Genomic DNA, 64,409 nt, shown 5'->3' on the forward strand with positions numbered 1-64,409 from the left:
ACAGTGGTTGAGAGTCCGCCTGCCGATGCAGGGGACGCAGTTTTGTGCCCCGCGGAGCGGCTGGGCCCGTGAGCCATGGCCGCTGAGCCTGCGCGTCCAGAGCCTGTGCTCCGCAACGGGAGAGGCCACAGCAGTGAGAGGCCCGCGTACCGCAAAAAAAAAAAAAAAAAAAAAAAAAAACTGTATATTTTATATCTCTGCTTATTCTTTCTGCTTTTGTGGATGAGATCCAGATATTTTTATACCCATGACAGAGAAAAATGAATCATTTTATCTTCTTGTATTCACCCAATGAAAAATTAAATTAACAAGAAGAAATGTATTTATTTTCAGGGCACATATTTCCATATTTATAAAGAAATTGCCTTAGCTTTTCATTAAGTTTAGGGAGTGGCTCACCCCCTAGTTAATAATTTGGTTATGCTATCTTATCATTTAGTGCTGGTCAATATTAGTAAGGTAGCTAACTTTTCAAAATCACTCAAAAAGTTAAAATTTGAGCGAAAGTTAAATATTCTTGGCAGATAATGTGAAGGTGATGACAGACCTCACTCTGACAATGACATTTTTTTGACCTCTTTTTCAGTATTTCAGATTGTATATATAACTCCATAATTTTTTTTTCATCTGGCCAGGAACTCTATTAGCAAAGTGCATTCCCATCTTCAACTGTCAAGTAATTTATGATCTAATATTAGAACAAGAGATATTTAAAAATAAATGGATATCTTTTCCTACTAAATGCATTAGACATCATCTCATCTGACAAATTTAAAATTGATATTTTTCAACATGAGGGAAATATGGCAAGATATCAAAGTTTAAATTCACTCTATTCTATGAACCTATAGTATAATGAGCTGTCAGACATGTCAAAAACAATCACTGCCTGAATTTCTATTGGCTTTGAGCTTGGGGAAATGTCCTTTTCACTGTTTCTGTCTTCCATTCTCACTCACTATCAATTTTTTTTGAGGTTTTAGATACAAATTTTAACAACGCATAGTATAGAAAAAACTCCTTCAGAATATTTTCTATAGTTTATAAGTCAAATACACTTCTTCCACAACTAACCCAGTCTTATTTTCTACACTTTAATAATATACATGGTGTTTCCATGCTTCCTTTTAGATACAGCACACATTGCCACTCATGTTGAATGAATAAATAGGTAGGCAAGTCTCACCCTTAAAATTATTAAATTTGTATTTATTTATTTATTTTTTAACTATCAGTGGAACAGCATATTATTTGCTAAGTAGACATCATAAGAATATATTGTTAACTCCCTTGACAAATGCAACTTGACAGAGATATTTAAAATCATAGAATTGCTTTATATTGAAACATTATTTCATAAAGAAAGTTTTTCTCATATTACTTCAAAAACATGAGAGAAGAGTTATAAAATAGCTTTTGCCAAAAAACAATGCTCTGTATCATTTCTCATGAGGTTAATGGGTGTCAAAGTAAAAATTATACCAGAGTCCATTAAGTTTATGGAATGATGAAATGATTTTGTTTATACATGATTTTTATTTCATGTCATTTTTAAGTGCATGATGCAATATTTTAGATATACAGACTTGTATAAGAAATGATATAACAAGTATCAGTGTGCCTGCCATTGAAATTTAAATGATAAAAAATATCTTTAAAATTTCCTGTCTAATACTCCCTGATCCCCACCTTAACTTGCCTCTCCATCCTACTCAATCCAAGGTAAATAAATACTCTCCAGAATGTGTATTTGTCTTTCACCTACATTTCTACAGATCCTTGCTACATATGTTTGTAAATAACATTTTAAATGCTATGTTATTTACCATGGGGTGCCCATTTTTTCTGTTATCTGCAGCATTCTGATTTCTTTCCAGGAATATAGTTTATACCATGCCATAAATATACTGGCATATATTAAAAACTGTTATGTTGATTAACATTTAGATTGTCATTTTTTTTTGATACAGCTAGCACTGTTGAGAACATCCATCTCCAAAATTTTTTATCTTCATAAACTGAAACTCTATACCCATTAAACACTAGCTCCCCATTTCCACCTCTTACCAGCCCCTAGCAACCACCATGCTACTTTCTGTCTCTATGAATTTGATTACTCCAAGCACCTTATAGAAGTGGAATCAAAGTGTAATTGTCCTTTTTTCCTGGCTTATTTCACTTAGCATAATGTCTTCAGGTTTTTTCATGTTGTAACATGTATCCAAATCTCCTTCCTTTTTAAAGCTGAATAATATTCCGTTGTGTCAATATACCATGTTTGTTTACCTATTCATCTGTCAGTGAACATTTAGGTATTCATTCCACATTTTGGCTATTGTGAATAATGCTTTTATAAACATAAGTGTACAAATATCTGTTCAAGTCCCCATTTTCAATTCTTTTGGGTATATAGTCAGAAGTGAAATTACTAGATTATTTAGTAATTCTATGTTTAATTTTTAGAAAACTCCATACTATTTTTCAAAGTGGCTGCACCTTTTTATAACCTACCAGCAATGCACAAGTATTCTAATTTCTCCACATCTTCGTTAATACTTGTTATGTTCTTGTCTTTTTTTTTTTTTAAACAACAGTCATCGTTATCTGGGGATTTTTGATGGTCATCACCTGAAGGGTGTTACTGATATCTCTGGATAGATTTCAAGGATGCTGTTAAATATATACTACATACACAGGACAAGTCTCACAACAAAGACTATCCAGCCCAAGAGGTCAATAATGCCAAGTTGAGAAACCCTGCTTATACTTAATTATTTTTTTAACAACTTCATGAGTGTAAAATGGCATCTCACTATATATATTAAGATATATATGTATATGTATATATAATCTAATATTTGTTATGAAATAATTGTCAATTCCACATAAATTCTTATTGGAAAATTTATTTGAGTTACATTAATAGACTAAATTTACCAAGTCAACATTTACAATTTAAGTTTTTTTAACCACATATTTATAGAGTAAATGTCTGCATTAATCTAGGTCTTCTTTTACATTTATATTAATTCATATATTTATCTTCTTCAGCCATGCCACAATTTTAAGAAATTTAAACTGTCCTTGTGTCTTTTTCCCATCTTCTGTAATACTGTTTTTGATATTTAATTTACACTTGTTTAAAAAAATTATATATAGTTATTACTATTTTCTATTATTAATGATGAAAGTTTACCAACATTTTGTCAATGTCTGTTTTCATCTTTGCTCCTTGCATCCCACTGCTATATTTATGTATTATTTTCCTTTATATTAAATTTATCTTTAAATTTCTCACAGAGGTTAATAAAGGAAACATCTTGCAAGGCACTAATAATAATAGACAAATTTTATGCAGTTGAATGACAGTCCTGCTGACAGCAACTTTTTACACACAATAATAGGAACCAAAATACAATAGAATGATCTATATAAAGTCTTGAAGAAAATAATTTTCAAGCTAGAATTCCATACCCAAGTAGACTGTCAATTATAGTGAAGATAGAATAAATACATTTCAAATATAATGAGAGTATTTTACCAGTAAGTCTTCCTTCTAGCTATTCAACATCAGAGAAAAATAAAACCAGAACGAAGTGTGGTGCAAAAACAATAGTAAAAAAGAATCCGATGGTAGCTGCTGTTTCTTTTTTTATGTAATTTACCTTGCTAGTGACTCAGTGTGTTTTTCAATATGAAGACAAATAGCTTTCCTTAATTCTGGAGAAATCTTAGTCATTACATTTGTGTTCTATTTTTCTGGTACCTAATTCACACCTCTAACCTCTCGTGTTTCTTTTTCTTGTATTCTAATGGTGCATACTTCAGAGTACCTTATCCTTTAACTATTAGTTATTGTGTTATTTTAAAAATTTCACCATTATATGCTCATTTTCTATTTTATTATTTTCATATCTATTATTTCTTTCATTCTATTTTCTTTGAGTTTACTTTGTTTCTGTTGTTTCTCAATTTTTATTTTTGCCTTTTAAAATGGATATTTGTCTTTTTTTTTAAAGTAAGACTTTATTTAGAGCAGTTTTAGGTTTACAGCAACACTGAGAGGTAAGAGATTTTCCATATATCCCCTGCCCCCACTATTTTTAATTCTCTAATATATTTTATAATTGTTTTTGTGAGCTTATTTTCAGCAAAAGTTATCTTTCTCAGTTGGGTTACAATGATCTGGGTTTAGACGTTCACTGCTTCTAAACCCAGATATTTTTTAGGCTTTTCTTAGTTGTATTATTGTCATTGTTTTTGCAAACTTTATATTCTGCACTGCCATGCAGGCTCTAGATGCACACACTACAAGGTTTCCTGTCTTTCACGAGGTACTTTTGCACACACATATCAGGTTTGACAGTTATATTCTACCACACATCTGAGTTGGTGATCAGAACTTTTCAAATCACCATCCTTGAATAACTGTAAAATGTAGTACATATACCCTTAAACCTGTTCTAAAGTTTCAGACCTGATTCTCCACTTAAGGGCTCCTTGTAATTTCTATGGCTTCTAATTCCAGTAACTGCATGGTTAAACTTTCCTTCTTTTTGGGGGGAACATGGAAACTCTTTCTTGCTTTTGATACTGGCTACAAGTATAAATGCTTTATAAAATGTTCTATCTAGGAGATATGCATGCTCTCTCTCTCTCTCTCTCTCTCTCTCTCTCTCTCTCTCTCTCTCTTTCTCCCTCTCTCTCGCTCTCGCTCTATGTTCAGCATACCATGCTCCCTACAAGCCTCCTTCCTCGTTTATTTTCTGCTTTTTTATTTACATGGACAGAATTGTCCAGGGTAAGTGCCTAACACTGGTTAATATATTTAGTAAGTGATAGATTTAAAAGTATAACCTAAATTTCTTGGCTCCATGTTGAGAGATTTTGACTTTCTATGCAATAACACACTATGTACTCTCTCCAACCTATCTTCATTCTTCTCAAGAAAAAAAAAATCAACAATGTATCTCATGCTTCATGGAATTTCAAATTGAATTCACATACATTTTAGACAAATGAGCTATGCTTCTATAAATGCTGTTCATATACCTTATGATTTATCTTAAATTTTAACCCCTTGATTATGTCTGAAATAACAAGATCATTTCGTATACACTCTCTGAAATGGACTGAATGTTTATGTTCTCCCACCAAATTCATATGTTGAGACCCTAATCGCAATGTGATTTTATATGGAGGTGGGGCCACTGGGTAATTAGGTCATGAGGATGGAGCCTTCATGAGTGAGATAAGTGTCCTTGTAAGAAGAGACCTGAGAGCTAGCTAGTCCTCTTTCAAACACATAGAGATAATCAGCAACCTGAAACCCAGAAAAGCATCCTCACCAGAACCTGACCATTCTGGCACCCTGAGCTCCCTGATCTCAGACTTCTAGCCTCCAGAGATGTGATGAATAAATTTCTCCCCTTGAGAAGCCATCCGGTTTATGGTACTTTGTTTTAGCAGTTCATGCTAAGATACTCTATCTTCTATGATAAATGAGAAACATTTTTTTAACTCAAAGTATAGTTGAGGAACAAATAAAAAGTGAAAATTTCCACTTTTACCAAATTAATTTGAAAAATGGTAAGAATTACTGTGTATGTAATACTTTTAAAGTCACTGTATTATATGCTGACAACAAATACAAAAATTTATGTGATATTAGCAAAGTAGTAAAGAAATAACAATAACAAAAATGGCAACACTTGTTTTTCAACAGAAACCAACTCCACAAATTTGTGTATAGTTGAGAAATGTGTGTCTGATTCTTCAAAGGAAAAATTACATCATATTCTGTCATATTCCCATAAAACTTCTGTGGACTTTTATACAGAAGGCAAAAATTGTTGTTATAAGGCTTCAGTGAACCACACTGTTGAATTTTTAAGACTACTCTGGGACTTACAGCTAGTAACAATAAAGTTTCAAGACAAATTGTCTTACCATGATCAGGTCAGTAACTTGGCCATAGAAGTCAAATAAAAGTAATGCAAAAGTAATTCTAAATGAAAGCTAAACCAGGGTTTAGGAAATTGGTTGTTGTGTTTTTCAAAATTAGAAAAAGAGAAGAAATGAAAAACAGTGAAGAGAGAAATATTTAAAAAGAGAATAAGAGGACTGAAAATTGTAAGTTATTATATAACAACTTGAATTGTGTAATAAACAAATTTATTAGAAACACAGAGTTTCTTTCTTAGTCAATTATTCAGTTAATACTTGCTTGTCTGTTTTGTTCCACACATGCTTGAGTGTGGTAACGTGTTGTTTAGTGTCTGTATTAATGAAAGTATTGTCTGGGGTATGTAGTGTGTGTGATGTGAAGATATGTTGGTGAACAAACCCAATTCAACTTATTCACCAATGTGTCCTCAGAACCTAGACATATTATCCTTAAATTAATATAGATTAAAATTTAATAGGTAAGTAAATATATATGGGTACAGGGTTGAAATCTGCCAGATATCCAAAGAGAACCATATTAATTTATTTCCAAAGAGCATTGTTTTATTTTGTTCATAAATTTTCAATAAGGTTGCTGGGGCAACTCCCCTGTTTGCTGGGTAGCATCAGCTAGGGTGAACCAGAGCATGGCTGGATATAGGATTCAGATAAAGGTTCACACATGCATGTGCCTGGCAGTTGATGTCCCCTCTCAGCTTGGAAGTCAACTAGAGTTCTATGCTGAAAAACCTGCACATGACCTCTAGAAGCACCTGCCCTGTATTGTCTATTATGATGATGTTTAAAAAAAATCCAAAAAATGTGCATGCCACATATAGAATAGAATATGGAAGTGAATCCAAATCTAAAAATTATTTAATAATGTCTTTATTTCCTGGTTACATAACAATGTATTACCTAAACCATGAATGAGTGCTGTTGTTGTTTTTTAATTTTATCATTAAAGGAACTATACAAAGCCTTCTTTATTAAGATATGCATTATGACATTTATTAACATATATTTAATAGCATTATGGAAAGTCAGCATTGTAAAAGTAATTAGGTTATTTATAGCCAGCTCTCTCATCTTATAAATAAGACTCGGAATAATAATGTGACTTTTGATTCAGGAGCTCTAACAATTATATATATTGCATTAACTTAAGCAAAACTTATTTACATTAAAAATAAGAATTGTAATATTTGACTACTTTTCCCCTTAAAATGTCTATATATCTGTGAAAAAATAAATGACACTTCATCTTCTTTATTAATTGTTAAATTCACAATAAGGGTGGGGTAAGACATAGTAAAGTAGTGCTATAGTTATCTGCAGATAAAGGATATCTCCCACCCAAAATTCGGTTTAGCTATTGAAATTAATGATGTCACACATACATATCAAGATGGTATGAAGAGTTACTACTGCATAAAGATTCTTTCTGGGGAGCACAGAGTAACTCCCATGTAGATTCAAAAATGTATTGAGCAGGCAGGGAAAGAAGATTACCTTGGTTTCTTGTTGTTACGGGCTGGGCCAGTGGGGAGGTTTCCCGTGTGCAAGGGCTAAAGGAAGGAACACCTGGGATTTCTTATCAGCTTGCCCAAATGTGGAACAGGAGGGGAAGAGGAGTGTGAAGCTTAAAAGCTGCGAGCAGTCATCTTTTAAAAATTGAGCCACACTCTTTAATACAAGTAGACACATGATATTTTTTATATATCAGATGTATGCTTTTTTAGACATAATGTGAAGAGCCTTCAAATATCCTCAACTGTGTATTCAGAACACAAATAAAAATCATCTTTGTACTGAATCATCTCACTTGAGTGAGCACCTGAGTTACAGAGCAATCCTCTTCCACTCTGTAACAGGCACTGTAGTGCCACTCACCTAATTTGATATATGATCTCTTTTAATCATCAGAGGGACCTTTGAATTTGGGAAGTATTTATTCCACTATACAGATCAGGCAAGTAGAAATTAAAAGCAATACTAGTACTTGGTAATTTGGAAATTTGCAGATGTTTCAGGTTGTATTTATGGAAAATATTAACTGTATAGCAATACAGGTGATGATCAGCTTGGAAAAAATAACCTAATGCAAATAAATAGATGAAATAAAACCCACCATTAAATTAATAAATATGAGTTCAAATGCTAAAAAAGGTGAGTCAGAAAACTTTCCACTTTTCTTTGTTTTACTCAGCAGGTGGTGCTTTGTTTGGTTCAATGGTGTTTGAATTGAGGCAATGTTATCTTGTTTATCAACAGCTGTTGTCACTGCATTACTTAAAAGATAATTTTTGACAGAGAATTAGGAGGCAGATTGCAAAACATTCCTTATAGAATGTTTAAAATGGAAAACAGCAAAGAAAATCATTTCATTTTAACTACATTTAAATATTGTTCCCTTTTGGAGATTTTGAAAAAAATATCAACTGTTTTTGTATTTTGAATAAACACAATACATGAACCATTGTTAAAAAGAAGACACAACTATATAGAAACTATTTGATGTAAATGTAAAAAAAAGTCTCGCTATCAAAAATATAATCTCAGAAAAAATAATGAATTCATATATTATTATATAATTTCTTTTACCAAAGACATGCATTGTATATACCACTTTCTTTCATGTACTCATTAATACTCATTGATTAAAATAAATACTCCAAGTAAAATTCATCTCTTCAAAATGGTCTTTTTGTATGTTTTCTTAGATAAAGACTAATTAATAAGAAAATAAGAAAATTATATATCAATATTATCAAAGTTGTCTAAATTTTGTCTAAAAGCTATCTAAATTTTGATTTTTCTATATTTTATTGCTACTTCATTTCTTTCTTAAGTATAAAGTATCCTTTGAATACTGCCTCCAAATTCCCCTTGCCTCTTAAATTTTTCTACTATCAGGATATATGTTAAAGGTTATCAGTGTTCCCCATTAAAGGACATTCCATGAAAGCACAATATGTGTGTGTCTGTGTATGTGTGTACATGTAGGCTGTGTAAGCATATATAATGCACTAAGAAATTATATGAATGTGTTAGGTAAAGTCTTCCATTATATTAGACATCACGATGTTATCAAAGTAATGTTGCATTAAAATCTATAAGCAAATAAAAATAATGGAAATTAAAATGATTTTTATTAAAAGTTGATTTTAACTTCCCTGTTATAAAATTTAAAATGCCTATTAAATATAATTTTTTCAAGGCAATGCTCTTAAAACAAAGCATTGAACATTTAAAACACCTTTGATTTTTAAGCTTTTTAAATGATAAACATTTTGAGCAAGTTTTAGTTATCAAACTTTAGTTGTTAAACTTTAGTTAAAAATTTAGTTAGTTCATTCAACTCTTGGAATATCTGTCTCCTATACTGAATTTCTCCACCTCTATAAAACCTAAAAACAAGAAAAAACTAAAACATTACCCAACTCCTTTTAGAAAAGGGAGAAGAGGACCTTTCCAACTTATTTTTGGGGCTTACATAGACTGTACCTAATGACAACACATGACAATCAGATTACATTTAAAGAAAGCTGTGGAGGAATATCCCTCATAAAATGTAGACACAGAAATCCTTAAGACAGTGAATTCAAACAATTATTTTTTAAAAATGCATGCCAGAACAAGTAGGCCTTATCCCAGGAATGCAAATTTAGTTCAACATTCAAAATTAATTAATGTGCTTTTCCACATTAATACTATAAAAGATAAATAACATATGATTACTTTAAAAGACACGAAAAAATAAATTTGACAAAACTCTAACAGTCATTCATGATAAAACTTTTTCTCTAAGAGTTAAAAGGAATTTTCACAATCTGATAAAAGGCATCCAAGGAAAACTTATTGCTTCAGATTCGTTCATTGTTCAACATGCTCTCAATATGTCTTTTGCTATCTTTACTATTTCCCTCAATATATGATCTCTAGTGAATTAATATACGTAAAGTTTTTGCAGCTGTGTCTGGCATATTATATGTGTTACATAATTGTTCGCTTTTAGTATTTACCCTGAGGCACAGGTCCTTTTTCTTCCTGAAGTATTCCATGTGTGTTCTTATGTAGGGAAATAAGGTATCTTTTATAGTATCACATCTCCTAGTCACACCTTCTAGTGATAAAAGTGTTAAAATAAGTGTCCAGGGAGACATTGTATGTTTTTTCATTAAATCATCCTCATGCCAGGATTTATCATTATAGTCAAGGTAATATTAAGATTGTGTTTTAATTTTCTATTGCTCAAAGCTCTTCCCTGTTTTCACTATCTTTAAAGGACTCAACTGATTAAGTAAAGTTCACTCAGGATAATTTTCCTTTTGATTAAATCAAACTCAATAGATTAGATATTTTAATTACATGTGCAAAAGTCCCTTTATCTTTGTCATACAGCATAATCCAATCATGGGAGTTACATACATCATATTCACAGATTCTACCCACACTCAAAGGAATTATAAATAGCACATGCACACCAGGGAGTGGCAATCTTCATGGCCATATTACAATTTTGCTTACTACTTATTAGAAAGTCTCTTTTTACTCTGACCTAAAATTCATGTTATTCCTTATTCTACTCCAAGTCATAAGTAACCTACATTCTCCTTTATTCCACCAGTCTTCACTATGTGACCAATAAACTTCAAAGATTGTGGCTGGGGATATGGATTTATGTTGCTGTTATACACAAAATGAGGTTTACTTTTTTTCCCCTCAGTAGAGGTGACTGATAGAGAATCATAGATAATAATAATAAATGTAGTTAATTTCATTATTAATAAAAATAACAACAGTAAATTAATGTGCCCTTATATAGATTACACAATGTGTTAGGTTAACTGATTTTGGTCTCTAAATCACTAAGCCCAATAACAAATGTTCATCATTTTGCTCTACTTGTAGCATGGTAGAATATATTAGTGTTCATCTATCTTCATTACCCTCTCTGTGATACCAGTCAATGCAGGAGTATTATACAGTGTTTCCCTGTTGAACTTTAGACACAGCTATAACATGCTTCATGTAACTGAATGAGAGTAGAAATGACATATGTTATTTACAGACTGAGGATTTAAGAAATAGTGAATGGTTTACCACATTTTCTATTCCTTTTTTCTGAAATTATAGAAGTATGTATTGAGAGGGAGCCCCATTTGTTATTGCAAAATGGACATATTGGATGAGGAATAATTACATTTTTTGTAAACTATTGGGATTTTTTTTTATTATTTGTTATATTAGCATAATTTAACTTTTTTCAACTGTTCTCCTTAGTTGTGGGGCAATTTTGCACATCATTTTTATTATTGTTAATCTTTTTTGATGTTGTGTTCATGTGTGATATATGAAAACACATTTTCATTAGCTTCCTCCCTTACTAAGTTACTTGCAAGTTAATTTTTTTTTTTAATTATGGACCTTCATTTTGTTTACTTCATTCAAATTCTATCACGTGGTGTGGTCACTTTCCTAAATAAAAAAGTTTTTCAAAACTTTGCTTTATTCTAAGTTTCCTGCCTCCTCTTTAATTGGCTTTTATGTATATTTTGTGTGTGTGTGTGTGTGTGTGTGTGTGTGTGTGTGTGTGTATGTGGGGGGCTTGTTTTGATCTCCACCTTAACTCCTTCATCGTTCCTTATAAGCACTGTTTACCACATGTCTTTCTTGATGATGCCTCACTTGCTCTGGCTTCTGACTTTCAATCCTCACCTCACTACAATTCATTTTGGTCATGTCGCGAATTTTTTTCTCATCCTTTTAGCTCTTGAGGACCAACTAGCTTAGCACAGGCACATTAATCTGCATTTTTACCAGGTTCAGCCACAATACTTAACAGATCCTTATACAAACTTGCACTGAGCAGCACATTTTTCACACATGCTCATTTTCTTACAATAGAATCCAGTCATTGTGAAGGGCAGTAGCTCAATGCTCTTTCTGTTTATTGCTCTATCATAACTGTTCAACCTTATCAAGGACAAGTCAATTTATTTTTAAATGTTGAAAGTACTTGTCCTCTGATATGTTGTGAAGCCCTAGTAACATTTTGTTCTTTTTGTTCTCACATTTAGATTTATGTAAGAAAAGAATAGACCTGGAATCAAGGGAAATTTTAAACTAGCTTACAATATTTTCAGTTCTTATAAAAATATACAAGGAAACCTGAGATTTTGTCATTTTAAAATAGAACACCAGGCAAGCTTTGACAGACATATTTCAGGTGTGCCATGCCATTCTTCTGAAGTGAAACATCAACTTTATGTTGACCTAATATTACTCCTAATCACTAATAATCCTTGGATGACATATCATATCAATGTACCACAAAATGAACTAAAGCACGTGTTTGTACCTACAGAGTCTTAGAAAATGAAATAAAAGTGTTAGGTTTGACCCTGGTGTAAGTCTCTTGAGTATGAGTTGTCAAAGGAAAAATTTTTTTAAATTGTTTCAAAAGACACACAGCAGGCTTATTTTTCTCTGTGTAGTATTTTGACAGTGGTTATAAAATGTTTGATATTTAAATTTTGAATTTACAAAATAAAATAGACTATAAATTTGATTTTAATGCAGTGATAAACATAAGGCATAGAGTATTCATTAAAATGGCAGGGTTTTGTTTGCATATAACTCTACCTACCTTTAAAATAGCAGTATTCCACAAATATATCCATATGCATTTATTGAGGGCCAGATTATTATATTTTTGTCCTAATTTAACTATAAGAGACATCTTTTCCCTTCCAGTTGCTGACAATTCAGACTCAATTGTGTGTTTGAAGGTAGGAGAGCTGAGACATTCATATTTTCATACCCAATAATAATTTTTTCAAATAAAATTTTAAAATATTGCACATAAAGGAAATAGGAAGGCAAGATTAATACTAATAGAGAGGACAGACTACATTCAGTGAAGTCTTCACAAAAAATAGCATATGATTTTAGAAGGAATTTTAAATAATAGATGAGAAAAATACATGTAATAAGGTACATGTTATCAGTCTGTGCAGCAGTTCAAGACATGCTACTCCAAAACATGCTGCTTTAGTTTATTGATTATTTTGAGCAGAAGGCATTTGAAAAAACAGCAAATGCAGGGAAAGTCTTTCTCTGAACTCCTGTTATTGGTCCAAAGATAAATCCTCTAAAGGAACCAGATTGTCACAAGTCCCCTCTCCAGGAGTTTCATCAACCAGGAAAGATTGATACTTATCACAGAAGAGGAGACTAAAACTTGATCCCACACCCAGACAAATTTTATCACAAACTCTTGTATCTCCTGTCTATCCTTCTAAAGCCCCCTTTATCTTTCCTAAAAGTGGTATACTCTCTCCTAAGTTACCTCCATCTCCTCTCCCACTCCCCTATTAAGATGGTACATAAGCTCTCCCATGTTTCTGCTTTTTTGGGGGTATTCACTTTTCTTCTGTAATGCCCTCGTGCATGTGATATTAAAAATTAATAAACTTATGTATCTTTTCTCCTGTCAGTCTGCCTCTTATCAGTTTATTTCGTAGAGACAGCTGTTGAACCTAGGAGGGTAGAAAGAAAGTCTTTCCTCCCCTACATCAGCTAGGGCTGCCATAACAAAATACCAGACTGGTAGCTTAAACAACAGGAATTTATTTTCTCAGAGTTCAGAAGGCTGAAAGACCACAGTCAAGGTGCTGGCAGCATTGGTGTCTCTCCTTGGCGTGAAGACAGCCACCTCCTTGCTGTGTCCTCACATAGCCTTTTCTTTGTGTGCCTGTACCCCTGGAGTCTCTTCCTCTTCTAATAAGGACATAGTCTTATGAGATTAGGGCCCCACCCTTATGATCTCTTTTAACCTTAATTACCTCTTTAAAGACACTATTCCAAATAGTGTCACATTCTATGGTACTAGGGATTAGGGTTTCAACATATGAATTTTAGGGGGGGACATAATTCAGATCATAACAATACATTATAAAGAAATGGACAAAGAAGGATAGTAATGAACTTGGAAAGTTAGGCAGTGATAATGCATATAAAATGGGAAAGATGTATAGGAATATAAGAATGATATTATTTTACACAGTTTGGTTATAATGTTTTCTGTTTTGCCAAGGTCTGTATGTGCGTGTATACATATCCATGTCCTCTGCTTTTTTTTTTTTTTTTTTTGCGGTACGCGGGCCTCTCACTGTTGTGGCCTCTCCCGTTGCGGAGCACAGGCTCCGGATGCGCAGGCTCAGCAGCCATGGCTCGCGGGCCCAGCCGCTCCGTGGCATGTGGGATCTTCCTGGACCGGGGCACGAACCCGTGTCCCCTGCATCAGCAGGCGGACTCTCAACCACTGCGCCACCAGGGAAGCCCCCTTTGCATTATTTTTAAAGTCAGAAACAAGAGCTGAATTTTTATCGAATGACTTTTCATTCATGTAATATGAGGTTTTATTCTAGATTGCCTATTTTCTTAGTAGCTATAGATATAAATTTAACTATTCACTGAATTTCATTTAATATTTCACTCAACATGTCATCATCTGTATTTATAGGTGTTTTCATTTTTATAATTTTTGGTTTTATTTTTATGATAAATACTACTTCACAAAATAAATCATTTTCCATCTGTTATTATCAAAAATAGTTTACACAGAATGGCAATTGCTTCCTTTACCTATTACTGCATCACAAATCACCACAGCCTGAAGTGACTTAGAACAGCAATTTACTATTTCTCATAATGCTGTGGGTTGTCAGTATGGATAGGTCTTCTGTGGGTCATGCCTGACGTTGCTCATATGGCCATAGTCGCACAATGCCCTCACTAGGATTGGAGTGTCTCAGATGGCCTGATTCACAGGTCTGGCAGTTGAGACTGATTGTTGGCTGTGGTACCTCTGTTCATCTCCATCTTCCAGGAGGCTCTTCAATTCACCTCCAGATGAATTCTGTTTTCTGCCAGGCACTTAATGACAAATACAATTCTTTGCCTTCTCTCAAAAAACTTACAGTCCAGTTTGGGATAATTATATGTATTTAGATAAATTGTTTTATATGTTATGATAGAAGAATGCTTGGTAATATTTTAGCAAAGATAGGAATTTATTTTTTAACTGTTTCATAGAGAAGACACACTTAAAGTGAATTATGAATAATGAGTAGGTTTTCAATAAAGAAACAATGGGTATAAAATTAGTTTTTTTACTTCTTTCTTCTTAAATTTTAGCTTTTCTTGTCATTCTATCATTGGCCTACTTATTTCTACTTCTGAATTCCTTATAATAGGAGCAATTATTGGAATTCAAAACTATAAACCACTACTAAATGCTAATTATATGTATAGACAGACATATAAACAGGTGAACTTATAGACAGAGAGATTTTTTTCCAGCCAGGACCTGCCTATTAAATATAGGTACAATGATATCTATACCAAATCAAACTCCGGAATGTAATAACCTCCACTAGATTTCTGTAAACTTTAGAGGACTTACACAGTGAATAACCTTACTTGCACTAACTTATTCTTTTCTGTTACTTTCTTACTATCTGATATGTGTTTTTTGTTTTTTTTAAAATTATCAATGTCTGGGGTCAACCCATCTTGAGCCTTTTATTTAAAAGAATCATTGTTCAATTAATCTCCATAAGTTTGTATTTAGCTTAATATTATATCAAATTATTAATACCTAATCATGGTTTTGAATACTAAACAAAGTATTTCAGGTAATAAGTAAACTTTAAAAGTTGCCAGATGCACAGTCAATATGATTAAATTAAATATATTTCTGAATAGTAGTATCAAACAATTTAAAAGTAAAATTTTAAATACCATTAATAACATCAAAAATATAAAATCAACACAATACATTTGAGAAGATTTTTAAAACCTACAATAAAGAGTATAAAACATTGCTGTAAAAACATTAAAGAAGTTCTAAATAATTGAACAGATACCAAATTTGTGAAAACATTGTAAAAGTATCAATTTTCCTCATATTATTATATAGTCACTAAAATCTCAATGAAAATGTCTAAGATTTTTTTAACTTTTGTAGAAAGTGAGAAGGTGATTCTAAGATTTAGTTTGAAATGCAAAGAACCTACAGTAGTCAATATATTCTTGAGGAAGAATAAAATTGGAGGACATACATCCCAGATTTGACAAATTACTGAAAAAGCTAGTTATTAGCATCATAGTGTACTGGCATAAGAATAGACAAACAATATCAATAGTACTAAAATAGATCCATATATTTGGGCACTTGACATATCGAAGATTAAACAGGTGAAATTATGTTGAAGCAATAAATTAATGAAAGATAATTGAATCAAGTAATTTTATCTCTATAATGGTAAAAAATAAATAAAACTTGACAACTATCTTATACCATTCAATGAAATTGACAAAACTTAGTTCATAGGCATAACTGTGAAAAGAAATCTAAAGTCTCTATAAGAAAACACAGAGGGATATCTATATGACCCTGCAATAGGTAAAGATCTCTAATATAGGAATCAAAAACACTGAAGAACTAGTCATAAAACAAAGAATTAAAAATTGGCTTTATAATAAAGATTTTTTCCTTTGTCAATACACCTCATGAAGAAAGTGAAAACACCAAAGAAATAGTAGAAGAAAATATATATTTGCTATATGTATATGCTGTAGGACTCATATTCAGAATATAGAAAAGACTTCTCCAAATCAATAAGGAAAAAAATAAAAATAATGGGAAATGTCCCTTGAAAAGAATTTTCATATAAATTATATTTAAATAGCTAATAAGCATAATAAATATAGTCAACATCACTATTCATCAGGAAAACACAAATTAAAAATACAAAGAAATACTGTTACATAAATACAAATTTAAAGTACAAATAAATACAGCTACTAGGACAACTATAATTAACTAAGAAAGAAATTACCAAATGTGTGGAATAGGTGGAAAAATTGAATACATGGCTGGTAGGGATGTAAAATTATAAAACTGCTTCAGGATAGCTGGCCATTTACATTATTTCCACTCTTAAATGTATACACAAGAGAAGTGAATCCACACAAAGGCAAAAATATTTATAACATATTTATTCATAATAATAAGCATCTTGGAAAAACCCATATGCTTAATAATAGAGAATGGATAAATTGTGGTAAATCTTATGAAGGAATATTACAGAGAAGTACAAAAGAATACACTTCGAATATATACAACATGAACAAACCTAACAGACATAATACTGAGTGAAGTCAACTCAAGACAAAAGTAGTAACTGCTATATGATTCCATTTATGGCAAGTTCTAGGATAGTCAAATCTAATTGATGAGGAGAGAATTCAGAATAGTAGTTAAATCTAGGGGCTAGTTTAGACTGAGATAGGGCAAGGAAGTGCCTTCATGGGCACTGAAACAGTTCTGTATCTTGTTCTGGGTGGTGATTACATGGGAGAATACACATGTAAACATCATTATGCTGTATTTGGAGATTTAGTTCACTTCATTCATTTTACCATATGTATTTTGCCCCTTGATTTTCATAAGACAAGTAAGTACTTATATATGTGGAAAATGTATCTCAGGCAACTACTGTTATAAACAAACTCATTTTTTCCCCTAAGAAATGTAATATTCAAAAAGAAGAAATAGTCTGATTTCTTCATTATCAAAACAATAAATCCTTATTCTTGTCCCTAACAATTGATATAAAATAGGTTCATCTTGTTGCTAATAATCAATTTGGAGATAATATTATATAATAGAAATGGTATCGTGTATAGTCTCCTGGAGAATTTGCTATATGAATGCTGGCAGAAGGGTTGACTTAAGTATGTAAAAAATACGAAGAAAATAATCAAGAGTATTTCCACAACGATATTTGAACACTAAAGAGTAGCCAGATGATCTAGAACTTTAAGTAGTTATGCCAATTCAAAGTTATGTTCAAAGAGAAATACACAGTTAAGCAAGTCAAGTTCATTATCAGAAAACGGTCTGTCTGTTCAGACATAGCATGTAGTTTCACACATTTTTGTTTCACCTTTTGAAATTTTCAGTCATTAATAGAGTCTTCGCAAAAAGCTTTAATCCATTGTGAGATTCTTTTCCTGATAAAAAGAGCATTATAATTACAAACTTTGATGTGGAAATTTAAAAAGCACATGGCAGACATAGTTCCAAAGTATGTCTTCTAATTAGTCATTAGGGATGCTTTGGCTAATACTTCCTCACTAATGGTCTGTCTTTCTACAAAGTTTCAAACTTTATGGAAGGAACTCTTCCCCATAATGAGAACCTGCCAGCACACTAGTAGTACTTACCCTATCCTTTTAGAAATTCATAATTAACACATATATTGTCCTCTACATTTAATTGTTTCATTCTTTATGTAATATTAAAGAAACCCAAAGGATAATTATTTTACTTATAATTTTTTAAAATAGGGAAACTGAGGGTCACAGAGGTCAAAAGTTCAGAATTACAGTTAAGAGGAAGTGGCAGTAAGGCTTGAAATCGTTTAGATTATGTTTCCAGAAGCTAAGTTTTATGGGAATGAGAAGATTTTGTTGCTAAATTTTCTCAAATCATTATGGAATTTTAAAAGACAGTCTTATATATAAATTTTCCACCATAAACCTGTGAATCAGTTCTCACCATGCTGAGCAAAAGAATTGATTTAGGGTCAAAAGTCACAGATTGGATGTGACCTACATTTTTCATTTGAGTTCTTTAGTTACTGTCTCATTTATTGTGATCATCTACCATGAAAGATATTAAATTTGTTCTTGAAGTACTAACGATAACCCCAGAAAGACGCTGTTATAATTTAAGCAGTGTTTTAATATTCATAGAAGGAATAAATGATATGTAGCAAGAGAAGAAAGGCACCTTCACTGTGAAGGATCTTACTTATTGTCTCAAACTACATTATTTAAGAGACAAGACTATAAATCACACAGAGGGAGGCTAATGAAATTTACCAATCCACATTTTTTTTGGAGCACTTGACTTAACTATATTGAGGTTAATTCTGAAATAAAAAGAATTTACTATCTAGTACACCGATTAATAAAAAAAAAATCACAGTCTAATGATGACAATTAAATACTGAATGTAAAAAGAAGAAATACAGTGTTATTTTGAGTAAGGTGATAGAGATGTTAAGAAAAAATCAAATGGAAAGAATTAATGATTTTTTACTGTTCCATAACAGTGAAATTGTGCTAAGTACTTAAATACCAACATTAACAAAGTTTTCTTTCACCAAATTAAAGATTTTCAAAGATATTGATAGTGACAAAATACTAAAATAATAATAGTAATAATAATAATCTTAATATTATTTCAATGTCAAATAAAACACAATATTATTCATTTAAAATCATGCTCAACTACTATTGTATGTTCTACTCTCCATGTTTCTATATCTTATTACCTGAACATGAAATAAACATTTAGTATTTAATGCAAGACAAAAATTGGTATTTTGGACTTAAGGAACAAAAGCTAAGGCATGGAAATTTAAAACCCTGTATACTATTAGAACTCAGTATTAAGACATTAATTGATTTGACTTTATTTATATGATTTATTTCCAAAAAGCCAAAAATTAAATTAAGAAAATATTTTAATTGAATGTAATCATAAATATATATGAATATATTATTTATAACTTGAACTGAAAGTAAGGAATATCATAAATTACTTAAATATATTTTCATGTCTGTCTGAATGAGCTTTTGCAAAAAATTATACTTCATGGATTTAGCTGTATTATTTTCTATAAGGGGTTTATTTTTAAAAACATATTTTCACAGTGTTTGAATTTTCTCTCCAATTGTTTTACATCTATCTCATTTATCTTGAAAAATATTGGGAACAAGTCAAAACTGGAAATGCTTTATACTTTTTCATTACACATTTATATTTACCTTATACATTATTCACTAATTCTATGCAATGAAGTCTATTAAAGTGACATGAACAGGGTACAAACATCTGTCAACTTACTTGGGTGATAGATATCATTCCTGCACTACTGCTGGGAGCTTTTATACCCCAGCCCTTCTTAATCAACCTCTCTCTCAACTCTCTCTCTTTCATTCTCTTTTGCACATATAACACATAAAATTCTTAATCTTCCCTTCCATTCACACATAAACTAAATTTGATCAACAAACCTAGTTGCACCTTTTGCATATTAAAAAAAAATCTTAATAAGATCATTTTATTGGCATGTGCTTTCATAAGCTTAATCTTAATTTTAATGAAGCAAATTTTAAAATGTAAAATGAATTTTAAAAACTCAAAAATGGGAAAATATGAGAACTTTCTCTAAAAGGATCTGCTTATTTTGTTAATAACTGGATATTTGTAATAGCTGTTTAATCTTCTGCTAAGCACTTATTATGATTTGTATTTATTTACCTTTAATATTGTTTTTCCTATTTTCTCCCAGAATTGTGAGCTCAATGAGAGCAGGATTTTTTTTTTTTTTTTGGCTTTTTAATCACCATAATTCTATTATCTAGAACAGTGATTGACAAATAGTAGGCATTTTGGAAATCATTGACCAGATAACAGGAGATAGCTAATAATTATTTGTTGGATAATAAATAAGTAAACACACAAATAAATCTAAAATTAGAACTGGAATTCCTACTAAAATATAATCTATAGAAACTAAGGAACTCTCTTTTGAAAATTGTCTTGAGTAACATTGAAAATTTAGAATTTGAAAGACCTATCTTTTTTTTCTGTCATTACAAATCTGAATTGATATTCTGAAATAAATATGAATCTATCATTTACATATTCTTAAACTTGCTGAAGTTAATTTAAAGAGCTTTCTGTGTTTTGCTCTAATTTGAAACAAATCATGCTACTGGAAATAACCAATAATCTTTATTAAAATAAAATTATTTAAATTAAATTTCTATTGTTTCATTACTTATGTTTGTAAATAATAATTGTGAGTAAAATCACATGCAAATTTATTATATCAATAAAAATTCCATTCTTCTTAGATAAAGAATAGAAAAGTATCTAGATTGAAAATTCACTGAATTGAGACTTTTAACAAGGATTAATGTTTTACTTCTGCATTCCCAATGTTTTATGCTCCTTCTAATACTAAATTAGAGTGACTGGAGTATTAATCTACCAATTGGGACCCTTAATTCCAGCTATAAATTCCCACAATTTATTCACAAATCTGTAACAGAAATAAACAAAAAATGTTCTCCTCCCTAAAAATAAAAAATGGAAAGATACTATAGTAGCTATGAATATATGTATTCTTAAGTTACATTTTATTTTATCAATACTATAGTATATATCATTTGACATTAATATGCTATATTTATAATGACATTGTTTTACAACATTCTTAAAATATAGGGCTTCATTTTTTCATTTCCTTATTCTTAATCATCAATAAGGTATTAAATTAGATGCTGGAGCAAAATGTCAAAAAATCCTAAACACTTTAGAAGGAGATAATTTTGTTATAGTTGCAAAACTAGTCTCTTTAATGCATCATATTAGGTTCTGATTTTTCAATCTATTACAAGAATCCTTTGTTGACTGGATTTATCTCTTTAAATCCAATTTATCTCCACCTAAGTGCTACTTTTCTTGACACATAACATGATTTACCTGGATATTAGAGATAAAGTCTAATAATATTTCATCACTTGCTTAAATATTTGCTACATGATATTAAATTTTCCTTTATTACTTTGGAAAAAAAACATCATATATAAATTTTACACTGAATGAGTAAGGAAAAGATACATAGTAAATACCTAATATATTTTCCTTTCCCTTCATATTTTAAAAATTTAATTACCCTCCTCACTAAGTTTCTCAAAAATCACATGGTTCAGTTTAGTACTATCAAGTTTTCACTTTTCAAAATACAGAACATTATTTAAGTAATCACCAAAAGAAGGAAGAAGTAAAAATAGAAACTATTAAAAGTATTTGTCTCTAGGAAATTGGGCAACTTTCAGGGAATGGTGAAGTAGGGGATTATTGCTTTCATTATAAATTGATTTTGGCCTTATAACGTAAAATATCTGGTACAAATTCTACTTACAATAACAATTATAAAAATACTAATTCTCAAATATCTGGAATTCAAAAGCATTTTTTAATTTTGTATTATGTGGCTCATGGAAACAGACTATGAAAAACATGTGCAAAAAATAAAATGAACAGAATTATTTTTAAAAGGCATAAATGCTAAGAAAGCAATAAAATAGCACATATTCCTGAGAGTGATAAAGGATTGGGAGTTCAATGGTCAAGAATAACTGAACAACAATTCTCTATTTTCTCCTTCCCCTGGCCTTTGGTAACCACAATTCTACTCTCTACTTCTATGAATTTGACTATTTTAGGTACCTTATATAAGTAGAATCATGCAGTATTTGTCCTTCTGTGACCAGCTTACCTCACTTACCATAATGTCCTCCAGGTTCATTCATGCTGTCACATATGGCAGAATTTCCTTCTTTTTTAAGCCTGAATAATTTGACTCATGCAAGATGAATAAGTTCTAGAGATCTGTTGTACAACAAGTTGCCTATAGTTCACAATACTGTCTTGTGCACTTAAAAATTTGTTAAGTGGTTAGATCTCACGTTAAGTGTCCTTACCACACTTAAAAAAAAAAAGAAAAGAAAAGAAAGAAAGACATGTTGGAAAGGTGAAAAGGAGTAGATACATAAATGAGGGAGTCAGCTTTTGGAAGATCTGGTGGCAGAATATTCCATAAAAAGGAAAGAGAAAATATATCTTTAAAGTGGAATAATAAAAAGACAAGTGACTATGGGAAAAGGGGAAATGAAAGTGAGAACAGAGAAGTAAACCAGGTCGGACTGGGCCTTGGAAGACGTGTTTAAAATTTAATCTCTTCGAGAATTCTAATAGGGTTCTAATTCCAATGGGAATTCACTGTAGTGTTTGAAAATGAGAATGATGTTATCTAATACATATATTAAAAATATAAAAATATTCTCAAAAAAAATGAAGAAAAATTCTAGAGGAAAAAATGTTGTACATGGACATGTGATTGATTACTTCATGGGTCTTTATAGATTTCACCTGCCAAAAATTTTCAAGGATGCTCTATAAATGGGGTTCAATTAATTATGTCTTTCCTGTCTTGGATGGTGTCCTTGGTTGATCATCTTATTCTTGGATGGTGAAATTGAATTCCTAAATAAAGTCTGTCACTCTATTAAGGGCATTTAGTTATTGTCAAAATAATTGTGAATAATTCCTCACATCTAACCCAAGCTCCAATAAAGTTTGTAGATAAAACAAAAAATATCTGAGTTTAGAGCTGCTTTCCAGACCATTAAAAAAAAAACCCATGAATCATTAATATAATTTTTTTCTAAGATTCCCTCAGAGATAAATGACACATAGTCAATTGTTCCAAATGACATAAACCTAACTAAGAAAACAGAAGAAAGAATTTGAGAAACGACTTGAGTTGAGAGTCAGGGACTAAATAGCAGAATAACACTTTGGAAGCCAACTCTAGGGCTGTAGATGAAAATGATGGAGAATAATCTCAATGCTGAACTAAGAGATTTGAAAATCGCTCCCAAGATAGAAGGATACATTCCGTCTGTCATGTTTTGTGCTTCCTGTTCATAGTAAATTGTGAAGAGAGAGAGAGAGGAGGGGAGAGAGAAAGAAAGAGAGAGAAAGAAAGAATGAAAGAAAGAAAGAAAAAGAAAGAAAGAAAGAAAGAAAGAAAGAAAGAAAGAAAGAAAGAAAGAAAGAAAAAGAAAGAAAGAAAGAGGAAGGGTAAGAATGGGAAGGAATGGGAAGGGATGGGAAGGGATGGGAAGGAGGAAGGAGGGGAGGGAGGAAGTTAAAAAAAGAAAATTAAATAAAGAGATAATGAGCACAGTATTTTTCTTCAAGAATTAGTCTTCCTGATTAAAGCAAAATTTACAGTATTTATTTAAGATTTATCCTAAGATAAGAACAGTGCAATTACCTGGAAGTATAAGGTTTTGGAGTAAATATTTGAATTTTTAACTTTCCTGTAAGTTCTTGAAAGGTTTCACCTCACTTCTATTAATATAGTAATACTAACACCAATTCATGCTAATTAAAAAGAACAACAGTAAATATAGTAAGAGTGGGCTTAACAGAACTTTAACTAAAATTAGGATGTAAACTCATAAGTTAAAATGTAGATATTTGTCTATGATATCACTATCTGAAGTTTTACTGCTGAATATATGTGCTTTAAACTGACTATAACTCTACTAAAAAAAATAATTGGAGGCTTGGATTTGTGAAATCTCCCACAAAGAGAATACTCTGATGCTTTCATAAATTTTCATTATCTGCTCCTTCATGCTGCTCTGTTCTACCTGGCTGTCTCCAACCATGATACAAATTTTGAGGCCCAGTTTAAAATGCATCTCCCCTGTAGTAATCATTTAGTTCTATTGCTTTCATAGTAGACAACTATAAATTAATAGACCCTCTTTCCTTAAATATATTTGTACTATTTTACCTCATACTGTAATCATCTTTGACATGTTTTTCTAAACCCCACCTTCCTTCCTAGTGCACACTGATCTGAACCAGGTCAAATAACAAGGTTCTTTGTGGTAGATGATACCACTGATATAGTTGGATGAAAGCTGTAGGTTTCCTCTCTCCCCTAAACATTACCAGGAGGATGCTAAAATTAAAGCAAGTACCAGAAAAAAATCCACCACCACACACACCTATTTTTATGAGTAAAAAGACACAAAAACTTGTACAATCTTTTCTTAAAGATTCAGTAAATTCCTAGCTTTCTAGCCTTTATCCACCGTCATACAACTTATGTAGGGTTTGTTTCTGACAGAAGTAAAATTATTTTAGTGTAAGATGAAATTAATTTCAAGTGGCAAAATCCTCTGAATCTAAGCTCTAGGACAATAACACCACTCAAAAGTGTGTATTATATTAGGTTTTTCTGTAAATTCAAAGTCAGAGATGTTGTTATAATATTTCTAAGAAATCAATATATCTTGAATGTCATTTATTAAAACAAATAAAAAATTAATTTCTTGTAAAATTTTATTCTGATTAATAAATCTCTAATATTCATCTAGGAAATCTAGAATTTCTGGAGCATAGATACAACTGACACTTTTCCTCTCTTCCTCTCTGCCCCTCACCCCACACTCACATTCTTGAATAGGACACTTAAAAGTAATACATTTTGCATGTTGATTAAAATTCACTAAGAGATTTATCTATAATTTTAATTTCATTTCTGCTAGAATAATTGAAAATAAATGTTAGATAGCATATTTCACAAACATCATATTTAAAATTTCCTTAAGTCAGTATTGTACAAATTTATGATTGTAAAATCCTACAATTTTAGGATTGTATTAGTTTACAAAATATTTGTTGTCTCTTCACGATGAGAGGACTTACATTCCTATCTCATTAACTCCAGGCTTGACTCTTGTACTTACACTGAATTTGACCAATAAAATATGAACAGAAGAGGGATGAGGCACTTCCAAGGAAAATCTTTAAGAACTTTTGATGGTTCCATCATTTTATCTTTTCCATTTCCCATGAAAACAGAAATATCGTTAACTGGGACTGGTCATATAGCTCAGTTCCTTTAATAAAAATGAGAAGCACATCCACAGACAAACCATCGTGAACATGTCACAATAATAGGAAATGCATCATTTTTATTTCCTTTATTGTATGTGCCCCTGAAACTTTGTGGTTTATAACTTAAGCATAACTTAGCTAAGGCTGACCAATGTGAGTACACAATTTTTTGTTTATTTGTTTGTTTTGCATATATATTGCTACAAAAAAGAGGAATTTTATTTTTCAAATTTTAGGTGCTTAATAATTATTTTTCCTATGACTGAATTTTGCTGTCATGTATTAAGTATAAACTTGCCATAGAATATTTAAATATACTGTTTTTCTCTATTTTGTTATTTAGGTTAAAACACAGTTACTCACATCTCTCAAACCTTATTATATCTCTAAGGAGCGTGTGTACGCATAGATAGATAGAGCAGCTCTATTTTGAAAATTGAATCAAAATCTCTGAAAGAGGGACCAGATATTTGCATAGTCATCAACCTTACTCAGATAAGTATAATGCACACCAAAGTTGTAGAACTGCTGTTAAATGCGATGACACCTAAATCTTTTAACCATTCATGAACATAAAAATACAATATGTCAGAGATAATTTTAGTTACTTGCCATGAAAATCAAAGAAAATTAAAATGTATATGCAATGTATAGGTGTTTTTTATTTAGGACTATTTACCAAATATATATAATTTTATGTATATGTAATTTTATATATAAATTTCAAAATTTATGCAATCTATATATAAAATTTTAGAATCTATAAGTAAATTCTGTTATTCTCCACATTAATGCATTTATCACTTGAATCTTTCAGAATTGTTTGTCAGAGTTTCTCTTCCATATCCTGTTTTTTCACTTGGAGTCATTTTCATTTCTTTTAACTAACAATTACAGATTATTTAAGAAAAAGATTTGTCTTCTCATTAGGGAGAAAAAAATAAAGATTTATTAATTGCAAATTCCTCCTAATAAACATGTGGGGAAATTTACATTTTACAAGGAGATATCAATGTTTTTCCTTCTATTTTTTAACTGTCCACTACCACTGTCCAAATAAGAATGATATATTAATTAAGCAAAATCAAGATGTTACCTATGAATCTCATATTTTGATAAAGATTGCTGTTCTTTTGATTACATTCCTTCTCAGCTTACCATTAACTTATCATTCACCTTCTCTCTTAACCAGATATGACATATTATGGAGATACTACTACAAAGAAATGATACAATTTAGAAGAAAATGCTGGATAGATTTTAGGATGGGTTCTGCTGCTAACAAGAACAAAAATGTTATATACGTTTGAAAAATTGTCAAAATAGCAAAAATTGTCAGGTCAAGATTTGAGTAAAATAAGAAAGCCACAGAGATAACATACAAAAAGATAACATACAAAATGTGCAGTAGATTTTTAAAATTATATTGAGATATATCACAGAACACTTTAGACCAAGGTTCTTGAACCTTGGCACTATTAACATTTTGGATCAAATAAGGTTTGGTTGATGGGAAGGTTGTCCTCTATATTGCAGGATAGTTCGCAGCATTCTAGTTTCTACCTACTAAATGTCAATAGAAAAAATCCTGTTGTGACTAAAAAAAAAAAAAGTCCCATTGAGGGCAAATTAGCCCTCATTTAAGAACCAGTGCTTTTATCCACCTTTTATCCACCTAGAGGCACAGGCTCTCTAGGTCAGTAAATAAAATTGAGGTTAAAAAAAACGTTTTTTTAAATGTCTGGAAATACATAGCCTACAAAAATTGACACAAGAAGAAAATGAAAACTTAAACAATCCTTTACTCATAATGACAAATTAAATAGTACTGAAACCACTATCCTCATCCACAAAAATTCTCCCCCAAAAATAATATTTCTAGATGGACCACTGCATAGAGGATTTCTACTGTGCCAACACAGTTAGGCTGATGCTGTCTTTTTCCAGAATTCTCTTTCCTACATAATTACAGGTTAGCATAGACCAAATGAAGCACTTTGCAAGAAATTTGGAAGGGAGAACTATGTAGCAGACACATTACTTTTACATTAGGAAGGGTTTTTTGGTTGTTTTTGTTTCTTTGCTTTTATGACTTCCAAATGGACTGTGATATTTGGAACAAAAAAAAAATGATGAGTTCACAACACTAATTTTCCTGTCCAAATCTCATATAAGGGAGCTGACTACCATAAAATAAAACCTCATCTTCTATAGACATAGTGCTCATATTTATAAAAAATCATACCTGTGTCAAAGAGTGTTTTCCCTGTGTTTTCCTCCACGAGTTTTATAGTGTCTTGTCTTACATTTAGGTCTTTAATCCATTTGGAGTGTATTTTTGTGTATGGTGTTAGGTAGTGTTCTAATTTCATTCTTTTACATGTAGCTGTCCAGTTTTCCCAGCACCACTTATTGAAGAGGCTGTCTTTTCTCCATTGTATGTTCTTGCCTCCTTTGTCATAAATTAGGCAACCATATGTGCATGGGTCTATCTCTGGTCTTTCTATCTTGTTCCATTGATCTATATTTCTGTTTTTGTGCCAGTTCCATATTGTCTTGATTACTGTAGCTTTGTAATATAGTTTGAAGTTGGGGAGCCTGATTCCTCCAGCTCCACTTTTCTTTGCAGTATTGTTTAGGCTATTCAGGGTCTTCTGTATTTCCATATGAATGTGGTACTGATGAATATAGTGTCAGGGCAGGAATAAAGATACAGATATAGAGAATGGAGTTGAAGACACGGGGTGGAGGGGGAAGCTGGGGTGAAGTGAGAGTAGCATTGACATATATACACTACCAAATGTAAAATATTTAGCTAATGGGAAGCAGCAGCATAGCACAGGAAGATCAGCTTGGTGCTTTGTGACAACCTAGAGGGATGGGATAGAGAGGGTGGGAGGGAGGCTCAAGAGGGAGGAGATATGGGGATATATGTATGTATATGGCTGATTTACTTTGGTGTACAACAGAAACTAACACAGTATTGTGAAGCAATTATACTCCAATGAAGATCTATTTTAAAAATCATACCTAAATTATAAGATTACAGAATTGAATTCTCAAGCTTGCAAGGCTTTTTATGATAAATTTAGGGTATTGATTGGGAAGGACTGGGGTCCTAAATATTAGGATAGAGGCATACGGAAAAATTCCAAATAAGATTGGAAAGTTGAATTTTTAAACTCTGCTAAACTGCCTTTCTTTTAGAATTATCTCTTCAACCTCTTGTTTTAAAGACATTAATTTCCTCTTGTTTGAAGAAACTATAATTTCCTCACCACTGAGACAGTTCTCTTGCAAGAAGAGACTGCTAATCCTCTCCATATCCTATCTTCAACAATTCTTAATGCTCCTAGATCTATAACCAGAGTCAAGTTCCAACACGGCCCAGAAGGTAATGTACAAAGTGTGATATGGAGCGTATTACACATACCAAAAATTTTTTACATATGATTTTAACATTCTACATTTACCAAAACCTAGGTAGACAAGTGAGAATTAATCCTAAGGTTGTTAGATTAAGGTAGAAGAAATACAAATTTGGCTCAGGCTGAGTAGAGCGATAAGGTCTCACTTAGCCAAGATTCTGGATTCAATATGTTAAATCAAGAAGATAGGAGTAGCTTTGACATTTTCCTTTGCAAATGACTAAAATCTGGGACCAAAAAGTGCTTACATTTAATTAAATTAAATACTAGAAATTCCCTGTCATATTACTGAGGGATATAACCAAAGTCTTAGTGAGATCTGAACAGTAGAATGTATTTATGATGTCATATTTGTTTATTTATCTCCTAATGCACCCCTCAGGTGGATCAGAATACACTCCCTTCATTAAGTCTGGAAGAAATATATTCATGGGGAGTCCCCAGTGTCCTTAATGAACTCCTTTGTGATTACATACTTTTTTTTTTTTAAATATTTATTTATTTAGCTACATCGGGTCTTAGTTGGGGCAGGTGGGACCTTCACTGCACCCTGAGGGATCTTTCATTGTGGTGCATGAGCTCTTCATTACGACAGTCAGGCTTCTGTTTAGTTGTGGTGCACAGGCTCCAGAGCACACAGGCTCAGTAGATGCGATGTGCAGGCTTCTCTCTAGTTGTGGCTCATGGGCTCCACAGTGCACAGGCTCTGTAGTTTGCAGCACGTGGGCTATCTAGTTGTGGTGCACGGGCTCCAGAGCGCACGGACTCAGTAGTTGCGACACACAGGCTCAGTTGCCCTGTGGCATGTGGGATCTTAGTTCTCCAACCAGGGGTGGAACCCACGCCCCCTGCATTCTTAACCACTGGACCACAAGGGATGTCCCTGTGATTACTTTCTATTGTTCAGAAATATAAGCAGAAACTACTGTCATGGATCTGGGCTCCCAGAAATCAATGGGGATAATGGAATTCCAGGGTGGCAGATGGCAAATAGAGGCACTTAATCCCCAGAGATAAAATAGTAATGGTAACTCCACTGCAGAGCAGAGCTGAAGCAGGAATCAGAATGTCTATGCTGCAAAGATTTTGGTGTTGAATAGTTCATCATTATGTACCTAGAGCTAAAATAAATGAGTAGTCTGTTAAATTTGTAAAAGTAAAAATTCCCAAATGTGTTAACCGTGATCTGTTTTAGAACACAATACAGTCACAGACATCCCTCAACCAGTTTACAGCAACCAGAGTCATTTTAATGAAAAGAAGACTGAGTACTTTTGAGGAAAGACCTAGCTATATAGCCCAAAATGGATATTGTTAATATTTCTCCTAGCTTTTCCCTAAAGACCTGCAAATATTTACCATGGTTACTATGAACTGGTGAAGGTGAAATCATCAGACTTTTCAAGGACATTTGACATTGACTCTGACCTCTCACTGATGCCTGGAGATAAAAATAGAACTGTAATGTACTAGTCAGAAGAGAGGCTTATGAAGGTCAGATAATCAATGGAGTGTGTCCATTTCATAGTAGACCCAATGGACACCTAAACCCACACCATGACTATCTTCTGAGTTCCAAAATACATAATCAGATAGCACATGCTCATCAGTGGACTTGGTTCTTTAACCCATGGAAAAAGCATTGTTATGGTAGGGAAAGCCTAGTGAAAACCCCTAGATCTTCCTTTACACATAAAATATGAAACCGGAAACAACACCACATCCCAAGAGGGATTTCAGAGATTGTCACTATGAAGCCCCTAAAAACGCTGGAGTTTATTCCTACCACAGCTAGTTCAACTTACCTATTTTGCTTGTGCAGAGGACAGATGTAAATAACCATTATGAAATGAGATTATTGAAAATATAATCATGCAGTGACTCCAGTTGCATCTGCTAATCTAGACGTAGTTTCATTGCTGGAGCAAATCATTACATCTCCTGTCAACTGATAGGCAATGATAGATGTGGACAATGCTTTTCCTCTCTAAACTTTTGAGCAAAGAGGTAGTTTGCTTTCAGCAGGTAGAGCCAGAAACACAATTGTACTATTCTAGCTCAGGGGTATATCAACTGTTAAGCTTTCTGTCATAGTCTAGTCTGTAATGACCTGTAACACCTCTCAATTCAAAAGGATGTCATGTTTATACATTACATTTATGATGTGATGATTTTGCATCTGATGAACAGGAAGTATCAGCAACTCTAGAGACTTAGGTAAGACATGCATGTTAGAATTTGGGAATGCATACCACAAAATTCAGGGACTTGCCACCTTGGTGACATTTCTAGGGGCTCCACCTCATAGGAATGTTGAAATATCCCTTCCAAGATGAGAGATAACTTGCTGCATCTTGTCCCTCTACTATTGAGAAAAGTTTTAACAGTCTATGGGTCTCTTTAGATTTGGGATGCCACATATATCTCACTTTGCTGTATTATTCTTGCCCATTTATTTAGTATCCTGAAAAGCTGCCAGTTTTGAGTGAGACTAAGTTTCTGCAAAATGTCCATCTGCCAAGAAAGCTGTTCTGCTGCTTGGACCATATGACTCAATGGATCCATTTTTGCTTTAAGTGTTTATGGCAGAAAACAAATGTTGTATTGAACATTTTGCAGGCTGGTACAAATGATTCACAGAATGGAGTTTTGGAATCTTGGAGAAAGCTATAACAGTTCCTACATATAACTTTCCTTCTGAGACATCAGTTCTTTTTGATACCTTGCCTTAGCAGAGATGAAGTGCTTTAACACAGGGCAGCCAGTTATCATAAAGCCTGAGACGCCCATCATGAACTGGGTTTATCTCAAGGAAACCAATTACTGCTAAGAAAGTACATGAATACAAAAATTCAAACTTACAAAGTTCTATACAGGATGGAGGCTGACTTTTGCAAATAATACTTTAATTTTTTTTGGTTAAAGGAAAATAATTTTTATATTCAAATGCATATAAGTCTGAAGCAACTTACAGAATTTATCGTTGGAGTAAAAATGATTTTGGGAGCAAGACAAGCACCTCAAAGAGGAGAAGCAAAGATTAAAGAATTGGGGGCTTCCCTGGTGGCGCAGTGGTTGAGAGTCCTCCTGCCGATGCAGGGCACGCAGGTTCGTGCCCCGGTCTGGGAGGATCCCACATGCCGCGGAGCGGCTGGGCCCGTGAGCCATGGCCGCTGAGCCTGTGCGTCCGGAGCCTGTGCTTCGCAACGGGAGAGGCCACAACAGTGAGAGGCCGGCGTACCGCAAAATAAATAAATAAATAAATAAAAGAATTGGGAGCCACTGTAATCAAGGCAGGCTCTGCCTCCCAGATACTCTGCTCCTGAGCTGTGTTCTTTCCCAAGAAAGCCTGCTTCCTGACAGCACCAGCCCCTGTGCAGAAAAAAAAAAAAAATTTTGTTTATTTGTTTTGTTTAAGTAAAACGACAAATGGTCTTGAATCAGGAGGGAAGGGGACAGGGCACAACCTTTAAAAGAATGATATAGCCATAGGACATGACAAAAACTGTTTAGAACCAACCAGGTCCAAGATGGCGGGAGATTTGACTCCCAGTGGACCTTGGGCTTCATTATATGCTCATTGTAATACATTAGCATGCTAAATGACATACCCACCAGCACCATGACAGTTACGAGGCTAACTATAAAAGACCAAAAAGTGGGCGGTGGCCCAATTCCTGGAAATCCCCACCCCTTCCCCCAAATAGTTGGAATAATCCTCCCACTCATTCGCCTATGAAATTACTCACCCCTATAAAAACTGACAACCCTGTACCCTGGGACCTCTTACCTTCAGAGATGGCCCACACTCTGTCTGTGGAGTAGGTATCTCCCTGAATAAACCTTCTTTCACTTTACTATAGCTCCCTCTTGAATTATTTCCTGTGCGAAGCCAAGAACCCACACTTGGCAGCCGTCCCAGGGACTCGCCTGAGACCCGGGACGTGACCATCTTCTCGCACTCCACTTTATCTCCTGCAAGTCTGAATTGAAATAATAAATATTAAATTAGCTTTCTTCTAAAGGGATTTGTATATTTTCTTTAGTTTATGATAAGCCTAGAATGTGTGGTAACTTGGAATAAGAAAAAAAAAAGATTTGAATGCAAAAGGCTGTGATGAACTACAAGGGGATGATTGGGTTCTATGGATAAACTGAGGAAGATAAGGATGCCAAAGATTCCACAGTTAAGTCATTTGCTGTTTTGTGTTTGGTTATGAGTTCTCTCCTGTGTGGTCAGGTCACTGGAAGTTGCTGTTCTCTTGCTCTCTGTACATCCCCAGCTAGACCAGTGCCTAGGGTCTAGCTACACCCTACTCACATGACTGACCTTCCTACATACTGTTCCCAAGCCCCAGCTAGAGATTGTTCTTATCAAAGAGGAGGTGAGGGGCATGCCCGTTGCTAGTTTCCCTGGTAACCAATGAGCTAACCTGACTTCAATTCCCCCTATAACTGGCAATCTCCTCTTCCCCCCAGGAGCAAAGACTGGCACCATGTGCTGCCCACCATCTGCTGCACATGGTGGGGTGTTGCTTCAGAAGTATAAGATCCCGCTATCCATTAAACCATTGATGTCTCTGTCACTGACTCCGGGCTCTTTCTTTGTCTTGAAGCTGAGCAACTACAGGCCTTGAAGGCCAGTGGGGTGCAACCCAACACCTCCTTAATGCCCATATCTTGTTTACTGCATACAATCAAAGTTGTTATTGAAAACTTGAAGAGTAATGCAAAGGACACCTTAGTGGTAGGATGTCAGCAGTTGCAAAAAATAAGTCTCAATTTTGGTGATTTCAGATTGAGCTGGAATAGAACTCCCTTGGAAAATTTTAAAGTATATTTATAATAATAAAACCAACAACAATAGTGGTAGTTGTAATAATATAAACAATGATAATGACTGCCAACATTAATGCACACTATCTGACTCAGGTATTGTTGAAGTGCTTTACTTGGATTATCACTTAATTATCACTGTAATATATGAGGCAAAACTATTGTTCCCTCTGTTTTCAGTGAAGAATTTGAGTCACCAAAAATTTAAGAAACTTGCCAAAGATCAAACTTCTTACAAATGAAAGTCAGAGAGAGTCAGAGTTGGTAGACTTGGCTAATCACCCCTACACTAGCATACTCTCCACTTAAAGAAATGAGGGGAGAGGGAATTTAGCCTTTGATTTATATTAATTGATAGAGTAATTCTAGAACACTGAGCTTCTTTGGGTTATGAATGCTATATTTGTGTTTATTTTGTATTTATTTCCTACCTTTTAAGATTATTTTTCATTTTATTTATGTGCGACACAATTGTGTCATGAAATAAATATCACTAGAAATATATTTCTCATACTGTCAACTGGTTGCCAAGTCACGTACTTATAACTGATTAAAACTGAGCAAGTACTATTATGTAAACAGATGTTTCATCCTCCATAAGACTGGTGATTTATGAAATACATTTTGTAATAAGTTAAGAAGACTGTAGAAATATCACTTCCCCATAAATGAAACAAAAGAATCAATTTATTACACAGAAAATGGGTAATGTGGAAATTGGATTCTGTGACAACTCATTGAACAAACAGTCATGAGCAACCACAATAAAATGTAATTTCCTTTACCTTAAATTCTTTAAAGTTAGCAGTTAAAGCTGGATTCTCATATATACCATTCCATATCTTCCGAGAAAATGATTTTGTGTGTCAAATATCTGTAGCAAGGATAATTCATGAGCTGAGATTTTAAGGGTGAAGAAACCAATGAAAAGTTGCACTGGAGTTCTTTTGCTTCAGACTTATAACTGCACAATGTTAATTTTTTTTCAGTTTCAAATTCAGAGAATTTCTACAGAATCTGCTTTCATATTTCCAGCCTCTGCAAGCTTTGAATTATATCCCTCTGGTTTTATTCTCTTGTAAGATAAATATAGTCGAATGAATTTTGCTGTAAATGTGAAAAGTACTTTCAACCCCAAAAGTTAAAGTGCATTTTAAAATGAATGCTTTTCAACGTATTTCATTTAATAGTCAACTTTACTTTTGACTCAATGAATGCCATATATTTTTTATTCCTGAAATTTATTTCACTTTATAGCAGTTGCACAAGTAGTCACTCACTCAGTCAGTGCAATTAATAACATACGGCAGGCAAGTAGTAAAAGTGTTTAAACCATTTATTTTCTTTAGTGCAGACTTGGGGAGGTTTGCTATGGCACAGGTTTTTCACTAGTAAGCAAGTTTCTGTTGAGTAGTGTATATGACATTTTTTTCTGAGTTTATTGTCCAAAGAATAGTCTAAGCTCACAGCTCCATCCTCCTCAATGAACACTTCTCCCAAATTTCTCGTCTACTTTTATGTTTTAACTATCACGTTTGTGGCCACAAACCTCATATTAACAACCAGTGCTCTAATTTTTTGTTTCTCTAATTATTTATTCAAAGCTACCTTCAAGGTATCTCCACTTTTATTTTCTCCCAACCACACAAATTTAATAGTCATAAACAAAAAGCTGTATTTCTATTGCTCTTGTGCTTCCTCTTTCCCTAGACTTTTCTTTTGCATCTGTAGATCATGCCCAGTCTGTCCTCTGCCCAGACTTGAAGGCTTCAATTTCTACTTCAGTGTCCACTTACGTCCAGTACCTTCCATTGCTCTACTCTGGGCTTGTGTTCCAGCTTTAATTTGTTTCACAAAATGCCTTTATCTTGTAGTACCTCTGTCATCAAACTAAATCCCTTAGGCATCTAAGACTTTTCCGTAACTAGCAGAATGATTTATTTTCAGAGTCATGCTTATTTCTTATAACTATGCAAACCAACACCTTTAGTTAAGTCATCTTTATCAATACTACTTCTCCCCTTGTATCTCCTTCTACACACACACACACACACACACACACACACACACACATACACACTTTATTCATATCGGCAACTGTTCCTTTCCTCATTTTATGCCTCACATGGGCAACCGTTTCTAATATGCTCAACTAATTCAAACCATATATTTTACTCTAAAGGTTGCCTAAGAATTTTCTTGCAAATTCTGAATTGTTTATGCTTAAATATTTCAACACTTGATATTCTCTTTTTACTACCTCATCCACTGTGTGATGCATGGTGACCTGGAATTTAAGGAAAAATTCTAGAAGGAATTTCTAGAGGGTGGATGTTTTCTTTCATTTCAATTTTAATTAAATACGTTGACATTATTTTAACACAATAGCACTTGTTTAAAAATGTTTCCTTATTTATAAATCAGTTAGATATAATAGTAAAGGTCATAAAAACCAATTGTAATAAAATGATAAGTTTCAGGATTTCTATGGGGACCTAATGCAAAATGTAATTCAGAAGAGGAAATATGAAAGCAGATTCTGTAGAAATTCTCTGAATTCAAATATGCCATCGTACATTTTCACTCTGCTTCCAAATGACACAAGCGTGATTTAAAGTAAACCTCTTTAAATTTTTTATCATTTAAATTTGTGAATTTATTATCCACTCCAGCTTTTTAGTGTTTTTTAAAGACATGGGTGGGGTGCAGGCATTACTTCTTGCACCATTTTGGCTTCATACCACTAGATTTAAGCATTTAATAGTTGGAAGCCTCTTACATGTTCATTTGTAGAAAATGAACTAGGGAGGATGGTTTCATAGTGACTCTCCTACCTTCTCTCTGCTCCAAGTGGAACATCTGCTGGAGGTACGTGCACTCCTTCTGCAAAGACATGATGTCCTTTTACCCATTTTCAATTTCTTAATGATTGTCAGTGAGAATTGGTGAAGCGTGAAGTAGAGAGTGCAAATTTGGTTGTCAGGAACAGCAATGATCTGTGGTAGATAGGAAGGTTAGATAGGAAGATACAGGTTAGATAGGAAGAAATGAGTTGATGTATTAAAAACTATGCTGGATTGAGGTCCTCTGGAAACCAGATCGGAGACGTTTATTTGCATGAAATGTATCAGACAGTGCTCTTAGTCACAATTGCCATAAAGGAAAGGAAACAATGAGAGTATGAACCTTGATGTAGTTGAAATAGAGGTTTCATTCACTCCTATGAGAAGCTCTAGAGTTTGTATGGCCAAATAGACTACAACATCAAAATGAAAAATTGCAATAATGACATAGTCAGAAAATTAAAAAGAGGAAAGAAAGAATGAATGAAAGGGAGAAAGATTGAGAAGAGACTAGTGAATAGCTGTAAAACTAATCAAATTGAAAAGGAAAAATGTTTTAAATGAATAAAAAATCATAAATATCATGAAAAATAAATTAAAAATCATAAACTGTATATATTGGCAGAGCATAACAGGAAATATCTCATAAAACTTTGTGCACTGCACTAAATTTGGGTATCTTCACATAGTAGAAATCTATTTTAGTATTAACATAAAATTTCATGTTGTAAAGCCTCCTAAATAACCATTAACAAGATATAAGGACACATTTTTAACAGAATTAACTTGTAACTTTTAATGCCTGGATTTAGGAATAGTAAAATAAATACTGGGTTTTGATAAGCCCAGTGGAACACCAGGATATTTGAGAAGATAAAAAATTATTAATTTTAGTCATGAATTAATCAATACATAAAATATCTACTATGACATTAATAACACTCAAATACAACTGATTTTTTTTCATGCAGTATAGACCTTTCTACTTTCTTATTTTCCCTATTTAGCAACTTTTTACTCTTTTTCAATTTTTTAAATTTATTCTCTTGTTTTTTCCATCTGCTTCTTTCTAATGTTTATTATTGAAGCTAGATTTATGGATGTCAAAGGAACATATTAAAACCCACAAAATTTAGTAATAATGACTCCTCTGAAAATATGAAGTAAAGGCCAAATGCTGTTGAGTGGCATGTAGATGGAAATTCAAGAAAAAATAATATTTATTATAAAATTAAGCTTATCAAATTTGTAAACATGTAAATGGTATTAGAGACTAGATTTTTATGTCAGTTTCTCTATATCAGTAGAAAAGGCAACAAGTGCAGAAAAATAAACAAGCAACTACAATGACCTTCCACATGCTATCTGCACTCTCAATCTTTTTGTACTTATTTGACATAGCAAACTCTTAATGAAATGCATGCTGGGGTAAGGAATGGCGCTGGGGCAGATCGTTGTAACACTCTGCTGGTAAATAACATTGCTCCCCTCCTAATTCTAAGAATCATTCAGTTTCTCTAAGGAAATATATATATTTTGTTGTTGTTGTTATTGTTTGTGGGAGGAGGATGAGATGTCAATTTTGAAGCAATGGAAAAGAAGGAAAGATGTAAAGATAAAAACTGGAAAGACTAATTCCAGAACTGATCTTCAAAATTGCCTGAGAGAAATAATCTATATTGTCAGAAATCAGGATAGTGATTTCCTTTGGGAGTTGCTACTAGAAGCAAAGATGAAGGAGGCTTCTAGACTAAAATGTTTAACAAAATTAGTGTACCCCCTAAAGCAGTAGCTCTTTTTTTTTTTTTTTTTTCAGTACGCATGGGCCTCTCACTGCTGGGGCCTCTCCCTTTGCGGAGCACAGGCTCCGGACGTGCAGGCTCAGCGGCCATGGCTCACGGGCCCAGCCGCTCCGTGACATGTGGGATCTTCCCAGGACCGGGTACACGAACCCGCGTCCCCTGCATTGGCAGGCGGACTCTCAACCACTGCGCCACCAGGGAAGCCCAGTAGCTCATTTTTAATGCTTCAAGAATACTTATAAATAATTTTTTAATGATTAATGTAAACTATGGAAATAGCACACAAAATAAGTACACAACTAATCATGGTAATTCATACCTGTTTTTGTTGTTGTCGTTTTTGTTTTTTTTTGGCTGTGCCATGCGGCTGTCAGGATTTTAGTTCCCTGACCAGAGATTGAACCCAGGCCCCCTGCGGTGGAAGCCCAGAGTCCTAACCACTGGACCACCAAGGAATTCCCTCATGTCTATATATTCTAATCATGTGATAGAGAAGATTCTAAGATAGTCCTCTAAGATCCCTGCACCATAGTGTAAATGACTTATATAATCTCCTTCTCTTGAGTGTGGGTGTAGTCTGGAATATAATGAGATATCACTTCTGTGATTAGTTTACTAATAAGCTAACTGTGTGTTATGCAAAAGGGAGATTATTCTTGTGTGGCTGACCTAATTACGTAAGCTTTTAAAATAAGGTGAAACATCAGAGATGGAAGAACACAAATGAAGATGAGAATTCCATCAATAGTCTATCATAGAAATCAATTAATGAAATTTATTTTGAGTTCATGGATTTTTATTTTATTGCATTTTCTCTTTAAAATTTTAATCTAATTATTATTATTAATTATTATAGGTACAATTATCTTATTTTATTAATTTCAACTCTTACCTTTCTAATTTTCTCTCTTCTACTTTCTTTGGGTTTAATTTGATTTTCTTTTTCCAGCATCTTAAGGGAATAATTTAAGTCATTGTATTCATAATTCTTTTTTTTCCTAATATAAATACTTAAAGACACATTTCTCAAGACTGTTTTAGCTGTATTGAACAAATTTTGCTCTACTGTGTTTCCATATTTACTCATTAAAATATTTTCTATTTTCCTGAGTATTTTTTTGTCCCAAGTGTTATTTGTAAGTGAATTGTTTAGTTGCTGTACACTTGAATATTTTAATATGCCCGTTTTTGTGAATTACTAATTTAATTATGCTGTATAAATGGACTCATACAATATGTCGTATTTGTGGATGTCTTTTTATATCTGGAATAAAATTTACAAGGTTTTTCTATATTGTAGCATGTATCATTACTTAATTCTTACAATGAATAATATTTCATTGTATGGATATAACACATTTTATTTGCTCATTTATCAGTTGATGGACATTTAGATTATTTCTACTTTTTGTCTATTAATAAACCATGCTGCTGTGAAAAAGTGAAGAGAAGTTATGGTAGACATATGTTTTCATTATTCATAGGTATATACATATGAAAATACCGAGGAGGGGAATTTCTGGATTATATGGTAACTCTATTTTTAACATTTTGAGGAACAGCTGAACTATTTCCCATGGAGTCTATATCATTTTACATTCCTGCCACCAATTTCTCAACATACTGGCCAGCTAGTTTTATGATCTCTCCTTTTGACTTTAATCATCCTAGTAGGTATTAAATAGTGAATATACTGTGAATATCCTACTATATCAGTATCAGAGATGATCATGTGCTGTGTGTCATTTAATCTATTAATAGAGTATATTATATCAATAGTTTTTACGTATAAAACTGCCAATGCATTCTCTGGATGAAGCCCATTTAGCCGTATATACTTATTTTTATATATTGTTGGATTCATTTTTTCCGAGTATTTTTTGAACATTCTTTGTCTATATTCATTAAGAATATTGGTCTATAGATTGCTCTTATAATGTCCTTATACTAGATGGAAAATAGCCACCTGTCTTATTTCTATAGCAAGGAAACATTTTTTCACACTAATTCATGAACTCATTCTGTTCTATCATGATACATGCAGAAATAATGCAAATTTATATTAACATAGGAAAATTAATCATCATTATCATGAGGTGTTGCTTTTCAATGAAAGAGAAGCATGTAATTTCCATGTGCAGATGCACATTTAATGGGATCAGCTGTATGGTGATGGACAGAAACTACATTTTTGGTGGTGAACACGTTGAAAAGTATGCAGAAGTAGATAATATCATGTTGTACACATGGAACTTATATAATGTCATAAATTGACATTACCTCAATAAAAAACAAATCTAAAAAAAGCACACTTAAGAAGAAAATTACTGTCCTGCTTTATGGTGCTTTTAAAAATGATTTTCCTCCTTCAGTGTTGTTACTTCAAATCTAATAAATTTAAGATGTATATGTAGGGTAGTGTTTATATCTCATATGTGGTTGGCCCATAAATATTATTTAAAATATGCACAGTTTTACATTAGGGTATTATTTCCTGACCTCTCAACTAAAGTTTATAAATAACTGATTCTGACATTCTGTACATTGTAATATAAATGAGCATGGGGTACAATATCAACCTCTTACCATAACTGATCATTAACACTCAAGAATGTTCTATGTTGGAGTGGAAAAAAGTTGACTATCATTGAATGGAAAACAGAAACATGATTATACTTAGAAAATAAAGGCAGTAAATGGTTCATTTGCTCTCTTTCCATTTGCAGAATTGTAATAAAAATGCCAACTAGATTGATATTTAGGCAAAAGTACATTGCAATGAAGTTCAGATTACAAGAGGAGCTGCATTAATATACAACATTCTTGTTTGAGCCTGCTTTTCTATTTCAATTTCAAGAGTACGTGGGTATTTTAATTTCAGTTATAGATACCCATTTAGCTACTGATTTAAAGAGAACTCTCTTTTCTATAAAATAAATGTTAACACTTCTAAGTTATTCCATTTTACCATGTTTTCTTAGATTTTAATCTTAATATTAAAAAGAAAATCACAACATTTGAAAGAAGTTACAGTCCTGTATATCACACAGAGTACTGAATGCCTTCTAGTTCACACATTATTAAGCTGCTGTAGCAGCAGCTGCATAGGATTTAGCACAACATATGGTGTTGATTCTTTCTCTTTTTTAATGAAAATCTGATTTATAAATCTCTTGCAACAAACTGGTGATGAAATGTTTAGCAAAGCTATAACACATATTACTTGATATTTTAAAATGCCACCTTTTTTCTCATGAGCAAAATGATGACAGACGTATGAAGGTATGCTAAAAGAGGAGCGGAAATAAAATGGAAGGGAAGAATGAGAAAAAATGTAGAATTACAAGATAATAACTAATACTCCCTAAAATGAGTCTCACAAAATAATGTTATTTTTATTGGTTAAATAATTGTTTGAGCTGTAATTGTAGAGTTTTTTTTAAATTTTAAAGTATTACGGTTGTCATAAGGTGTTTTGTGTGTTTTATTGAGGGAGGGTAGAGAGGTAGTACAGCAGCTAAAGAAAAACTACACTATTTCAGGATGTGTTAGAATGTTATGTAAGACATTTCAAATAAATGTTCTTAATATGAACAATATCAATTCTTAAAATATAGAAAAATTGTATTAGCAATTAAAATAAAACGAAAAGTGTCATACAGGCTCTAGCTATACATATCCCAAGAAACAAACCTTGATGAAGATTGCCTTTCTTATTCATCAGTTCCTATTTTTCTATGCCCATGGCATTTATTCTTTCTAGAAATTAACTAGTGACTTGATATCATCTCATGTAAGAACTGATTCTGACTAAAATATTTTCCTTATATTCTTGAAGATTCCCTGTTATGGTACCTGTAATATTTCCACTTAGATGAGGGACTACTTAAAACATCTTCCAATGAAAATATATTTATCAAGAGGAGATTTAAGAAGGGAGAAAACCATCCTTTACCTCTAAAGTGATACAATGCAGGTGTTTTAAGGAAAAATAGATTTTCCTTATACATACATATATGCAGAGAAGCTTGATTCTCAATCTAAGTTTTAAACCTCATTACGACTCAAAACTAATATTTTGTTTATCAAGATGCTATCATAAGCTGTACTAGCAGCCCTTCTCGGAAACAACACTTACATCATCACCAGTGGTGGTATCTTATTTTTTAATGTCACTGGTAGATTACAGACTGGGAATTAGATGTGTTTTTTTTATAACCATTTACTTAGTGACAAGTATTCATATGTTCATGCGGTCTGAGCTTGAGAATGTTGGGAATGACAGTTTCTATTTTCAGGCTAATCTTTTCCCTCTGTTGACCAAGTAACCTTTCCAGTCTTCACTTCCTCTTTATTCAGAATAAGTCCCCATCCCCCAATTCCTGCCAAAAGAGAGCCTCGATATTCTGGAATAATCTTCCTCACCCTAATTTAGATGCGTCAAACCATGTCTGAATACTAGAGTGAGCGTGATTCAGCCACAAGCTGGTAACTCCACTAAGACTAGTGAAGTCAATATTAGACCCCTAAGAAATAAAGCATTTAGGGCTAGCAAAGAAGAGATTTTTTAAAAAGGAAAATACTAATATCTATTGCTGACTAGTGAATTTTTATTCATTTTATTTATAATAAACAAATTAGATCTTATTATGCCAATTGATCTTATTAAGCCAATTAATAACGCTGGTACAATATTTATAGGTGTTTCTAACAGAATTCATTTTATGTATAAATGGCCAGTCACTATTCTTGTGCTCATTATTACTGCCGTTATGCCCATCCTCACTGAACAGAAATAATTTACAGTAATCTGTGATCTCTCTAGAAAAGGAAATGGCATTAAGGGAAATCACAGATCGGCAGAGAGGTAATTAATTAAATATTAAATTAAATCTTGACAGCAAGCTTTCAGAGGCAGCAAAAAATCTCCATTGATGATACAAAGCAAATACACTTAACATCTTTTCTCATCTGTAGTATCTCAATAGATACTATACAGATCTAATACAGACCTAGATAACAGATCTAATGATCTGTCACATGAAACACCTGCTCCAAAGTTTCTATTCTCCCAACTCCTAAAAACATGAGTTCTACAACCCAAGCTAGTAGGTAGATTCTTGCCCCTTTTTTTCTTCTCTCACATTGCTTAAGAGGCTTTCTACTTCAGTTATCTGTAACTCCAGAGTAGTTTAAGTTATTCAACTTTTTCTGAATTTCATTTTAGTGCATCTCAAGAGGCTGACATTGATCAAACTCAGAGAATCTATCTTTTAGTTCAAAGACTGGGTAAAAATCTGTAAATGCCTGTGCGTGAATGCATAGTTAGGGTCAGTATTACTTTTTCAGTACCCATACTTTTACACTGCACCTGACCTGTTGCACTGATAAACACTATCAAGTATTCTAGTTTGCAAAAACTGTAAGGACCACTTCACATGCATCTCTGGGGAACTAGCTATTGGAACTGTCCTCAAATTTATCCTGCTGAGGCTAAAGTTTTCTTATCTATAAAATACTCTTCAGGGACTTACTTGGGGGTCCAGTGGTGAAGATTCCATGCTTCTACTTCAGGGAGCACAGGTTCAATTCCTGGTCAGGGAGAAAAGATCATGTATGCCATGCCATGCAGTCAAAAATAATAATAATAATAAAATACTATTCATTACTTAATTAAAAAAATAATGCGGGAAGCAGTAAAAGCCCTCAATTCCAGAAGGTGAGAAAGCTTGGGGATAGAGAACTGTGAAGTTCTTTTAATTAGTCCAGCACAGAAAGACTGATTTACCTAGAATACCATTTGCTTAGTTTTCATGAAGTGCTTACTTCTGCGTCTATGACCCTTTCTTCCAACCCCAGGCCCTCTTTGCCCCCCTTTGACAGCTGAGTCCTCTTCACTTGGTTCTGGATTCCAAGGCCAGGCCAGTCTAGATGGGATCTCTCTCACCTGAATATGAAAGTGATGATGATTCATATTGGACCTAACTCAGTATACAAGAAGACACCGCTGGTAGAATCTATGTTTGGCCATAGTTTGGCACTTCCGGTAGAACAATACTCAGTAGCCATCCAGATTGCACTGGCCATTGTGCAGGATTTTTGTTCCAGAAAGTTGGAAAACTTACAGCAACAGTAGGTTGCTGGCCATCTTCTTCAGATTTACCAGTCAAAGTATGTGCAAATCAACTGGGACAGAGTTGAAAAAAGATATAAAGAAAGCAGGAAGACCTGATTTAGAAATGAGCAAATAAAGCAGCACCTGAAATCAGCAATATAATTGAAGCAGCAACAGAATTTATCAAACAGGACATTGTGATGTTCAGTGGATTTGTGAGAGGCTATTTGCTAGGCCTTGCCTCTTAAGGACATGAGTGTTCTGTCACAGTGGATTCAACCTGAGAGGAGAAGGGGTGGTAACATGATGATGTCTCTACAGTTCCAGACACCAGATTCTCCAGGGTGTGAAGAAAAAAGTAGTTGGGCAAAATGGAGCTCGCAACTTACTGTTTGTCTTCTGACAAATCCTGGAGTGCAGCCAAAAAATAAATAAAGTGAATCCACTTTAAAAAATATATATGTTTGCAATAAACTAAAAGGATTGTAATGCCCTTTTGTGGAAGGTCTTAGAAATAATAGAATTATTGAATATATTAAATAGATTCTACTGATATAAAATAATAATAATGGGGGAAAAATCACTGCTGTTCTAGTCTCTGTGACATAATTAGTGCAGCTTGTATCTCCCAAACCTTACCATTCTGTTTCTCTTGCAGGACCAGAATACGGTGCTGCCCTTTGCATTCTCTGCTTCCCAGCACAGAAAACACGGGCAAAGAACAGGCAAGGAAGCTGGACATTTAAGCCACTCTAAACTACAGATTATTCTTGAAGGAGAATCTTTTAAGGAACTGAGTTTTTGGTTTTCCATGTATAGTAATGAATATATACAACTGAATTTTACAGTTATTTTTAAACAGTTGTATACATGTTTTCTTAACTGAGAGATGACTAATTTTAGTTTTTCTGTTTTCACTTGTATTCATTACAACGTTTTTTAAATTATAAGCCTTGAATCAATATACTTATGTGAGTGTTGATAAGAGTAATCATTTCTAAGCTTGTTTGTCTCATGCCATAATATATACACATATTTCAAGATATTGAATTTATAGAAAATATATAGAAAAATATATGGAAGTGAATATTTAGAGAAAAAATCACTACTGATCACACCTTGTCAAATTATAAGTTATGACAATTTCCCCTATTGTCAATACAAATGCTGTCAATGCATTTGTATATGCAATGAAACTTTTGAAAATTCATGTAGGAAAATTATATCAGACAGCTCACAGATTAGATTGTACAAATATTGAGTACATTAATGATTATTCATTAAAAACAATCCTAGGTAAAAACAGTAATAAGATATCGGTATTAAGCCAATCCTTTGAAGTAAAAAGTAATGGCATATAGGGTGTTAATAGATATTAGAGACATAAATTAAAGTGATTGGGCTAACTAAGGCTATAATTCCACACTAGCAATTCAGATTATTATGAGTGTTTTGTAGTGTCAGCCTGAGAATGCTCAAGGAAGTATATTCCAAACTTCCTTAATGATAAATGTCACCAGACTAGATAGCTAAACGTAATGGTTATCAGACCTCTGCCCCAAGAGATTCTCATTCAGTAGATTGTATTGTGACATTGTTATCTATAGTGTATCTGTAGTCCTCCTGGGAACTCGTCAGGCAAGCTTGAAAATCACCAAGGCTAAGAGAAGGTCTGTGACCTTGGCACACTCTGAGCCTTTTAATCTTCCTCATTTGTACTTAAAGTTTGTGAAATAGGTTATAATTGTCAGATTATATAAGCTATTTGTTTTATTTTACAGCATTTGCTCACCTGGTCTTATTTGTGACTAACAACTCTGTGAACTACTTGATATATATTTCATATATTCTTTACTTGGATTTAAGGATGCACATGCGTTCTAAAACTTAATGTGCATGAGGATCACTTGGACAAATCATTAAAATGCAAATGCATGCTCTGCCTCATAGATTTTGATTCATTTGGTCTCTGATGGGACCTAGGAATTCACATTTGAAATAAGCACTCCTGCTGATTCTGATGAAAGTGCTGTACAGATTATATATTCAGAAATCCCACTGTAGAGAACTGATGAATTAAAATCACAGTGACTGTTGGAAATCCACCTAAATCTAAACAAACCCTGTGGAAATACTTCTGTGTTTGGAGCTTCCTACCAGCTGCCAACGTATTACCTGAATTTTACTATAAATGGTGCACTTGAATGTCATAAGAGATTATCTTTATTCATTGGAATTATTTTGAGATTCATTCTATTTAAAAGACACTACAAGGAGGCTTCCCTGGTGGCGCAGTGGTTGAGAGTCCGCCTGCCAATGCAGCGGACTCGAGCTCGTGCCCCAGTCCGGGAAGATCACACATGCCGCGGAGCGGCTGGGCCCGTGAGCCATGGCCGCTGAGCCTGCGCGTCCAGAGCCTGTGCTCTGCAACGTGAGAGGCCACAACAGTGAGAGGCCCGCGTACCACAAGAAAAAAAAAAAAAAAGACACTACAAGGACAGAACTTCTAGGTGATTTAATTAAGACAAAACTCTTATTATTTGCTATTTATGTAAACTATTTTATTTTTAATGTCCAAGCAAAAAAATTGTTTGCAGTTGTAACTATACTCTTTACCAATGTACCAAAAACTCCACAGAGAAACTGGTATCATATTTTCCTACAGGAAATCTTGCAATTTTGCAGTTCACATTTTTAGTTAGGTAAAATACAACTTTCATTACTATGCACAGTGAGAATTTAAATGTTTCTGATCCTTTCTGCAATAAAATGTTATGTACATGCTTTAAGACAGTTGAATTACTATGCTTCTCACTAATGATGGAGTAAAATTTTACGTGAATGTGTTATAATATTTCTGAATCTCATTAAATATTACCTTCGTAGAATTTTATTTTAGAACAATAGCTATCATCTCTTAATTGTTATGATCCTGAAACACACCAAATGCATTTCACTTGGTCAAATTTGCATTGTAACTTATTTTAAATGTTTAATCTTCGACATCTGAGTTATTAGAAGGGTTGATTCAAAAATCGAATGTGTCTGGCTTGCAGAAGAATGAAACTGTCAATCCTATAATGATTAAAATAATGGATTAACAAATGTGCTAACCATATAAACAGTGGCTTTTTATATTGGTGTATCAGTGTTTTAAATTAGGTAAAATTTGTCAATGTGATCAGCTTTATCATTTTTACTTTCAGATGATATAGTCCAATTTAATGAGGAATAATAACACTGGCTTTCTCACAGAGTTATTACCACAATGCAATCAGCAAAGTATGTTAACAATTTGGATAAACAGTCCTTGTGTGTGTGTGTGTGTGTGTGTGTGTATGAAAGTGCACATATGCCTGTGTGCACACAGAGTACATGTTTAATTATAATATTGATATTTTAAAATAGTTATATTTATCTGTGTGAACACGCTTTATTTCTATTTTGAACAGAGTGTTATTAATTCAACCATGCTATTGACCATCTATTTCTAATTTCCTAAATAATTATTTTAAACAGAAGTCATGTTCCTTTATCCAGGCTGGTTTTCCTCATCGAAATTGTGTGTAGAAGAATAATATCTTGATGAGAAAAAGAAGAAAGACTGCACAGTCTAACCCTGATTTTAGAGGGAGAGCTTTTTATCTTCATCCCTGACATCAAAAGAGGAGGTATCATAACACTTTAAAGCTTGAGCTTTTTATTTGACGGAGATTAGAAAATAAGGAACTCTGGATTTTGTACTTGTTTACCTGAAAACATCAAATTTAATACAACTCAAAAGATATATTCTAGTTTACTTTTCATATGTCATTGTTATAGTCAAATGTTCTCTTTTTTCCAAGAAGATAAAGTTTTCCTCCGTGAATATTATTTTTTTTAACTTTTCATTTTATATTGGAGTATAGTTTTTTTGTTTTGTTTTGTTTTGTTTGCCACACCATGCGGCTTGTGGGATTTTAGTTCCCTGACAAGGGATCGAACCCAGGCCCTTATCAGTGAAAGTGCAGAGCCCTAACCACTGGACCGCGAGGGAATTCCCTGGAGTATAGTTGATTAACAATGTTGTGTTAGTTTCAGGTGTACAGCAAAGTGGTTCAGTTATACATATACATGTATCTATTCTTTTTCAAATTCTTTTCCCTTTTAGGTTGTTACATAATATTGAGCAGATTTCCCTGTGCTATACAGTAGGTCCTTGTTGGTTATCCATCTTAAATACAGCAGTGTGTACATGTCAATCCCACACTCTCTAACCATTCCTTCCCCCCATCCTTCCCCCCTGGTAACCATAAGTTTGTTCTCTAAGTCTGTGAGTCTGTTTCTATTTTGTAAATAAGTTCATTTGTCTCATTTGTTTTTAGATTTCGCATATAAGTTATATCATACAATATTTCTCTTTCTCTGTCTGACTTACTTCACTCAGTATGACAATCTCTAGGTCCATCCATGTTGTTGCAAATGGCATGATTTCATTCTTTTTAATGGCTGAGTAATATTCCATTGTATATACGTACCACTTCTTCTTTATCCATTCCTCTGTCGATGGACATTTAGGTTGTTTCCATGTCTTGGCTATTGCAAACAGTGCTGCAATGAACATTAGGGTGCATGTATCCTTTCAGACCATGTTCTTCTCTGGATATATGCCCAGGAGTGAGATTGCAGGATCATATGGTAGCTCTATTTTTAGTTTTTTAAGGAAACTTCATACTGTTTTCCATAGTGGCTGTACTATGTACTATTCACATTCCCACCAAAAGTGTAGGAGGCTTCCCTTCTCTCCACACCTTCTCCAACATTTATTGTTTGTGGATTTTAAAATTTGTATGGAGACACAAAAGACCCTGAATAGCCAAAGTAATCTAGAGAAAGAAAAATGGTGCTGGAGGAATAAGGCTCCCTGACTTCAGATTATACTACAAATGTATAGTCATCAAAACAATATGCTACTGGCACAAAAATAGAAATATAGAGCAATGGAATATGATAGAAAGCCCAGAAATAAACCCACACACCTATGGTCAATTAATCTATGACAAAGGAGGCAAGACTATACAATGGGGGAAAGACAGTGTCTTCAATAAATCGTGCTAGGAGAACTGGACAGCTACATGTAAAAAAATGAAATTAGAACATTCTTTAATGCCATACACAAAAATAAGGTCAAAATAGATTAAAGACCTAAATGTGAGACCATAAACTATAAAACTCTTAAAGGAAAACATAGGTAGAACACTCTCTGACATAAATTGCAGCAATATCTTTTTCGATCCATCTCCCAGAGTAATGGAAATAAAAACAAAAATAAAGAAATGGGACCTAATTAAATTCAAAAGTTTTTGCACAGCAAAGGAAACCATAAACAAAATGAAAAGACAACCCACAGAATGGGAGAAAATATTTGCAAATGATGTGACCAACAAGGGATTAGTCTGCAAAATTTATAAACAGCTCATGTGGTTTAATATCATCAAAACAAACAACCCAAACAGAAAATGGGCAGAAGACCTAAATAGATATTTCTCCAAAGAAGATATACAGATGACCAAGAGGCACATGAAAAGATATTCAACATTGCTAATTATTAGAGAAATGCAGATCAAAACTATCGATACAATGAGATATTACCTCACACCAGTCAAAATGGCTATCATCAAAAAATCCACAAACAATAAATACTGGTAAATATTATTTTTATTTTGTATTATAAGTAATTGTTTTTAATAGCTAAGAATTAATACATTTATAACAATGTCTTAAAAACAGAGAAAATCACAATTTGTGAGAATTTAAAGCCAAAATAGATCTATTTATTTCTAAAACATAAAATTGAAAAATGATTATTATTACAAGTATTCAAGTGCGGCATGAGCAATGCTTAAAAAGATTTATAGACTTGTATTTCATCTAATATAGGAAATCATTCTAGATACTTATTTGTCCAGGGGATTAGTTAAACAAATGTCTCTAACCTATTTAAATTTGTCATCTCAATTGAAGACAGGTCTCAAGAAGTGAATTGGTGGACTCTGAAACACATGGACACACTTTGTGGCCGTCCTATTATTTAGAAGCTAAAAGGTAATTACAAATCACAGAGGTGGCAGCGGCTCGAAGGGGTCAGGTTAGAAAGGCAGGGAGAAAAATTATGGTCTAATTTTTTTAAAAAAGGATGTGTGTTTAAACCCAATTGAGTTATTTAATGAGTAGATTTAGAGAAAGGATGGTACCCTGTCACACCACTTTAGCATACTGAATAGCTCAAGGGGAAAAAGTTGCTAGGAAGCTTTAATTAATTTCCTTCATCTAATCCTCGGTTAACACTAAACAAGCCACTGTCACATGCATCATATGAATTCCAAGGACAAAGTAAAAGCCATTTAAAAGTAGTCATATCCCAATAAGGTTATTAAGAGACTATTTCTAAGTTCCTCATTAAAGTTAATGCATTTAACACTAATACTGTTCAAAATCCATATTACAGTCCAGCAATTACATAAAATATTGATTGCTTTGGTGTGTCCTTATATACTAATGTATTATATTTTTAAATAACTTAGTGAGGCAAAAGTCCAGGTTATTTAGTTTCAGCTTGTTGTGAAAGATTGCAACTCCTGTAACAGCTTTAAATTGCAATAGCTCAAGCCTTTGGGTATATCAGTTTTTGTCTCTAAAATTGAGTGCCAGCATCACAGCCTCTGTATTTTGTCTAGAGCTTTTCTCAAGGTTATACAAAACAATAGGAGATTAATGGGGTAACATAGTAGAAAGTTTTATGAATGATAAATATTATCCCTATTTTTCTGTAGGAGAAATGGAGTCATATGTAGGTTAAGTAACCATTAAAACTGTTATAGAAAAGGATCCACTTATGCTGCATTTAACTGCATTCCAAGCACTTATTCTTTGCTAATCTCCTTAACTGTCACTTTGAGTGCCAAAGGTGAGGTAAGGGTATGTATCCTGTATAAACATATGCAAATTTTGAATCATTTAAGCTGTCTTTTCAAGTATTGATCAATATATCAAGTTTGATGATCAAAAACCAGAATTTTCCTTACTCTTTGCCAAAAAGCCCCTTTTAGTGAGATTTTCTTTAATGTAATGAGGGGGGGCTGGGGGGAGACATAGGTTTGCATATAAATGTATTTCCCAACAGTAAACTTACTTCCCCAAACATCTAGTACTATCATCTCAACTGAAAAGCTGGTGTAGAAAGAATGTCAAAGTCCATGCTGGAGAATAAAATCCTTCCCCACTGAAAACTGTAGAGCAGGTCTGAAGGGAATGACAACATCTCTCGCTATCTTAAGGAAATTCTTTTTCGTTTCTTTTTTCCTGTCAAAATGCAGCTTAATTCAGTATGAAGACTATGTATAGTGGCTTGTTGCATAAGGTCCTACAACATTTTATGCATAACGGTAATAAAAGTGTTTTAATGATACATTTTTCCATTAAGACTTTGGAAGAATATATTGTTGGCATAATGGGTAGAATGAGAGAGTATCTTACAATGTACGGCAAGAGGAGGTGGGAAAGTTAAAGTAAAAGAAAAAAAAATCATTGTATATTATTTTACATGAAATAAAATTTAATTAATAACAATAATTTGTAAAGTGAGGAGCGTAGCCAAACATAAATGTGAGTGAAATGAAACTAATATCAGAGACTAAAGAGAAATCTTCATAGATTCACTCTTCTGTAGAAATTGAAGACAGATAAAGGGAAAAGGGCATGGAGAGAATCAAGTTTTTAATTTTCATACAAAACATTACAAATCCATTGATATCAGATAAGTTCTTTGTATTTAGACCTCCAATGTGAGTGGTGGGAGCTATTTCAATGTCCCTAAATTCTTTCTCAATGAATTTCAGATTTCCTCTACATATATTGAAGAGAAATGTCGTGAATTTTTAAAAGAAATTAGTTCAAATGGAAAATAAGAAGAAATGGAGAAGAAAGAGAAGACAGAGGAGGTGAAGGATGAAGAGAAGAAGAACAAGGGAAAGCACATCATTAACATCTATGAAAACATATGGTCAAGAGAAAAATACACTCCCCCTACAAAGAACTGGGGAGATCAGTGTCCGGCCCTCTTTCTGCCAGTTTACTTTGTAATTGTTTTGTCCAATTTACCTTAGGCTAGCCATGTATTTCCTCCCTACTTTACATACACATGGAAATTGCACATTTTCTAGGATTGGGCTGAAACAAGTTGTGTCTTGAACACGTGGCAAATTTCCTACTCTCTTCTAAGCAAAGTCAAAATATGCCAAGAAAATATATCACATGGAGGTATAACACAACACAGGGTAAGGTGCATTTGGAAGCAAGCAAAGACTTTCTTAACAGATGAAAAACTTTCTAGAGCCCAGGCCTCCTGAAAAAGAAAGTTCAGCATGAATATAAAGAGAGGAAGAGACTGCTACGGAATGAGCTTAAAAGAGTAGGAAGGGATCATGTTATTAGTTTGCAGTTTTATTAAGTAGAAAAGAGAAACTGTGGAAATACCTTACATGTGATAACAGTAGGATGAGTTCGTGTTTCTGTAAACTGTTTCCTTTGCAGTCTGAACACTGGATTAGAAAGCAAGAAAGAAAAAAAAAAGGAATTCAGATCAACAGGTTAAGGGTCACTTCAGCAGTTAACAGAAAGATAGTGGCAGCTGGAAAGAGGTGACAGTAGAAATGGAGAAAATAAATAATGTAGGAGGGAGAATAAAGAATTTTTGGTGCTTTGTGACAGGTGGGCAAAGGTGTCTTGCATGATAACTGTATTAATGGAATGTCAATCCATTTACTAAGAAAGAGATTCAGGAATAGGAGAGATTTTGATGGAATAATATCACAAGTTAAGTTTGGGACAAGTAAAATTTGAGTGGAGCTGTCCAACTGTCTGCAAGATATTACCAAGTAGAAAAAATAAGATTTCTGGGCTATAAAGAAAGTATGTGAGTACAATAGGCCTTATAGACAAGCAGAGGTACTGGATAAATTGGGTTTAAAAGCTTGACCATTTACAAACAATTTTCCTAATCAAAGGATTATACCTCAGTTTCTTCACCTGCAAAAGTGGGATTGCAGTGGCACCTCTTGACATTGATCTTAGAGGATCATTGTGGAAATTCAATGAGATATTATATGCAAGACACTTGTCATACGTCTAGAGTTTTATACATATTCACAAATGTTATTATTGCCGTCACTATCATCACCATTTAAGCATCTGAGAATGTTAAGCATCTTAAGAAGAAGGGATGTCTCGAGATTAAATGAGCAACCTCAGCATTGGAATACAGTTAGGGGAGGGGAATCCAGAACACAAAACTGAGTAATATGGGCAGCATTGGAAGTACATATATAACTATGAAAATGTTATGCAATAGATATGAAAAAATTTCAGAGTCCAAAGAAAATGAGGGTTGAAAAATGTCCACTTTATTTAACAATAAGGACATATTGAATACACTTGCAAAGCAAATAAAAAATATATATAAATGTATCATTAGCATGGCTTAGGCATGAAATTTTTGGAGAGTAGCTATGCATAAGTAGCCACCAGTAGTAGATAGCTAATATTAGCAAAATTTTTTGTGCATAGCAGATGGCACAGTTTTGGGAATTGAAGAGAACAAAAGGAGAAGAAAAAGAGAGAAGCTGACAAATTTATCAATTAATTAACTGGAGAAATAATCTTGCCATTTTTTTGGAGGAGAGCAAGCTTAGAGTTATAAGAGAGGCATATGGTCAAATAATCCTTTAGATATGCAAATATTGGCAATGGCTTTCTTCAGTGGAGTAGAGATGAGTAATATGATCTCTATGAACTGGTAGGACTAAGAAAAATTTCTGTTTAAAGTTGGAACAACTTATTTGGTCAATGATCCATACTGTTCCATACATGGAAATGTTGTAAAATATCAGTCAGATATCAATCATATAGATCCAACATCATTCCTTAAAGAGAGACATTTTACAATGACTCAATCTTGGAATATTTATTCCTCCATATTTCGTAAATTCCTCCATATTTCTCCTTCAAAAAGAATCCTCCTCATCAGCAGTTCTTCATGTTTGTCTCATCAAATTAACCAAAATCCTGCTTATTAGCAAACCTCACACGAATTATCATACTATTTCTCTCCTTTTCTTCATTAACAAACATCTTGAGAAAACTTCCTACTTTTAATTTCTTCTATTCTTTCTTTTTCACCTTTGTTAATTTTTCTCCGTTTGCCTCTTAAATGTGAACATTCCAGTAGATTTTTTTTTTCTAGCTTATAGTCTCTCCTCATTCTACATATTCTCATGCAGCAATTTGATCTTCAGACACGTTTTCAGTCTGGATGATATGCAGACACGTTCAGCTCAGACTCGAATCCAACTGCTAACATTTTTAGTTCCAAACCAGGAGGTAGGAGGCTGACAGTGAAAATAAGTGGAAAGTCAGACAAGTAAACTGCCCCTGAAACCAAGTCTTCCCTGAAGGCCTATGATGGTATATTTATCCCAGATCCCAAGGTTGAATAGCCTTAGAGGGAATAGGAGACAATATTTTGTACTGACACAAGATGGTCAGCTGGAATCGATATTTTGGATGAAACTGGGACTTTGAAAGGGTTATACCTTTATGGAAAAGTCAGCAGGAAATAAAAAGTGCATTTGTTTACATGACAGAAATCTTCCAAAATGGCCTGAATGCTAGATGGCGAATGCAAGGCAAGCTCTCGTGAAAAATCATACATGGTAATTCTGCTATTTTGTAGGATTTGGGTTTTAAATTTACGTTACTCATAGAGTCAAGGAAATACAAACTCAAAAAGTTAAAGATATGACTAATTGGTATCACTCCAGAAACTTAATAGAAACAAAAGAAAATATTTTCCAGATTAGCCATTCTGATTGGTATAAAGTGTTATTTTGTCTTTTCCCCAACATCTAGGGAAGTTAAGCACCTTTTCATATATGTATTGGTTATTTGGATATCTTTGTTTGTAAAAGGCCTGTTCAAGTGTTTTGTTCATTTTTTCTATGATTTATTCATAGAAATTTATTTGAATAAATTCAAATTTATTCAATTTCTTAGTAAATATTTATGTATATCTTACAAATATATGAATTGAAAATATATTTTCCCATGCTGAAGCTTGCCTTTTTAGACTCTTAAAGGTGTCTCTTGATAAGTAGAACGTCTTTATTTTATGTAGGTAAACTTGTATTTTTTTTTCCTCTATGCTTAGTGGTTTCTGAATTTAAGAAATCTTTCACACTCAACAGAATAGGTAAAATGAAAAGAAAAACAGTATCAAGTGTTGGCAATTTTATGGAACAACTAAACATCTAGTGTTCATTGACCCAACTATTTTGGAAAACTGTCAGTATTGTACTAAAACTGAACAATATTATTCCATATTACCCAACAATTCCACTGTTAGATAAGTAACCTATTTATAGAAATTACTATACATATTTACCTAAAACTTTGAACAAAACTATTGGTATCAACACTACATATAATGTAGCCAAAAAATGGAAACAACCTTAATGTCATCAGTAATAGAATGAATACACAGATTTTGCTACAGTCACACAATGGAATGATAAGGAATAAACTGGGTACACACACATAGTAGTTCAATAAATTATTATTATTTTGTCTTGAGTATGCTAAGACTCTTTCTTTATTCAAAAGGTCTAATAATTTCACTTTGGATATATCTTGGCATTGATTATTATGACTACATTTACTAGGCAGCTTTAGATATTTCTTTATTTCAATAAATGGTTACAGGAGTACACAGGTTTGAGAATATTTTTGTTGTTGTTTTTGATTTATTTTTTAACCACTATGGGAAATACTTAAGTATTTTTATACATACAGAGAAAAGAGCAACTGATAAGAGAACTAAAAATGTAGAAGAGAGCAAGTCCTAAATATAGGGCAATATTTCAGTACTGAAACAGATGGAAGAAGATAGAATCCAATGCAGAGACAGTTGATATAAGCTTGCAAAAGAAATGAGCACCCAGCCTTTGGAACTGAGGAAAAGGAAGCATGTAGCTGAGTTTCTGAATAAAAAATACTATGTGATTGACAAAGAAAATTCCTATCTTGTGTCTTCTGACCCTAATAATTCTAGTGAAGCACAAGGCAAGGTCAAGAGCTGAGAAAGAGGATAGAAGTGACATAGAGGTTACTCTATATTAATGACATCTTTCAATAGCTAATTCATGGGAAGCTTTAAGTTATGAGGAATTTGAACAGAAGGGTAGTTCAAATGATTAGTGAGGGTTTAATAGAGAGCTGTGATCAAAAAACAAGTATCGAATCAGAATGAATGGGTTTGAAACCCACTTCTACCACTTCCGTATTTTGTGACTTTGAGTGTCAGGTTATTCATCTGTAAAATGAGAGTAAAAAAATTGATATTCCTATAGGATTACTATGAAGATACAAAGAAATAATAAGAGGTAAAATGATAGACACACTATCTTAATTAGTTACTTGCTTTTTTTTTTTTTTTGGTTAGTCAGTGGATCTATAGTGACAGGATAAGAAAGTAGAGAGATTAATAGAGTAGGAAAATGGCAATGGGTCAAGACTCATGATATATTCACTTTTATTTTTTTAGATCAAAAGTCAGTGAAGTAAGGAGTGAAGGAGATAAAAGGGTAAATGGTTTTAGTAAAACAAAAAAGAAGTAGATTAGCAGTCATCATTTAAGATATGGCAAAATTATGCTTGATGTCAATGTGTAAAATGTAAAAAAAGAAATTGCTAGAAAATGGAAAATTGTAAAGATTCTTAGTGGATTCAGGATGCCTTCGCTTACATACCTACTCACTTTTTAACCAACCTCTATGTGTGCTTACCTAACACTCAAATGACTTCGCTTTGCTAAGATCCGATATCTAATTTTATTTGATCTAGCAACAACATTCAGTACAGTTGAACTCTTTTTCCTTTTTAAAATACTCACATTTCTTGACTGGCCTCCAAGTTTTTACATTTTTTTCACAGTCCTCCTACATCCTTGTCTGCTCCATCACTATATTCTATGAAAATACGGCCACTTTCCAATGATCCCAAATACTGAGTTTGGGTGTCTTCAGTGTATAGGTGGTATAGTTTACTTAGTTCTGGGAAAAAAAGTGTGAATTGAGAACAGGAGAGCACAAATCTATATCCAGAGCAAATTTAATATTCAGAATTGCTTAGAATGGAAGATTCTATCTTTCTCTACTATGATGCTGGCTGCTTGAATCAGTAAGAATAGACATCCATCTCCATGGCTTCCTCTTTCCCATGGTAGGGAGAATAATCTTGATTTACTCCAAACCAGCCCTTACTAAAGTGTTCTAAATAATCCATATGTATTTTCCCTAGAACTCCTTAGCCCTACGCTTCTTGCATTATTCTTTTCAGGCCATTGACTTCATGGCAGAGTTCTCTACCACAGCACAGAATTTAGAGTATTTCCACACATCAGACATACATATTGGATAACTAAGTGTATTGCTTGTATCTTTGTCTATTAGTAGTACTTCCCATCACCAAAACCCTGGTCAGCCCAGGGAGAAAGGGGGCATTGCAATGAGATAGTAGTTAATTTTCCATAGTGGCGCTAGACCATGCCAAACTTTCAACCAGGCCTTTGTCTTTTCCACCTCTATCTATACAACTTCTGGTTGTAGAGAATCCCTTAAAACTCTGCCTAGCATCCTTACCTACCTCAGATATATTTATTACCATCAGATCTGCTGGATTATATACCTAAGTGGTAGCCTGCAATATCATGTAGCACCCTCTCTATGCTTCACTCAAATCAAGTTATCTTCTAAAATACCACATAAAAACACCAGAAGAGTAACCACAAGCCCTCTAAAATTCAAGTGGTCCACTAAAAACCACACCTCATTTTTTATAGGCTGGAAGTTCAAAGTATAACAAGTATTATAAATTAGGAGAATTTCCTCTAATGTCACAGAGCACTAGACTCACATAAATGTCACAAATAACTGCAGATGGATGAATCTTTGAAACGTTATCTCTCACCCTCTGGTTTGCCTGTGTCTTAGTAGATAAGACTACATGCTACTTACTGCTTCCCTGGTCTAATGAGTATATCACTAATATAGTGAATCAGCATGTTGTTTTCTGGAACATCAAAATGGTCTAGGTCCTAGTGAACTACAGAGCAAGAGACTTAACAGGGTCTGGTGAAAGTTAAAGGTTTGAAAACTGAGTGGTAGAAGTAGGAAAATTCTTATTAACAGTCTTATGCCTCAAGAGATGAAATTCTCATCACTCTATCAGACAAATGAGTGAGAATAAAAATGTTGTCCAAAGGTGAGTGAAATCTAGAATGAATGGTAAAGGAAATATAAGATAAATATCAACTTTGATTCTAGGATCACCTGTAACATCAAGGAATATATTGAAGGATATTGACATTGACCTCTACTCTGAGGGATTGTAGCTGCTCCTTCTTTCTTGAGACAGAATTCAGGGCCTCTTTTACTAATAACAGATTTGTATATCATAAGAGTGTATGCTATTTAATTGGCATGAAGGGTAAACTGTTACAGACCGAGTCAATACACCACTCATAGTTACTTGGGTCTTATTCATTTCCCTCACTTCTAGAGTGAAGGCAATGATTTTAAGATCCTGGCTCCAGTGACTGCCTCTCATCTCTGAACACCATAAGTTGTCCCAGGGTGCCAAAGGACCAGGGATGGATATTAGACACCTGTGTGCCCTCCAAGGCATGAGCTACAGCAGCTCCAGCATTCAGTCCACTTGAGCTGGACTCATGTCCAACTGAAAACTCCTGCCTTCCTAGTGGCCCAGTTTAGGTGAATTAATGCCTCATAAAGATTTTGATTATAAGAGACAGGAGGTGGAAAGCAACTAACAGAAATGTCTTTCCTTTCTTCCTTCAAGGAACTGCTCTATGTGGTGCTGTGTAATCTCATGGAGATGCTCCATAACTGAGCAATAGTACTTGTTTTTTTGAAACTATGCTCAGTTTGATAAAACATGACATTTTATTTCCTATCCCTCTTTTTCTACACTTTTGCTTTCAGTTGATTACCACTCCTCCAACAATAATTGAATATGTAAGATTTTCCTCATGTTCTGCTTTCTGGGAAACCAAGGCTAAAACATGATGCTTATCAGACAGGTAGGTAAGATAAAATTGAGGGCAAAGTAGAAACTATTTAAGCATTTTATAATCCCATGATTATCTGAGGCACAGAATTTGTGCCTTTAGTTACACTTACATTCCAAACCTCACAATATTATTGAGACTATAGGCCATACCTAAAACAGCAGAACTATGAGTCTTTACTACAGGAAAGACTTTTACAATTATGTTTTCCAAAAGCAGTTTTTCTAATGTGGACAGATGCAGCAAATTAATTTTTCTTCTTGTAAATCTATAAAAATATTGCAAATAACCTGTCACTTATGACCTTTAGAATGATATTGACCTTTTAATCTCATAATGGTGAAAAAGTGATAAAGTATAGCTGCACATAAATTGTATTTCAACCCCACCCACCCGTGAGAATTGATAAAACAATAAGCAGAAAAATACAGAGTTGTGCAGTACAATCACATACCAGGAGTAATGGACACCGGGAGTGTTTAATGGACTATTAATTATTTTTCACATCCAGAAAAGAAACATGTGTGTGCTGCTCTCCTCTGTATATAAACTAGGTTTTTACACAATGTTCGGCAACACGCAGACCTAAGTTCAAGAGGCCTGTACTACTGTTAGAACGAATGTGAAGAAGACAGTGTTATAATGAAAAATATATGAAACAGTGAAAAGTTCATGCCTACTTAAAGGCAACCTTATATTACATTGAAGTTTATGTACCAGTACTAATGAAAAGGGGTTCTTTTATGCTAAATTAAAGAATAGATGTATATCAGAGACTCTTTCTTGTTAATGCTTTAGCAGAGGATCACCAAAATGATCTCTCTTTCAAGAGAATACCTGCGTTACACATAGTCAGCAACTGGATGCCTGTGTATCTATGCTAAAGCTCCAGACATGTTTCCCTCAAGTTCTCTGACAAGGATAGAGGCTCCAAAGCCACCTGTTTGAGCTACTAAACCTCCTTTATGTTGCACCAGGTTCAAGGCTCTTGATCAAATAGCCAGTTACTTCTGGAAGGTAAAGGAATTGTGCAACGATGTAAAGGGTGTTTATACGTTTCTGCTCCCAGCCTCTTAAACTTCAGAATTTTTTTTTTTTTTTTGCCACACCGTGTAGCATATAGGATCTTCCCCAACCAGGGATCGAACTCACGCCCACTGTAGTAGAAGTGTGGAGTCTCAACTACTAGACAACCAGGGAAGTCCCCAACTTCAGAATTAAAGCCTTGCTCCAACCCACAGTCTGGTCTCTAGCATAGTTGACTTAATTTATAGATATTTTAACTTGTGAGTCAGGGAATTTTTAAGAAATAGCCTTATAGACTTTGGGGTAAAAGACCTGGAATCAATGAGATATGTGGTGTTGTCTTTTCTGGATGGAAAGGTAGGTGGGGGCAACTCAGTTTGAACTCTTGGCCATGTTAGAGTGTGATACGGAAATAGGTGAGCCAGACAACATTCAGGGGTTACCAACTAGTAAGGAGTCCTGTAATATAAATAAAATAATCGAATGTGATATCAGTGAACTGCTTTACTCTTATAAAAATGACAAACTGGGCTTCCCTGGTGGCGCAGTGGTTGAGAGTCCGCCTGCCGATGCAGGAGACACGGCTTCGTGCCCCAGTCCGGGAAGATCCCACATGCCGCGGAGCGGCTGCACCCGTGAGCCGTGGCCACTGAGCCTGCGCGTCTGGAGCCTGTGCTCCGCAACGGGAGAGGCCACAGCAGTGAGAGGCCCGCGTACTGCAAAAAAAAAAAAAAAAGACAAACTGTAACTTAGGCCCACTCTAACCTAAACAGAACACGTCATTAAAGACAATTAATGTTCTTTGCTAACTCCTATTTCTTCTGTTGGCCTTTCACACTTCCCAGTCTCAAGCGGCATAGTCATGCGGAGCCTCATTCCTACACCAGCCGCTAACAGAAAAGAGGAGCCAGTGGGCACAGTCATTTTTAATTCCCAAACATGTTTAACAAGAAAGAACAGTATATTTAATTATTTACATTTAAACCATTACTATGTTTTTTGAGAAAAAATATATCAAATAAAATGCAAAGAAAAATTAAGAGAATATGGAAACTGCAGTCAAGTTTAAAACATTTTCTTATTGAGGTAAGTCCAATTACAATTACAAAATAAAAGAAAAATGACAAAAGCAAAGTTTCAAACTTACCTGTAGGATAAAATTTGGAACCCTGCCTATGTATGTTACCTCTAACTTTAATGAGTATGGCTGTTTTCTGACTCATGCATTCCATGTATTAATAATGGATAAATGCAAAATTTTAAGCAGTACCAAATAAGCAAAAATGCTAGGATACATTTAAATCTCTTAAGTATTTATAAAGGAATTTTTATAGTAATTTCATTAATTGAAAGTCAATTTATCCATACTCCCACCAAATGAATTTTCAACAATATCAAAAGACTATGAGTTTGAATTAGGATTTTTAAACTATTGTGCTATGACAAAGTTAACTCATAGTATGTAATCCAGGAAGTTCATTGCTTCTATGAAATATTTCTTGCCTGCAGCTCCCACATTATAATGAGAACTACAATTGCAATATTCCTCTTACTTATCCCTTTTCATCTATGCATGCTGTTTTTCCCCTAAGAAAGTGATGACTTCTTCTGCTCACCTAATCTTTTAGTTTGTTTAATTTGATATGAATGTATCTTTCCTTATTAGATTGCTCTAAATGGCGATATTTTATGTTACATTTCCAAATTGTGTGTGTGTGTATGTCCTCAATTATCCGCATAGTTTCTAAGGCCAGCAAACAAACCCTTGAGTCATCATCTGACCCAAATTCTAGAAACACCTCATTGTCATTTGATGGATCATAAGATTTTATACCAATGACTATAGGCTGTTTTGTTGTATATGTTTTATTTGTTATATACATTATGTGAAGTATGATAATGATTATAAGAAGGCATGAAAATTTTTTTATTAAATGGACTTTTCCAAATGTCATCATTAATAAATCAATTTATAGATTTAACACAATCTAAATTAATACTGCAGAAAAATATTTATTATTTTTGTAGCAATTGACAAGTGATTTTAAATATTTTATGCAAATGCAGAGGGCCTGGAAAAGCCCAAATGATTTTCAAAGAGAAAAAAAAGTTGGAACACATGTACTACCTGATTTCGAGATTTACTCTAAATATACTTTATCACATTGGTATGGTATTGGTGTAAGTATAGAAATATAGATTAATGTAACAGAATATCAAGAAATAGATACACTCATACATGGTTAATTAATTTTCAACAAAAATGCCAGTAGAGAAAGGGATGTTTTTAGAACAAATCCTTTTGGAACAAGTAGATATCCATATGAAACAATAGTAAATAACCTCAACTTTTACCTTAATCAAACAGAAAATTAGTTCAGAATGGATCATAGACCTAAACAGTAAAAACTGGGAATAACAAGTAACTTTCTAAACTGGATAAGCTACTGCTAATATTTTATGTAATGGTGAAATTATAAAATTTACTCTTATGTTTGGGCACAAGAAGGTTTTTCCACTCTCACTAATTCTATTCAAAAATGAACTAGAAATACTAGTTGGTGGAATTAGGCAAGGGAAAGGAATAAAGACTGTGTAAATTGGATAGAAAGAAATACAACTCTCTTCATTCACAGCTGACCTGTTTGTGTAAATTGAATATCTTAAGGAATCTATTTAAAAAACTACTAGAGCTTGCAAATTTGTTTAGCAAGGAAACAGAGTACAATATTAATATACAAAAGTCAATTGTTTTTATATATACTAGCAAGGAAAAATTGGAAATTGAACATTTTAAAAATACCATGTAGAGTAGCATCAACAAACATGAATACTTTGTGATACATTTGATAAAATATATGTAAGTGCTGAGGACTAGAAATTATAAAACATTACTGAGATAACTAGAGAAAACTAAAATAAATGGAGAAACAATATTATGAAGTTATCTCCAGGTTGCTCTATAGACTTAATGTAGTCTTTTTACAAAGAAATAATCAAACTGATTCTAAGTTTTATATATAAATACAAAAGATCTAAGATAGCTAAAACCATTTTGGAAGAGAACATACCCTACATAATTTCAAGGTTTATTATAAAACTACTATAAACTAAACTACTATATACTATAGTATAGTATATATACTATATATATATATATACTATATATATATATATAGTATATATACTATAAACTACTATAGTATTAACATAAGGACAAACAAACAGAATAGGGAGTCTAGATATAAACTCATACATATATGGTCAAAAATGCTGAGATTGTTCAGGGAGCAAAAGATGATGCTCTAGCACATGTGTTGATGGAAGATAGTAAAATTCAAAACACATAAAATAGGAACTACTTTGAAGCTGGTAAGATATTAACATACATTTTTGGGAGTGAGCTTTTCAGATCTTTATGTAGGTGTCAATGCAGCAGGCTGGAGGGATTCATAGGAGGAGAAGCACATGAAGGGCATGGAGTAACCGAAGAGTTAGAATAAGCTGCCTTTCAAAAAGGAACAATACTCTGTGTCAGACCAAAGGCACTAAAGACATGGTTTGATTATTTCACAACTTTGCATAGGATTGATACT

The 64,409-nt window shown here is 33.4% G+C and overlaps 1 long non-coding RNA gene and 1 pseudogene across 1 annotated transcript; both read left to right on the top strand.

Moving 5' to 3' along the window:
- Window positions 1-44,425: 44,425 nt before the first annotated feature.
- Window positions 44,426-44,946, top strand: LOC116752194 (annotated as a pseudogene).
- Window positions 44,947-48,121: 3,175 nt separating this feature from the next.
- Window positions 48,122-52,657, top strand: LOC116751852. The gene is made up of 3 exons (XR_004349354.1): window positions 48,122-48,280; window positions 50,613-50,693; window positions 52,487-52,657. It is a non-coding gene; the product is annotated as an uncharacterized LOC116751852 (long non-coding RNA).
- Window positions 52,658-64,409: the final 11,752 nt, after the last annotated feature.

This window comes from Phocoena sinus, chromosome 3 (genome assembly GCF_008692025.1).
Source record: "Phocoena sinus isolate mPhoSin1 chromosome 3, mPhoSin1.pri, whole genome shotgun sequence".
In the NCBI taxonomy this organism is placed as follows: Eukaryota; Metazoa; Chordata; class Mammalia; order Artiodactyla; family Phocoenidae; genus Phocoena; species Phocoena sinus.